Consider the following 70,682-nt stretch of genomic DNA (forward strand, 5'->3'; position numbering starts at 1 on the left):
TTGATAAAGTGAAACGTAGATGAAATGACATGATATCTCTCTATGATATACATTTCTATTATTATTACTCATGTTCTTAATGTTTTTTCTTAATTTTTTGGACTTTTCCCTTCATTTTTTTAATTATAAAATACTAAACTCCTCTTATATATCTATTAACACACCATTAAAGAGGACAATGAAGAGTTTAAACAAAAAATATTTTTATTGTTGTAATAGAAAATGAAAATGTAACAATTATAAAGAACTTATTGCAATCAATTAATAATAAAGTATAAAATTAGGCATGAGAGGAGAGCACATATCTGAAGATCAATACGAAATTGAAGAATTATTGCAAGAGAAATTTATCGCCTCACATAAATTAAAAAATCAAAATTATAATTTATCTGTATAAATGAATTCATTAGAGAAATTAGAATATATACAATAGAAACTATTAGAAAATCTAACAAACTTTTTAAGTAATATTTTAAAAAGAAGTTTGGATTAGGATTGGATTGGTCAGTATAAAAATCTCTATCTTTGTAACGATTCTGTATTGAAAGCGGTGTTTCCGATCTCCAAACAAGTTTGGATTGGATTGGCTTGGCTTGGTCAGTATAAAAATCTCATCTTTGTAACGATTCTGTATTGTAAAGCGATTATCGTCTGCTGCTTTGGTATACATATAAAAATCTCAGGTTTGGAGTTTTTGTGAATCAGTATAAAAATTTCAATTGTTTGTGTCTGCTAACTGACAATTATCCACTACTCTTGTATTCTGTTTTCAAATTTTGAAATTGCGAGTATGAATCCAATGAGAAAGAAGTGTGTAAAGGAGGAGATTTGTGAAGATGTTATGATAAAAATATTGGACTTTTTGCCTTCAAAATCTCTGGCAAAGTTTAAATGTGTATCCAAGTGTTGGGAAAAGTACATTACTGATTGCCGTTGCAGACGATGGATCCAAAAACCATATCTAGTTGGTTTCTTTTGTCAACACTTCGAGGTTCCCCGTGTACCTATGCGGACTAACTTCTTCTCGTCGTCTCAATCAGTGATTGATGGCACTTTCGATGAGTCATTAGACAATCTTTTTCATAGCAATGCACGTCTTGTTGCAGCATCCAATGGTTTTCTTCTTTGCTATGTGAAAAAGGTGCATTACTATGTTTATAATCCCTCCACAAGCCAATTATTGGTTCTTCCAAAAACTCAAATCTGCATGGAGGACGACGAATATAATCCACCACCTATTGGATTTATTTGTAAGGTAGATAACCCTGATAATAAAGATATTATCTCCTTCACTATAGTTCGGTATGCAATACCTGACTATCAATCTAATTTACAATTTGCTGTAACCATCGAAAGTTTCTCTTCTGAAACTAATGCTTGGACTGCAAATAAGATTATTCTTGATGTACCTCTAGGACTGTTTCGTTCTACGCAATCACCATCAGCTAGTGTCATCGATGGAGTATTCTGTTGGCTTGATGATTCACTACAGATAACTGTTTATGATAGTATCTACAAGTCTTTCTGGGCTTTGAAATTGCCTGAAGATATGGAGAGAGGAAAATCAGGTGGTTGTTATCTTGGATCATCAGCTGGTGGATTGTATTTTGCATTGAATATTATATTTGAGGCAACCATCATTGTGTGGTACCTTGTGAGCAATATTCGTAGTCGAGATGCAGTATGGGTTAAGAAGTATGTTGGAAATGTAGGCAGCACTGTTCTACAATGCCGGAAGGATTTTGGACTTGAGGGCTATCATAGAATTGTGTTGAAAACCATGGTCATTCATCCTACTGTTCCACACATATTTTATTTAGGTTTTCTTCGTAAGGTTATTTCTTATGACTTTGAGATGGATGTTGCACAACTTGTCTATAATTTTTCAGGCATAAGTCCAACAGAGAGCTACAAATGTTTTCCTTATGAATGGTATCAATGGCCGCGTCGTCTTCTGTAGACTCTATTTGTTCTTGTTTGAATAATATGTATTCTATATATACTTTGAACTTAGATACAAATAATGGAATTCCTTCTTTCTATTCTAGCTAATAGCTAATTATTTTGAAGTCTCTGCCATTTCATTATCTGGTTTTCAATTTGCTCAAAGTTTGGGCCAATATACTCTTAACATATATCTCCTTCACTATTAATCTTATCCCTCAGATAGTTAGAATTAGTGAAACTCTTGACCTTGTACCTCAGACAATTTAGTTGCAGTGCAGAAATTAATACATATTCCCAGACAAGAGGGAGTTGATCGGATGCTAAACATCCCTCACTTCCAACCCTAAGATTGTGAGTTTGAGTCACCAAGGGAACAAAAAGGTGGGAGCTCCTAGAGAGGGGTACAAAAATACATATTCCGAACCTGCATAATCACTTTTATGTGTGTGTTTGCTTTAGTGCAAATGACAACTAGGTCATCTGAATACTTTGTAAAGAGTTGATAACTCAGGAAAAAGATGATATAGAATTCAAAACTTTGCAGGGGTCCCCAAAACAGAGTCTTTCCCTTTTTATTATCAAAGCCTTTAATTGTTGGATAAACCTAAGAGAATCATGTAAAGTCATAAAGAAACGAAATCTGTGTCTGGTATTATGGAAAACATTTTTCGTAAAATATTTTTAATTTTTTTTCTGTTTGATTAGTTTAATTTTTTTGAAAAATATTTTCAATTTTTTTTCTTATGTTTTGTTAGTTTAATTTTGAAAATCAAATTTGAATATAGATTTTGTAACTGCTAAGAATTTGGAGTGAATTTAGGGAGAGAAAATAGGAGTGGTGAACGGCTGAAGACTTTTATGTATCCAGTAATTTTTAGAATTAGGAGAAAGAAGGAATTTAAGTAATATTTTAAGAAGGTTGGAAAAAAAATATAGAACGAGGAAATCAAACTTATGTATATAAGTAATTTATGCATATTATTTCTACCACAAAAGGCTATTCATCCAAAAAAAAAAAAAAGAGAAAAAGGAAAAACCCAAATTGAACCCATTAGGGTTTTTTCGGATCCCAATAGGCTATTCAGCCAAAAAAAGAAAAAGAAACACCCAAATTCCGATCCCAAAGAAGTTTGGATTAGGATTGGATTGGTCAGTATAAAAATCTCTATCTTTGTAACGATTCTGTATTGAAAGCGATTATCATCTGCTGCTTTGGTATACATATAAAAATCTCAGCTTTGGAGTTTTTGTGAATCAGTATAAAAATTTCAATTGTTTGTGTCTGCTAACTGACAATTGTCCACTACTCTTGTATTCTGTTTTCAAATTTTGAAATTGCGAGTATGAATCGAATGAGAAAGAAGTGTGTAAAGGAGGAGATTTGTGAAGATGTTATGATAAAAATATTGGACTTTTTGCCTTCAAAATCTCTGGCAAAGTTTAAATGTGTATCCAAGTGTTGGGAAAAGTACATTACTGATTGCCGTTGCAGACGATGGATCCAAAAACCATATCTAGTTGGTTTCTTTTGTCAACACTTCGAGGTTCCCCGTGTACCTATGCGGACTAACTTCTTCTCGTCGTCTCAATCAGTGATTGATGGCACTTTCGATGAGTCATTAGACAATCTTTTTCATAGCAATGCACGTCTTGTTGCAGCATCCAATGGTTTTCTTCTTTGCTATGTGAAAAAGGTGCATTACTATGTTTATAATCCCTCCACAAGCCAATTATTGGTTCTTCCAAAAACTCAAATCTGCATGGAGGACGACGAATATAATCCACCACCTATTGGATTTATTTGTAAGGTAGATAACCCTGATAATAAAGATATTATCTCCTTCACTATAGTTCGGTATGCAATACCTGACTATCAATCTAATTTACAATTTGCTGTAACCATCGAAAGTTTCTCTTCTGAAACTAATGCTTGGACTGCAAATAAGATTATTCTTGATGTACCTCTAGGACTGTTTCGTTCTACGCAATCACCATCAGCTAGTGTCATCGATGGAGTATTCTGTTGGCTTGATGATTCACTACAGATAACTGTTTATGATAGTATCTACAAGTCTTTCTGGGCTTTGAAATTGCCTGAAGATATGGAGAGAGGAAAATCAGGTGGTTGTTATCTTGGATCATCAGCTGGTGGATTGTATTTTGCATTGAATATTATATTTGAGGCAACCATCATTGTGTGGTACCTTGTGAGCAATATTCGTAGTCGAGATGCAGTATGGGTTAAGAAGTATGTTGGAAATGTAGGCAGCACTGTTCTACAATGCCGGAAGGATTTTGGACTTGAGGGCTATCATAGAATTGTGTTGAAAACCATGGTCATTCATCCTACTGTTCCACACATATTTTATTTAGGTTTTCTTCGTAAGGTTATTTCTTATGACTTTGAGATGGATGTTGCACAACTTGTCTATAATTTTTCAGGCATAAGTCCAACAGAGAGCTACAAATGTTTTCCTTATGAATGGTATCAATGGCCGCGTCGTCTTCTGTAGACTCTATTTGTTCTTGTTTGAATAATATGTATTCTATATATACTTTGAACTTAGATACAAATAATGGAATTCCTTCTTTCTATTCTAGCTAATAGCTAATTATTTTGAAGTCTCTGCCATTTCATTATCTGGTTTTCAATTTGCTCAAAGTTTGGGCCAATATACTCTTAACATATATCTCCTTCACTATTAATCTTATCCCTCAGATAGTTAGAATTAGTGAAACTCTTGACCTTGTACCTCATATTGCTAAACATCCCTCACTTCCAACCCTAAGATTGTGAGTTTGAGTCACCGAGGGAACAAAAAGGTGGGAGCTCCTAGGGAGGGGTAAAAAAATACATATTCCGAACCTGCATAATCATTTTTTTGTGTGTGTTTGCTTTGGTGCAAATGACAACTAGGTCATCTGAATACTTTGTAAAGATTTGATAACTCCGGAAAAAAATTATATAGAATTCAAAACTTTGGAGGGGTCCCCAAAACAGAGTCTTTCCCTTTTTATTATCAAAGCCTTTAATTGTTGGATAAACCTAAGAGAATCATGTAAAGTCATAAAGAAATGAAAGGCAATTGTAGAAACCAGAATTTGTGAACTTTTGAGTAATATAATGAAACTTTACAACAACATAAGCAGTGTAGTGTAGTCATATGATGGAACTTTGAGAAAGAGTAATAAATTGTAAACTAGGAGCATTACCAGAGTGTTGGTGAACCAATTCGGATTTGTGTCTGTACTTTTCCTAAGGAGATTGATGGAAGTTTATTGCTAGAGGAAGAAGGATCTGCACATGGTGTATGTTAATTGTTGTCGATATTGTGCTAATTGATGGCCGTACTTGTGGATGAGCTAACCAACACAATGGTAGATGAAGTTCCTGGTTGTATGTTAATTGTTGTCGATATTGTGCTAATTGATGGACGTACTTGTGGATGAGCTAACCAACACAATGGTAGATGAAGTTCTTGGTTGTATGTTAATTGTTGTCGATATTGTGCTAATTGATGAAACAAGTGAGGGCGTCAATCAAAAGGTTAAACTATGGAGAAGAACTTTAGAGAGTTTATGGTTTTAGGATAAGTAGAATTAAGAGTGAATATATGCATTACAAGTTTAGTCAACATAAGAGTGACAATTAGATAAGATTGCAGAGTGAAAATGCAAACAATTCAGCTATAGTTCATCACATTCACAAGATGAATGCCATAGAGATGAGAATGCCAAGATGGATGTGTGATCGATCATACAAGATTAGAAATCATTGCATTTGCAAGAAGGTTCAAGTAACAGATTGGGAATAAATTGAGGGATGGTCGCTTTAGATGGTTTGATTTATGTCATGCATCAAGCTCTAAATGAACCTATTCGTTTGTACGTAAGAGAAGGTGTTGAAAGATATGAGGTAGACTTAAAATTGCATGGAAAAAAGATGTCTCGAAGAACTACAATCTGGGGATCCATACAGACTTAGTAAAGCTAGGGCATATATGATGGAAGAAAAAAATGCATATTAGTAGAGAATATTTGTAGACATTAGTACTTTTAACTATAGCTCTTATGCTTTATAGGAATGGTTTAAATGGAGTGACGTGGTCAGTGAGCATTCATATAGTCAATCCTAACTTGTTTGATTTGCGGCATTGTTAGTAGAAAATAGAATTAGATAGATCATATATGTGCTTACACACACGAAATGAAACAAATAAATGGCTCTTTCACGTAGTGAGAAATACTTTCTTCCATATAAATAGTTTCATTAGTTTAACTCTCTTCTGAAACTAATGTGTGGACTGCAAATAAGATAATTCTTGATGTACCTCTAAGACTTACATTCTACCTATATGAAATCACCATCAGCTAGTGTCATCGATGGAGTATTCTGTTCGCTTGATGATTCACTACAGATCACTGTTTATGATAGTATCCACAAGTGTTTCTGGGCTTTGAAATTGCCTGAGATATGGAGACCGGGAAAGGTTGTTGTCATCTTGGATCAAGTGGTGCATTGTATTTTGCATTGAATATTAGATTTGTGCCAAGCATCACTGTGTGGTACCTTGCGAGCAATATTCATAGTTGAGATGTAGTATGGGTTAAGAAGTATGCTGGAAATGTAGCCAACACTGTTCTACAATGCCCGGAGGATTTTGGACTTGAGGGCTATAATTGGTTTGAGATGACGAGCATCGCGATTCATCCTACTGTTCCACCCATGTTTTATTTGAGTTTTCTTGGTAAGATTATTTCTTATAACTTTGAGATGGATGTTGCACAACTTGTCTATAATTTCACAGGATGTAGGCCAACACAATGCTTCAAATTTTTTCCTTATGAATGGCATTAATGGCCACGTCGTCTTCTCTAGACTCTTTACTTATTTGAACAATATTTATTCTATATACTTTGAACTTAGATACAAATAATGTATTTCCTTCTGTCTATTTTAGCTAATAGCTTGATTTGATCCTTGATTCTAGTCCCTTTTTTTCAAGTAGAAAGCAGAATAGTGGACCGTACGAAAATTTGAAAAAATCATGTTGAATGACCCTTACATGCTAAAGAAATAGTGGAGATCATGCTGAGGTTACATGTACTGCTCCCCTATTATAATTACATTGGATCTTGTAAGGGTTTTGAAAAAAATGTGTCCGAAAGACATATCTCCCAGATATTTCTAGACTAACACACACGATCGAAACTGAGAAAATCATCTAATAACTGTAAACCCATTCAAACTTTTATGGGTTGAAACTCAAAAGTATCCTCGAATGATGATTTCTAGTATTGTATGTGTTTGTCTTGTCCTGATGAGACTAGGCGAGAACTTAGTATAACGAAAGAAATATGCACACTTGGAAGAAACAAAATACCCTACTAAGTAGAATATCAAAAAAATATGTATTTGTTATTACTATTAATTCAAATCTTCTTAATAGTTTGTTGCAAATCTCTTACTAATTATTATGCACACTTTTTAAATTTCATTATTGATGTAATTATAATTAAAAATCGTAAACAATTAAATTTATAGTTACTTTTGATTTCTTAATTTATCCAATTCATTTCAATTTGAATTAACTATGTTTTAATATTGGCTTTATAAGATTGTCTTCAATTCTTTGAGATGTTTTATTAAACATTTCAAGCTCAAACTAATTAGATTATCAAATAATTAAGTTTTTTTAAAAAATATTGTCTTAACCTTGAATGTCTTATAATCAAAAGAAAATTTTGATAGTTCATGTAACAATTGATTATGTTAAAAAAGTTTTTAAAACTAGAATCAATAAAAGAGATCTAAACATTTATTTTGTTATATATTGTACAATAATTTATATATGTTTATTCTTGTCTTACAAAATATTACAAGAGATGTGATACTGTTAATTAAAAAAGAAAAATAAATTATTAAATTATAATCAATTACAATATCTTTAAAGAATTAATAAGGATAAAATATATAAACAAATTAAATAAACTAATTATCTTTTCTAAATTTTGGCTTTAGGCACCCAATGTTTATGTTTTTTTTTTTCCTTTGGTCTCATTTGAATTTCTTTTGAATGATCAAACTTTTTTTGTTCTGGTAGCGAAATTGTTCTCCAATCCAAAGCACGATTTATTGGAGATTTATTTGGTTTGATAAACCTATACAATGCCTTTGACAGAAATAGCGAGACGTTTCTAACTAATATCTCAAAAATGAAGATATTCCTCAATAGCACCGAACAGGATTCAACAGTGGTAATATTAGTAACTTTCCTATAAGAGGTAAAGAAAACAAAAGTTTGTATAATGGACAGATTAGAAGGGTCAATTTTACCCTCTAACAAGATACATCATTAATTCATTACTTTTTGGAGTTGCAATTATACTTGTTTTCCCTTCTTTTCTTATTTCTTTTTTTCATTCTACTCATTGAAAAAAAAAAAACTACTCTGACTATTCATTGTTTTTAATCCTACAAATTGAATATTTGCAAGGTATAAAGATAGTTTATAATTCTTTCTTCAATGTCTTTTTTTATTTTTTGTGTCTCAAATTTATTTTTAGATAATAAATATTATCCTTAAGTAAATAATGTTACAAATACATAGCCCATATCACATGATTGACATCAAATATGAGTGTATATGGTGAATGTGTTGATTGGTGTAGTCTACTATGGATATAACAATGTTATATCTTTCGCTGGCTAGGCATCAACTCTCGAAGAAATAATCCAACCCCGTTGAAACAAAAAGTATAAGAAGAGTCGGAGGTGTATATGATTTAAATTTTATGGACTCAATTCGTAAGATTTTTAACATTTATGAACTCAACATATGAAAAAACTTTATTTTTATGTTTATAATCCTGCTACGAGTCAGTTTTTGGCTCTATCAAAAACTCAATTCTGCATAAAGATATCATCTCATTCACTATAGTTCGGTATGCAATACTGAACTATTGGGATTTATGGTTCACTATAACAATTGAAAGTTTCTCTTCTGAAACTAATGTGTGGCCTGCAAATAAGATTATTCTTGATGTACCTCTAAGTCTGTTACATTCTACTTTTTATTTTAGCTAAATGTTTGATTTGATCCTTGATTCTAGTCTATTTTACAAGTAGAGAGTAGAATAGTGGCCCTCTAACAAAAATCGAAAAATCGTCTAAATCATGTTAAATGGCCTTTTCATGCTAAAGAAATAGTGGGGATTATGGTGAGGTTATATGTATTGCTCCCCTATATCATTACGTAGGCTCTCGTAAGTGTTTTGAAAAAAATGTATTCAAAAGACTTATCACCAAAATAATCATTGGCTGACACACACAAGAAAAATTGAGAAAATCGCCTAATTCATGTAAATTGGCCCCTAAATGTCCGATATGGACTCTAAAAATTGTGAGACTGTACGTAGTTCTCCCCCAACTCCCTACAGAGGGTTCCATAAAAGTTTCGCAAAGAAATCATCTGGAAGCCATATCACCAAAATATTCATGGGCTAACACACGAAAAAACTATGAAAATCGCTTAATTCCTGTAAATTGGCCTTAAATGCCTAATATGGACTCTAAAAATTGTGAGATTGTATGTACTACCCCTCCCCCCAACTCCCTACAGAGGGTTCCATAAAGGTTTCACAAAGGAATTGTCCGCAAGTCATATCACCAAAATATTTATGGGCTAACACACATGAAAAATTGACAAAATCGTCTAATTCCTGTAAATTGGCCCCTAAATGCCAATAATGAACTCTAAAACTTTTGAGATTGTATGTAGTGCTCCCCCAACTCTCTATGGAGAGTTCCATAAAGATTTCACAAAGAAATCGCCTGAAAGTCATCTCACCAAAATATTCAGCCAACACACACGAAAAACTTAAAAAATCGCCTAATTCCTGTAATATGGCCCCTAAATGCCCCATATGGGCTTTAAAAATTGTGAGACTGTATTTATTGCTCCCTCAAATCCTTACAAAGAATTTCGTAAAGGTTTCGCAAAGAAATCGTCTTAAAACCATTGTGAGTCATATATACTGCACCCCCAACTCCCCATGGAGGGTTCCGTAAATGCTTTGCAAATAAATTATCTCGAAGCTATATAACCAAAATATTCATGGGCTAACACACGAAAAATTAAAAAAAAAAAACCGCCTAATTCCTATAATTGACTTCTAAATGCCCAAAATGGACTCTAAAAATTATGAGAATGTATATATTTTTCCCCAACCCCCCTGCGGAAGGTTCTATAAAGATTTTTCAAGCGCATAAAAATTCTGAGAATATTGTCTAATTCTTATAATTAAATTGGCCTCTTAATGTCCAAAATGTACTCTAAAAATTATGACTCTGTAAGTACAACTTCCTACAGAGATTTCTGTAAAGGTTTCGCAAACAAGCTGTCTGGAAGCTATATCACAAAAATATTCATGAGATAACACACTCGAAAAACTGAGTAAATCACCTAATTCTTATAAATTGGCCCCTAAATGTCTAAAATGGACTCTGAAAATTGTGAGACTGTACGTAATGCTCCTCCAAATCCCTACAGAGGGTTCCGTAAAGGTTTCAATTTTTTTTTTATCCGTAAGTCATATCACCAAAATATTCATGGGTTAAGACATACGAAAAACTGAGAAAATCACCTAATTCTTGTAAATTGGCCCCTACATGCCCTAAATAGACTCTAAATTTTTTGATAATGTACGTAGTGCTACCCTAACTCCCTACGGAGGATTCTGTAAAGATTTCACAAAGGAATCATCTAAAAGTCATATCTCCAAAATATTCATGGGATAACCCACATGAAAAACTAAGAAAATCGCTTAATTCATGTAAATTAGCCCCTTTATGTCCAAAATGAACTCAAAAATTGTGAGAATATACGCATTGCTCGCCCAACTTCCTACGACGAATTCTGTAAAGATTTTTACAGAAAAATCATTCGAAAGTCATATTACCAAAATATTCATAAATCAATACATACGAAAAAATTGAAAGTATCGTCTAATTATATTCCTATAAGTTGGCATAGACTCTAAAAATTGTAAGATAGTATGTTAAGCTCCTCCAATTCTAAAATCATTTCATCAAAAAATTCTATCGACTTATCCATAGACTGATATACCAAGTGCTAAAGAAAGTGACGAAATCATCATTCACATCTTTCAAGAAAATGACATGTGGCAAAGTAAAGGAAGAGTCAAGAATTGATGAGTATATATTTATTTATTGAGACACGTGTACGTGTACTATAATGCTAATCTATTTTTTATTATATTATATATGTGGCAAAATAAAATAAATTACTTACAACTTACTAGTGTGTGAGAAAAAAATGAATAGCAAGATGAAGGAGAAGAGTGAAGCGGTGTTGGACATGTCACCGACATCAACGGTTGAAGGTGGTGTTGAGGATATCTACGGTGAGGATCGTGCCACGGAGGATCAACTCATCACTCCATGGACTTTCGTTGTTTCTAGGTAATCGTAATGTTCATGTCAGCTTGTGAATGTCTCAAATTAATTTCGCGATTTGCTATCCTTCCTTCCACTAATATAAGTATCGATAATTCCTCAATGAGGATCACGTATGTCTCCTTCTGTCTCAATTTATATATGTGGTATTGTTTTGGTTTTGAAGAGTCAAATTTTGATTATTGATATATTTGTTCAATTCGAACATAGAAATCATAAGTTTTTTTTGTTTGAAATACTTCTTTTGTTTTAATTTGTTTCACAATTTATTTTGTTTGATTTAAACTACAAGTTAAGTCAAATTAACTAATGTTGAGTCTAAATTCATATAGGATCTCCAAAAGTTTTTTAAGGGATTTTTTTATATGTTTAGAAACTTTTTTCTAAATAAAAAATAGTAATAAGTTAATATAACAGTGGTTAATAATTTAAAATATTTAAGTAACATTTGAAAAAGCTTCTAATAAAAAAAAATCATTTTTGTCTTTTTCATATAAAAATCAAGACAAATAAATTAAAATAAATAAAGTAAAAATATAAATGGTAAAAAATATTATAAATTACAGTAATTAACCGCTTAAATATTTGAAAGTACCTATTGATTTGCCATCAACATGATACGGTGAAATCAAGTTTTTGTTTCTGTCAAGGAATAAAAATGATTAATTTTCAATATACCAAAAAATGTACTTGGTACATAATTTAATTTTTTTTCTCATTTGACCGTCTTAAGTACTCCCTCCGTCCCTATTTTAAATATTATCTAAAAAATATCATAAATCACAATAATTAATCATATCAGGCAAGTACAAAAATTGTGGTCAAAAGAAAAATTTGCTTGACTCTCGAAATCTCAAAAGAGTCATAAGAACAAAGAAAATAGTAGTATCTTGTTAGTAGCCGTGTATTTAAACCTAAGAACTCTTTTCAACGTACCAACACCTTAACAAAATGTTAGTGATTGATTAGCTTAAAAAATGGTGATTACAGTTGTGTTAATGGAATCTTTAAGAAATATTTTTGACTAACAAACTTGTGATCTAAGTTGTACGGACTCTTTACTTTCGATCCGCACCCGTGTCGGATTCTCTAAAAATACATTACTTTTGGTGAATCCGATTCGCACCCATTGACATTTCTAAAGATTCCGAGCAACATAGCTTGTGATCATTGAGTAGGGAGATCATATTCATGAATTAGTAAGAGTTTCAAGTTTGTGAATTAAGAAGTAGTTTTTCTGATCATTTTGGGAGTTTGTAATCTTTTATCTGCAAATTTGGCTGTAAAATGTTGTTATATTTGTTAACTTTTTGGCTGGAAAAAATTAGTGGTTACAACTTGTTGAGGGATCCACGTTACAACAAAGGGCTCGCGTTCACGGAGAAGGAAAGAGATGTTCATTACTTGCAAGGCCTTCTTCCACCCGCGGTTATACCCCAGGAACTTCAGGTACATAAACTGATTAATGTTACAAGTTGGAAAAGTTGTTCCCGAGTGATCTATAAGTCATGAATTCGAGTCGTGAATCAGTTATTGATGTTTGCGTCATGTAGGATCTTACATTATTATATACCTTGTGTAATGTGGCCCTTTCCCGGACCCTGCATGAACATGTGATATCTTGTGTTATGTCATTTCAGGAGAGAAGACTTATGCAGAGTCTTCGCGGATATGAAGTCCCTTTGAATAAATATGTTGCCCTGATGGAACTAGAGGTAAACTATAAGCACAAATTCTTTACTTATGAATTTAGTTGTGCATCGAGTTTTGCTATTCATATGAAGGGGTGCGAGTCATTTTCATGTATGATCACTTAACTTTATCCATCGCAAGTCCATAAGACCAAGTAAAGTCGCCTAACTTTTTATTCGATTAAAGTAACTGAACTTTATCTGCTATAAGAGTTTTGTGTAACACAAAAGTCATCTTGAGAGGTATGTTTTATCGTGTAGCGGAAAAAAACTTAGACTTAGTGACTTTACCGTAAAGTTGGTAAAGATAGTATGACATAGTTCAGATTTCGAGAGTCAACAAAGTTTATTCGTATTCCTTTTGAATATTTTGAATTGTTAATTTTTGTGACTTATTGTACTTTTTATGTAGTTTCTAACTATGTAAATTATTTTTCAAAAACCTTAAAAATTGTGTGTCCAAATTCACAGTCAAAATAAAAAATTTGACTTTCGAAATTTGAACTATGGCATATAAATTGGGACGTCCAGAGTATGTAAAGTTATTGTTATAGTTGGTGAATTTCAGTTTGTTTAATGTGGCAAAAAAATGGTTTTGTGACTTTGTTATTATAACGGGTAAAGTTCAGAGGCCATACGTGAAATTGATGTTGTAATGGTATTTTATTTAGCCAGCCTTCTCATTCTTCCTCTGTTTTCTTTTCTGTATTGTATTTGCAGGAGAGAAATGAAAGGTTGTTTTACAAGCTTCTTATCGATAATGTAGAAGAGTTGCTTCCGATTGTCTATACTCCAACTGTTGGTGAGGCTTGCCAAAAATATGGAAGCATTTTTAAGTGTCCGCAGGGTTTATACATCAGTTTGAAAGAAAAGTATGGTACTTTTACGAGTTAAAAGTGTATTTACTGCTTTGTAGTGAAAGTAATTCAACTAAAGATGTAAGTGTTTATTTATTTGCAGAGGAAGGATCCTTGAGGTATTGAAAAACTGGCCTGAAAGGAAAATACAAGTTATTGTCGTTACCGATGGTGAAAGAATTCTTGGACTTGGAGATCTCGGCTGCCAGGTAATCCGTCGACACATATTTTATTAGTTTGTAGTCGAGGATCTATCAGTAACAACCTCTCTACCCCACAAAGGTAGGTGTAAGGTCTGTGTATGTAGTGCTCTCTCCAAACCTCACTTGCGGGATTAATTATACTGAGTATGTTGTTGTTGTGTATTGTGTGTGTGGTAGCTAGGTGTATAGAAAGGGTTCACTTGATTAGAGGTAAGCGGTAAATTTTGTAGGTCACGGGTTCGATTGGCAGAATTAATGGGTAATGCTTGAGTCGGGATAGATTGCCTACATTACACCCCTTGGGGTGCAGTCCTTCATGGACTCCCTCAACATAGGAGAAGTTTGTAGTATAGTGTAAAAATTGCTTAAAATTTGTGTTAAGTTTCAACATTCTTGCATTTTTGTGAATCCTCTAGTTAGATTCATTGGCCCAAAAAAACAAATTTTCTTTTCTTGTTTGAGTACGTTGTAATGCGTCGAATGAGTAATCCTGACATGGAATATGAATTCCATTATATTGTCCCAGGGAATGGGTATACCAGTAGGGAAATTGGCTTTGTATACTACACTCGGAGGAGTCAGACCTTCAGCGGTACCAAAACTCGTTAAAACATATATACTACTATGATTTTGTAACTATGAAAGTGCTATCGTTTTGCTCGAATGTGCAGTGTTTGCCTATAACAATTGATGTGGGAACAAATAATGAGCAACTATTGAAAGACGAATTCTACATTGGACTCAGACAAAAGAGAGCTACTGGGAAGGTCAATTTTATAATAGCATCACTCTATATCGTACTTGTTACTACGTAGAAATATAAATTGAGATTTGCGGTGTGTTCTTGAGATATGTCTGTTTCGTTTTGATCCTTGTAGGAATACTACGACTTTCTTGATGAATTCATGAAGGCTGTGAAGCAAAACTACGGTGAAAAAGTTCTTGTACAGGTTAGTAGTTTGAAACTTGTTAAGGACCACATCGCCTTTCATGTAAAGTCAAAGTCTGATATTTGTAACGTCATCTGCAGTATGAAGATTTTGCGAATCACAACGCTTTTGAGCTGTTGGCGAAATATGGTACCACACATTTGGTATTCAATGATGATATACAGGTATGCTGCATTTCTTTTGGCCTATATCACCGGACATTTGCTTTTGTTTGGATTTTTGATCCCATTAATGCTGCAGGGGACAGCTGCTGTGGTACTTGCGGGGCTTGGTGCATCGCTTAAGCTGCTCGGAGGGTCCTTAGCTGATCATACATTCTTGTTCTTCGGTGCTGGAGAAGTAAGGCTAGAACTTTCTTTTAAAGACTCAAGTTTTCAATTGTTTCCATAGAGGCTAGAACTTTCTTTTAAAGACTCAAGTTTTCAATTGTTTCCATAGACGAGCTACGTCTAACAGCATGTAAAAAAGGATACAAATGGTAGCAATGAATGACTTAGAGAAAGAATACAATAACTGGATGAAATCCCAAATTTCTAGTGCTTTTGTGATTTACTCATGACGCGATTTACATTCGGAGGAGATATTATGCATCTGAAATCATATAATCTTTTTGCCTCTACTCGTGTCGATAGCAGATATAGATGGATAATTTACATTAAAAGATATTGAAATGATCTTAAAGTCATTAAATTGTTCTTCATGTCGATCTCTTCGTGATCACAGGCTGGAACTGGCATAGCAGAACTCATAGCAGTTGCGATCTCAAAGAAGGTGGAAGATTTTGGTTGCCAGTGGTATATCAAAGTCGCATTCTCGTTTAGTATGTTTCACTTGATAAATTGCGTTTGTTATCTGTAGACAAACGTTCCTGTGGAGGAAGCGCGTAAAAATATCTGGCTCGTGGACTCAAAGGTAGGAAAATATACCATCTCCTAGGCTAGTATTTGTCTTAAATTTCACATTTCACAAAGTTTACGATTGGTTCCTCTGCTTACATAGTCTATATAACTGAGTGGTTATGTGCAGGGTTTAATTGTAAACGCTCGAAAGGAATCACTTCAAGCTCACAAGAAACCTTGGGCACATGAACACAAACCTGTCAACAATCTCCTTGACACTGTTAAGGTTTGATCGATGAGCTCCCTAATCGGGGATTACCACTTTTAAAATCCTTTTGAATGTATTAACACTTCTAAAATTTATTTAGGCTATTAAGCCAGCTGCCATAATCGGAACGTCTGGAGTTGGACAAACATTTACTAAGGAAGTGATTGAGGCAATGGCCTCCATTAACAAGGTGCTTCATTTCTGCGATTTTCCATTTCCTCTTCTCACCAATCGAAATTTTCTTGAGCTGACGGACTAAAATATGATTTGCAGAGACCTCTCATTATGGCTCTCTCAAACCCGACTGCACAATCCGAATGCACTGCTGAAGAAGCTTATACTTGGAGTGAGGTAAGTAGTTAATATTCATGACAACGGAGGCCTATGTAAAAAATCACTAATATTTTGAACCATTATTTCGAAAGTACAATGAGTTCAATGCTAAAGTTCTGTTTTTGGTTAAATCATGTACTCAAAGCTCACGACGTTGATCGGTTTCTTATTGTTTTATGAAAAGGGTCGAGCCGTCTTTGCAAGTGGAAGTCCCTTTCCTCCAGTAGAGTACAATAACAAACTCCACATTCCTAGCCAGGTTTGTTAATGCATATATATGCTTAAATTCCTTTTGTAAAGTACCATCGATCACAATCAACTCGATTATGGTTAATTTACGTTCTTTCATGCAATATCACAGGCAAACAATTGTTACATATTCCCAGGATTTGGTTTTGGCTTGGTCATGGCTGGCGCTATCCGTGTGCACAACGACATGCTTTTAGCAGCTTGTAAGTACTCTTTTGTTTCAATTTCTTTGTCTTACTTTCCTATTAAGTTCGTTTTAAAAAGAATGTTTCTTTTCTCTTTTGATAAATGATAACTCTTTAATTTTAACTTCCCACATGGCATGTTCATGTACCACATAGTCAAAAGTTGAATTTACTTTCTTAAACTCCGTCTCAAGTCAAAACTAGACAACCAAATTGAAACAGAGGGAATATTTGAATTACAAACCTTATATTGAAATCTCATATCTTGACCATCATAGGTGGTAAATGGGTGAGTTGGGTCAAATTTGGACAAGTCAATCCCCTCTCCAACCGCCTAACGTGTCACATTCTCCCCTCTACTTTAAACTTTAAGTATTAATTTTTGTTTACACGAAACAGCGGAAGCGTTGGCCAGTCAAGTAACTGAAGAACATTATGGCAAGGGGATGATTTACCCTCCATTTGGTAATATCAGAAAAATCTCAGCTCATATTGCTGCTAATGTTGCTGCTAAAGCGTATGAACTCGGTGAGCCCATTTCTTCCTTTTTCGTCATATACGTCTTAATTGGATTTAAGTTATATGTACCGATAACGCTAAAAACTTTACAGCATTCGTATAAATCAATGTCCATTATATAGAGCTATTTATAATTACCTTTTAAGTGATTTGATTGTGTTACATACACACAGGCATTGCGACACGTCTGCCTCAGCCTGCAGATTTGTTGAAGTATGCTGAGAGTTGCATGTATACTCCGAATTATCGCAGCTATCGCTGATAAATTAAATTAAATAAATAACCTTTCACATGTTGTAATTTTATGGATGATCTTTTTGGTAAATTTTGTAGTCCATGTAAAAGCAGCAATGTGTTTGTACTGTAGTTTGAATAAAATGGATCTTGATTACCCTTCATGATATATAACAATAATAATATTATATTCTGAAAAAGGCCAAATATATTTTCAAACTTTTAAAAATGATATGTGTATATCCTTGGTTATATATATCCTTCTAGTGAAGGAATCTTTTTTGTGAAGGTATGCATCCACTAACACTCAATGGACCAGGACAATTTGTACTTTCGATGGGAATTCAACAAAGAACCCTCTGCGTGAAAGTTGGTAGTCCATGTGTCGAATTAGGGACAGAGCTAGTAAGGGTCTAGGGGTTCATTCAAAAGTTACACTGTACATATATGGTAATATTATATTTTATGTATATATATATATATATATAGTTAATGTTGTACAACACCTTTATGAATGCTGGCTCCACCACTATGTCGAAATCAATTTGGAAGTCAAACTCAATTAGTTCTTTATTTCTTTTGAACAAGTTTCTAAATCCATTTTTTGTTCTTTTATTTGAATTCATAATAACAATAACTTGCACATTTCATTAATGAAAAGAAAAGTGAAGGCCCAAATTGTAACACTTAAGTAGAGCATGATAAGAAAGCAATCCTAGAAGAAGAATTAAGTAAGATCATATTCCTCAATCCTACTAGCTAAAGGTATCAATGGTTTTTTGTTCCGAAAAGTCTAATTTTGATCGTACAAAATAAAACAAACGAACATGGTACAATATAAAATAACCATCCTAACTGTCCTTTTGACTCTAGCTCTTTCGCCTTCAACGCTTCCTTCACCTTGAGAAGAACTAGTGTCCTCCATTCATTCTGTTAAATGAGATGAAATAAGCATCATAAAATGTGTTAAGGTTGATTGAGCCAAGGAAGTATAAATTTAAAATGTGTTAAATTTACCAGCTTTATAGTGCTATCATATTCCTTGAGATAACTAGTAAATTCTGCAACATCTCTCTTGTCAATAGCAGCTGCCAAACCCTATCATTTGCAAAAGTATTCTCCTAAATTATTTGTATATAATCATATTTGAAACACATTATGATCCTAGAGTTAATACAAGACATGCCATACCATTAGAAGCTTGCACTCACGCGTCCCTGAAAATGTTGTATCCAGTATCTACAAATTAGGATGTATTATGTACTTGAAACATATATCATGATTCATGTCCCGTTGAAATCTTAGGAGTCTTGAAAGGAAAACACTCTACCTGATATCGCTCCAAGGCGTTGTTAATTGCAATAACATTACCTCTAAAAAGTTGGCAAATACCAGCATTCAGAAGATGCCCTCTAACTCCATATTTCAACAAGTTGTTTCTGGTGGAGTATGTTGCTATCTCCTCAAACATCGCGATTGATCTTTGAAATCTTTGCGACAATACAAAATGCAAAACTTCAGTTATTCTTTCCATGTTCAGCAATACAAAACTATATTACGTACTACTTCAAGATGAAGAATCTTACTTTCCTACTTTAGCTGAGTATTCTGTAATTTTCTGCCTGCACTGATTTGCAGATGATGTTAAATCCATACTCTGAAAAAGATCAGCTATTTTCTGATAGTAAACGATAGCCAGCTCCAAATTATTCTCGTGTTCATATAATTTAGCAATGTCCTGGATCCAAAAGATTTTTTTATGTATCTTTCAAATGCATAATGAAAACATTCAGCAGTCGTCTATTGAAAACAACGAAAAGAGCACATTTGGATTCTCCTCCACAATATAGTTGTACCTGGTAATGTCTTGTGGTCGCGTTTAACCTTCCAATGTCCAGCAATATATGTGTTGCTTTCTCTAGACATGATATTGCTTCTGCAAGAAATAGACATATATCCATAAGACATTCCTGCAACGTCATACAAGATTCGTGCAATAGCACAATAAGGCAACACACAACTTTTCAAATTTGTCGTCATCTTGTAGTAATCAGCAGCAATATCATAAGAACGAGCAGCCTCAAGTTTCTGATCCAACTGATAAGATAAGAGAAAATAGTTTTAAGAATTTAAGTTTTTGTACAAAAGTTATAATGAAGAAGATCAAAAAACATACCTTCAGATGACAACTTGCTAATTTCACGTATACTGCTCCAACTCGATCCCCTGAAAGATGAACATTGTAAGATTAATGTGCATCTAATACTACATAAAACAGTAAGTCATCTTTGATAGATCCAACAAGAACAACAATAGCACGCTCACTATTCAATTTACCCATTAAAATCTATTGGCATCTGACACTAATTCAACTCTAAAAGCTAGCTCATTAAGAGAAAATTACACAAGTACTCCATATACGTAGACCACCCATCCATTTCCAACCAATGTGGGACTTTGACTCACTCTAACACACCCAACTAGAGCATGTAGGCTTGGCAGTCGAAACAGGATTTGATACCATGTAAAAACACGATAACCGGAACCTAATTTGACCCCCAAAACTAACTCATGGTAGGAAAATTGCTCAAGTTCGTATAAGCAGATTCCATTCAATTATTATGAATTCTCTAAAAGTAGTTAAGGATCATCTTAGACCTTGCTACACTATATGGATTCAATTTCATTATTCAAAAAACAAATTAGGAATCTCTAAAAGTAATTAAGTATCATCTTAGACCTTGCTACACTATATTCCACTATCAAACAAACAAATAAAGGTAATGCACAAGTATCCGTGGACTGTGACCGAAATCTCAGATACACACCTTAATTAAACTAAGGTCTTATTATCCCAAACTTATTTGTTTTGGAATTTTATACACCTTTTGCCTTACATGATGGGTTCATGGGTTCAGGGTAATAGAACCTTAGTTTAGTTAAAAGATGTGTCTCTGAAATTTCGGTCATAGTCTAGGGGCTGCTTATGCCTTATCCCAAGAACAAATGGTGTTCTAATACAAACATGATTTAGCGAATCTGAAGCGATCAACAGCTTTATAGAGTAAATCTGCAGCGTCATGATATTTGGACCCGAAAATTCCCCAATCATTGAGTTTCTTCTCAGCTTTCTTCACCAATTCTTCTCCTCTCGATATTTGATCTCCCTTTATGAAGAGGCCGTTAATCACTACAATAGTTAAGCAAAATATGATTAGTAACAAAAAATTAGAAGTATTAAGAATTGATTAGTGGTAAAACAAACCTGATTTATCCAACTTCATATTATTAGCAGTTTCCCTAAATTTCTTCACAGCTTTCTTCACCAATTCTGATATTTGATTCCCCATTGTGACGAGAATTTTCTAAACCAAATTTCAACTAAATCCTATTTAAAACCGTACTTACAAATAGTACTAATTTGACTCAAAATAGAATTGTTTGGAAAAACAATTAACGATCAAAATTACCATCCTTGTCAAATTAGGTAATATGTATTCATATTATCTCGATTATTCATATTTAAAAGAAGTGGTTTATCTGAATTGAAATTTGTTATGAATTTATTAATTAGTAGGATAATATGTAATTATTTTAAAGTGAATTTATACTCTTTCTGTTTTTTTATATGCCATTATTATTATGAATAATTGGTTCATAATATTTGTCATTTTAAAAATCAATGCATAAATTACAATATTTTTCCTATTATACCCTTAGTTAATTAGTTTTGAATATAGATATTTGACCGACCTAGGAAAACTAATAAGTCATTAATATTCATTGTAATTACTTTATACATTGATTAATTACTCTCAATATTGCACTACTCTATAAAATCTCATTTTGAAAGCTAATTCAACAAACAAAAAAAAAAAAAAAAAAGACAGCGAAAAATAAAAAATAATCGTGAAAGTTGAAGCTTCAATAAATTTTATCAAGGAAGATGACACTTCAAAAGGTTTAAAGAGTGTAAAAATAGAAGACTCAACCATTATATGTGAAGGCCAATTTGAGAAAAATCAAGATCCAAATAAAGAAATTTTGCACAGTTTCGACTTGAATAAATTTTCAGACGAAGCATACAAGGATGAAAAATTACAACATATATTTAATACTATGCTAAAAAAATTAGTCTCAAAGTTTTATTAAATCCACATCTTTTTTCTTGTGATAAATAAAGAAAAAGTACCTCTTATATTGATAATAAGGTGAAGTTGATCATGATCTAGAAAAAAGAAAGTGAATGAAAAACTTTGAGTTGTTTTCCGTATCAAACTCTAGGTTGTATACATTCAGAATGTTTTTCTGCTTTTGAAATATTTAAATATTATTATTTCAAAAGTTGTATAGTAATTTTTGAATTGACTTATTTTAAATATTTTTAAGCTGAAAATAGCTTTCAAGCGCAATATAGAAAAAATTTGTACTTTTGATGGGAATTCAACTGAGAACCCTATGCGTGAAAGTTTGAAACCTTGTTGGTAGTCCATATGTTGAATCAAGGGCAGGCTAGTAAGGGTCTAGGGGGTTCATCCGAAAGTTACATTGTACATATAGTGAATGTTGCAAACACATCTATGAATTCTGGCTCCAGCACTATGTCGAACTTAAGTTGGGAGTCAAACTCAATCAGTATAGAACGTCAGTCATAATGCCACTCACGTCTTTTTTTCTTTTCAACAAGTCTGCTAAATTCTTTTTTTTTTTTGTTCTTTTATTTGAATTCATAATAATAATAAACACTAGCGGGTTCTTTAATGAAAAGAAAAGTGGATTGCCGAAATGTAACACTTAAGTAGAGCATGATAAGTAAACAATCCTAGAAGAAGAATTAAAGTAAGATCATATTCCCCAATCATATACTAGCTAGAGGTGTCGTTTTTATTTCGAAAAGTCTAATTGTGATCATACAAAATAAAATAAGCGAACTTGGTATTATAACATGAAATAATCGTCCTGACCGTCCCATTGAATCTAGCGAGGGGCGGCTCAACGTAATTGGAGGCCTAAAGCGAAATTTCAATTGACGCCTAACAAATTTCATACATATTTATTTTAAAATTTATTTTTTTAATTATTTAGATGCAAATTATTACTTAATTTTTTTATAGATGATTTTTTTGAGTACTTCTTTTTATTTATAATTATTAGTTTTAGGTAAGATTTTATCAATTTAATGTTGAAAAATATTATTTTATTGAAGCAATCATTATATGAATTGTTAACACAATTCTATAAGTAATAAGTTGATAAACTTCAAGCAAAAATGAGTTTTAAAAAATAAATAATGTGAATGTTAGCAAAGAAATGTAATAAAAAATATATACTATATACTTTTTATTATAAATAATTATTTTTTTAATAAAAAAATAACACATAATTTATTCTTGATAAAAATTGAGACCTTCCAAAATTGGGGGCCTAAGGCATATGCCTTAATTTTTATAAGGCAGAGCCGCCCCTGATTATCTAGCTCCTTCACCTTCAACGCTTCCTTCACCCTGAGAAAAACGGGTGTCCTCCAATCATCCTGTTAAGTGTGATGAACAAAAAAGAAGCATCATAAAATGCGTTAAGGTTGATTGAGCCAATGAAGTACAAATTTAAAATGTGTTAAATTTTCCAGCTTTGGACTCGTTGTTGGAACTGTCATGTGGAGTCTCATATATAAATATCGTAAGCCAAAATGGTTTGTGGAATTTTTTTAAGGCATTTTTCCAAAAAAAATGAGAAGGCAAAGAAAGTGAGCTCAGAGACGGCGGACATGCTTGATATGAATTTCCTTTTATTGTTTTCATATGCTTGATATATGGCAATACAATTGTATGTAGCATTAATGTTTTTTTCATGTTTCAGTTTATTTCTAAGTGATACTTGAGTAATTCGCATGATCCACCTAAACAAATATAATACATTTACCACCTCTTATGATCAAGATTTGAGGTTTCGATTTAAAATTGTAATTCAAATACTTCAAATACTTACAAACTAAAAGCATGTCATTCTATACACACGGATAGCACTACACCAAAATAGTATTGTCCGCAAAAATTTAATTAAATGTCATTGCACATTCAAGATTACTGTAGTTAATGCTCTATTTTTTATATTCAATTTAAAAATCAATACATAAATCAAGATAAAGTTTCATTTCAAATGTTTATCTAAGTATATTTATATGCCAACTAAAGATGAGATTTGATATCTAGACTTGCCAACCCAAACAAATGTAAACGTTCCAAACAAGATAGGGCTGTCAGTCGGTAAAAGTCACGATTTATCCCACCAAGGCCTTAACTTATTTGCCTTTTCTAACATGTCAACTCCGTTAAATAAATCACTTGCGACAATAGGTATCATCTGCTTGACTATGTTCATTTCACAATTAGTGGAAACAAAGATGCTAAGCTCATCAAACATGTCTCGTGGCTCTGCCAGTAATGATGTAATTTTTTTAATTTCTCTTACATTAGTAATTATTAAAGAATATATTTATAATTTTTAATATAAATTCTTATATATATATGTGTGTGTGTGTGTGACGTGAAAGAATTAAACAGGATGATTAATATATAATCGAAATGACAATAAATATTAGAATTATAAAAATAACGTTTCAATTCATATTATTACTCTGTGTTAATATTTGATGTTATATTTGTGTTGAAATATTATTTCAATTATATTAAAATCTTCATAATTTGATACACAATTCTTCAATTATTGTCATTTATAGTTATTTATACACAAATTATCTAATTACATTTATATGTATGAGTACCTTGAAAATATGTTGACATGTGTTCCAATACTATACTTTGATTCTTATTGTTAAAATGCTTTTGATATTCATAAATGTTAGGATTAATTTAATGTAAACTTTTAAAATACTAGGACTCCATTTATATTCAATTTATTTTTATCCATATAAAAAAAAGAAGTATAACTTACATAAATCACATAGTGTAAAGAGTAAATTACATCTTATCCCTACTTTTTTCCTAATTACAGTAATCCCTTAAAATTTATACCTTCCGGATACATAAGTTCCCATCCGGATACATTAATTCACCATTTGAATACATTAAATTTAATACAAGAAAAAATCTTTTTGTTGCACTAAAAAGGGAATAAAATCTGAAAATTAATTAAATCCCATAAATTACGCTTATGTTTATTCTTACTCTCAATCATACNTAGTGTCACGCCCCTAGCCTACACCCTGGGCGAGACCGGCACTCGGAAACCATTGCTGGCCCCAAGCGAACCCTTGGCCTGGCTTTCTTAACTCAGCGAAAACCTAACTCAACAGAATAACTCAATGCAAAGCAAAGTCATAAGACAACTTAACTGATACAAATCTGGCCAAAAAGACACCTCGGGTCTCAAAATAGAATATTTACATATATACATAGATGAGAGACTCAAAACTAACTAACTGACTGTCTATGAAGCCTCTAAAATACTGAGATGGATGTTGGGACAAACCCCGCAACATCCTAATAAAACAAAACTTAAGAACATAGATAATTGAGTCCTTCGAAATGCAAGGAGGCTCACCACTTACTCTGGAGTGCTCAGCTGGATCAACGGCGTGCTGGATGCTAATCCTGGGTACCTGCGTCTGCATCATAACAAGATGCAGGCCAACTGGCATCAGTAGATGGAATGTACGAGTATGCGAGATGGACCGCTAAACAACAACTTAAGCTTGAAAAGAGATGCAGAAGAGAACTTACCTTGGCTCTGTTCAACTCAAGAATAACTGAACTCAGTATATAAAGCATTAAGACACATGCAATATATAAAGCTTGTAAAACTTATTAAAACATGACGTAAAAATCATATTTTTTAATATCATGAAAATACCATGCTTCATTTCGAAATCTACTTGTGCAATGCATGAATGAAGTCTCATACCCCCATCCACACTAAGCAGAACTTCTCGAGGAACCAAGCTCTTTTTACTGTGGGAGTTCTTTAACCGATAACCACCACTACATGCTTAAGTAGTGATACAACGTTTTCCCTCACGTTGCCCAAGGACCATCCTATACTTTGCCGTGATATAGAAAGCTAATGATACAACGTTTTGCCTCACGTTACTCGAGGACTATCCTATACCTGGCCGTGGTATAGGAAGCTATCTTTACCAAGTGGATCCACTAGCTTAATCTTACGTGATCATCTAAAAAGTATGATCCGAGAAATCCCATGTTTGGCTACATGGATCTTATGGAGAGTTGAGTTAATATGAACTCGTGTCCCCAATTCGGTGCTCAAGACTACTCCCAAAAATACTTTAGCTCATAAGTGTTTTAAACACATCTTTCTTTAGTTGAGATAATTACTCAAAACTTAGCCCAAAGGCTCTTGAAAACTCTTTCTAAAAACAACAAATCAAAACCATATTTATAATATGATCATTGATGACTCGAGATATTCATACTGCTTAGACATTGATGGTATGTCTAGAGACCATACTGTTTAAACATTGATGACATACTCGATTTGTCATACTAATCATGTTTTAGAAACTCTTTCGCAAAACTCATCTTTTATCAAAAAGAGATAGTACTCAACTGCTAAAAACTCTTTTGGAAATCTCAATTTCCTCTCATCTTAAATGTGAAAACATTTATAAACTTCTTTGGGAAATACTTAGTTCCCTAATAACTTTTGAGAAATGAACTCAGCTCTTGACTCTTGACTTATCTCAAAACTCGATACTCTTTACTTGACTTGAAACTCTATACTTAACTTGGAACTCTATACTTGACTTGGAACTCGATACTTAACTTGGAACTTGAGCCTTAGAATGAAGTTAAAACGTTCAATGAAGACTCTTGAAAACTTTGAAGACTTGCTTGGACTTAACTTCTAAGCTTGACTTCTAATTTCACTTGGCTTCTAACTTCACTTGACTTGGAAACTAACTTCACTTGAATTGGAATTATGAATTCAAGGTGTTTGATCACATGTTATGGAGGGATTCTTGATGTTTAGACGTACTTTGGAGTGTCGGAAACAACTATGAAACATAGGTATAATACCTAGGAACATGCATGAAAGAGTAGGGAATGAAAGGGGTAGGTTGGGGTCCTTGGCGCTCTGCAAGGCGCGGAGCGCCAGCCCTTGAAGTTCAGAAGGCCCTGCTGGCGCTCTGGCTGGCGCGCCGCCCCAAGGGCTGGGCTTCAGAGCTCCTCTTGGGGCGCGCTGGCTGGAGCGATGCCCCAGTACTTTTCCCCGAAAACTTGGCTTTTCTCCTTCATTTTTCCAACTCTAATCCTCCCCTACCTTCAATGGTTTCAAACCCAAACACTAAGGATCATAAAATCCATCAACCTACTAGAGATACAACTCAAAAACACAACCCAAATCATGTCCCACAACCAACAAGAACTTCAACAACAAATCCAATCTTTTCTCAAATAAAAAAATGAGTTTGGTGTGTGGGGGAAAGGATCAACCCACACTAAGAACTCACATACCTTGATAGGGATCACCCCGACGAAAATCCACGACGATCTTGACGAATCTTTGCTTCTTCTTTTTTCTCCTCTTCTTCTTCTCTTCTTCCCTTCTTCTTCTCTTCTTCACTCCAAACCCTAACTCTTACTCTTTTAAAATGGAACAAAAATGATCCAAAAATCAGCCTAACACTAATATATAACCAAAAGAAATAGCTAGGGAAAAGACCAAAATGCCTTTAAAATTTTCGGACGGATTCCTTGCCAACTGCCCAACTTCCAAAGGGCATAACTCACTTCTACGAACTCGGAATTGAGCAAAATTGGTGGCGTTGGAAAGATCATCCCACAAGCTTCACAACCATAACTGGAACTACTCCTAACTCATCCTGAGCTAGGAGTTACGACTTCTCAAAGTTGGCCAAAAATTCACTGATTTCCATACTTCGCCAAATTTCCAAAACTTTAAAATTCTTTCCAAAAATGAAAATTTCCAATTCTAAGCCTCTTCAATTATTTCACATTGCCGGATGTTACATTTAGCATCCTGGTATTTTGGTGCGTATTCAAAATTGATTTTTTTTTAAAACTATTTTATTTATTACATTTTCCATGACACTTTTTCTTAATTATTCTCAAAGGATAGGTCACCTTTTTATATTTAAATTTAATATAACTTAAAGTCTTTTTATTTCATTTTTAATAATACACTTTATGATTATAAAATTTCAAAAATATATTAAAAGATAATTATTTGTTTTCTTATAATGTTTGTTTAATTAAACATTAGTCAACCATCATCGTATAAAATAATAAATAAGAAAGTATTGTCTTTATGAGTTTAGTAGTTCCAATTCACATGTTGTATTTTGGCAGATTTATGGAAATTTCCTTGTATATTGTTTAACTTTATGAATAAATATTAGATTATCATCTAACGTTTTGAATAATTGAAGAATTTTCAGATGTAGGCTATATGTTTTTTCATAATATGTTTAGATTATCAGTCAAAAATATAGTCACTCGAATTTAATTTTATTGTAAAATTATTATAATATTTTATAATGACAAAATTAGTTTAACTTTTTGTAATGAAGGGAACTTCCATTGACTATTACACATTAAACATAAGAATTTGTAAAAAAGGATAAAACTAATACGATTAAACAAAAAATTATGACTGGTTCGATACATCCTAGGTGAACCAATGAGGAAGATCCAAATTAAATTAAATTATGTCCTAATCTAATTGGGCCATCTTCTTCGTCCATCTTCTCTCATGCCAGTCTTCTACTTTTAGCTGATCGTCATATCATATGAATTAGCTCAACGAACCTTGAGTTAATTTGTTGTAGAGAGGTGTGGTGGACATAGTTCTTCGTCTTCGAGAATGGATTTATCGATCCCATTTACGATCTTTAAATTTTACTTCCTCCGTCTCAGTAAATTCATTTGATTGGGCACAAGGTGTATAAAAAAAACTTTCTAAATTTATGATTTCAGACGTGTCATAATTACATTTCTGCGGCTATAAAAGCATCTCATTAAGGGTAATGAAATTAATTTTTTTCTAAATTTAGAAAAGAGTCATTCTTTCTAATCGATCTAACAAGTTACAAGGAATTATTTAGGTTCACAAAAATTGAGATCCACATATATATAGATGAACTCATTCTTCCAAAAATGATTTAATGTTAACAACCTCAAAAGTCGAGTTGATCAAATTTAACTTCTGAATCTGCACCGCCGTAAGTGGTGGAGACTTTATAACGGCAAAGAGGGCAAGAATTACAAATGGAGAGCCATTTGGTGAGACAATTTGCATGAAAAACATGACCACAAGGCATTTTTTTGCCATGATCATTAACACTTGTTTGAAAACCTTCCATACATACTATACAAAGGCCATTTTCACAATTAACACTAGGCAATTGAACTTGAATACTCACGTCATGATCATCAAGAGGCGTGAAACACCGCGGTGCTGGTGGCTCAGCCGTGTCACCACCTGAAATTCCGACCACTGTTAACGCCAAATCAAGATCGAAAACTTTATCCATATAAAATGAAAATATGTAACTTATGATCAATTGATTCTACTAGATATTTGAACATGTACTATATATAGACGATTTAATAAAAAAACAATTAAAAAAAAAAACACCTCATACCCCATGCTTCACCATTGGGTGGTGGGTTGGACAACAACTTTAATGTCATGAATTTGGTTTTCTAGTTTTATAATATAAGTAAAAAGTAAAAATTAAATATGTGAGATTACAATATAATTACTTAGAAATAATCAACGTATAGTCTGTTGACAAAGAAAATGTCGTATGAAAAAAAAATGGGTTAGTTAATTAATCTACATAAGGAAAGAAAAAGTCATTGTGTTTATATTTAAAGGTTCGAGTTATATATAATTATATATTCTTAGTGTAAATAAATAAATTTTGAGTTTAAGTCATATACATAAGAGGTAACATTTTTTTATTTTCTTGTTGCACAGCCACTTGACCGTGCTTTTCAATTTTTTAGACGATATTGCAACAATAATAATATTATACCTAGTGAAATTTCATAGACAAAAGCTAATTTAAGACGATATTGTGTACATATTTAATTAGATTATTGGGACAATATATATATTTTTGGATAATAAGTCAATGAATGATCTGAAATTAGGTGAACATATTTAAGTACAATTTGGCAAGTGACGATACAAATTGACCAAGTTGTCTAAGCTCTCAAATTTAATAACTCAACATATCAATTCTTGATTAAGATAGAGGTGTGGGCAAGCTTCCTCATTGATGGACATGTTTCATTGTCGTATTTATGTATATTTTGATTTGCTGAACTTAAGCCGAGGATCTTTCAGAAACAGTCTATCTACCTGTATGGATTGTCGTATTCCCTTTATGGATTGTAAGTAGTAATTTGACGAACTCATACACATTGTGAAAACATTATTTTGGAGTTATGAAACAACAAATGAAGTAGAAAACAGAATTTATATATCATACTATATAGTAAAATACAAGAAGGCTAACATTCATTGAATTTATAAGAACTCAAACTTTCATCTTGGCTCAAGAAGTAATCGCAACATTTCCTCCACAAAGATAACTAAAGACTTGTTTAACATTCCCTCTTGACGGACGAGCATTCACAGCAAATTGGCAGATAAACACCAATCGTCGCCTTAACTCCAATTTATTGATTCGTGTCTCGTTAAAAAATCTCCCTTCATCAAAGTGGCCTAAGGAAAGTACACGAAAATTAGAATATTTGTCTGAAACCTCAAGAAGAGCTACATTTTCCCGATTATTGAGACAAAAACAGAAAATCGGGATCGTTAATGGATTATGTACGAGAGCTAAATTTTGTTTTAGTTACAACGGTCAAGATAACAATTGCAAATTGAAATAAGATATCCATACGTACCTTTGTCATCGAATAATGACATCAAGATTGCTAAGCATACACAGATGCTAATATCTTCCCCTGAAAACACAAACAAATAACTTTGTGAGCGATAATTTTGTCTTTTCCAACGACAGTCATAGACAATTATCAGTTAGCGTATTGAGAAGAAATCAGACAACTACATCGTATCGTCTTCAAAGACCCCACCCCACACTAACCTCACCCAAGAACAAGAAACTAGATGTAGGACCAAATGTATTCAGTTTTCACCATCAGATAGCACAAGTCAAATCACACGTGGAAAACAAACTCAACAACATAGTAAAGCCATACTTACCACTATTGCAGCAAACTAGGAGTTTCTTTCCTTTTCTCAAGTTGTTCTTGGCAAAATTCACCGCTGAAGGAAGATTTCTTAACAAAGAAGACCTGTCAAACTTCGAGCTCTGTATTGTTCATAACCCCAACCACCAAAAAAAAAGGATAAAAGAGAATAATTATTAGCTAACAATTAGGTAAATGGACAATATATGTTTAAGGAAGTCATACACACCACAATAGATAGGTTTAAATGGGCTCCAGATTCCTTGAAACAAAAAGAATTAGTCTCCAACTCACAACTCAATACACAATCGACACCAGATGCGTCCTTAGCTGCATGGTAAATCTTCAATCAGCGTGACCATTGCAAGAAGTTCATGAGAAAAATAAACCACTAATGGCACCAAATAAATAAAAGAAACGAGAAAAGAATTACTACATGATATGCTCAAATTTCAAATAAGGTAGCATTCTACAAGGATATGGTTAATCACATCCCACATAAGAAGTATACAACTCGTAAAGCATTAAGATCTAAAAGCATAGCCCAATCTTCGGACTACCAAGTGGTTGACCAACCTACACTTTCAATTCACAACGCATATTGCTAGATTCAGAAGTAATATAAATTCAATAACAGAACAGATGAAGCATACCAAGCTGAGTTTTGCCAACTGCTAGATTTGTTTCCCCCAGCCAAGATATGGAATTTTTATCATACGACTTCTCATCTATGTTCATACATTGAAGCTCCAGGTCTAGCTGTTCTTGATCAGGAAAATGGCCACTACTCACAGAAGATTTTGAAGGCTTAATAGATATTTGAGGAGCATTTTCTCCCCTTTGTGCACGGTATACCCTATCTTTTTCAACAATATCAGCTACCGTCTTATTACATGTATCGGGACCAGAGTTTATGAGATCATAAGCATGTTTCCAGAAAAGAGATGATGACAGGCCCCTTGCCCAACTTTCCTCATCGTCTCCAGCTCCAGCTATGTACCTCCAACTAAATTCAGAGGTTGTTCTTTGCTGAAAATTGCTACTTGGGGAGGACGTTGAAACAAGTATTATTGGAGTGAAGTCCCAAGAATCACAATCAGGTACTTCATTTAACCAGATCACAGTTTTTTGTGAAATCCATAATGGGCGTAGTGGTTTTTTTAGGGATAAAGCAATGGAGGCAATATCAGCTCCACTGACCTCCAGATCCTTGGTCCATCCGTCTAAACGCTCCTCAATAAGCGCTCTTTCAGTATTTGAGACCCACAAAGGGAGATGCAAGGAACAATCCCAGCTATATGAGTCCTCATTAATAGTATTACGACACTCTGTAGAATCATTTGACTCCTGTCCGAACGAATTCACAGAAGATATCAGTAAGCATATCAATACATAAGGCATTTGTGAGTGTACAAGGATGAGCATTTGCAGGAGCATAATTACAATTTATCATAAATAACAAGTCTACGTTGCACATTATGTATAAAGTTTCAGGTCTGATGCAGTCTTTGACAAGATAGACGAGCAAAAAGCCCGACAGATCACAAGCCTTGAATTTCTTTACATAAAAATCCCGATGTTTTACTTTCATTATATCTTTTTCCCCTTTCAGTAAGTACATGGCCTCTAATCTTTCAGAGACCAGCAACATTAATGTTGACGTAAGATGGAAACAGATATTTTTGTGCTCCTTTTCCTCCAATTTACAGTTAACATTTACAAGTAACTAACTATTTATTTCTTCTTGTCCAAACTAAATTCTTCATCTGCATCACTATATAAATTATACATGTCTCTGAATATCCGTTGTGTCAAATAATCAAGTAGATACCTAAGTTCAATAATCTTTTCAGTACATAAAGTAATGTTAGCTCACCTTTACACATGTCAAAATTACATTAACCACTACACCGAAAATGATCTCTAGCGGCTATTAATGAACAACAATTGCTTAATTGTCGCTAATATGTTTTTTTGGAGGCAATTAGCACTCTTTGTAAATGTCCCTAAAGCCTATAGCGACATTGGTTACAATGGCAATTAACTAATGCTGGTAAAGGTTTTAGCACTCTTTGTTAATGTGCATATTTCTTGCAGCTAAAGTTGTTTTTGTTATAGTGAACAGTAACTAATAATCCCTCCATCCCATTCTACGTGAAGCTGTTTGACTAGGCTATAGACACATCTATCCAGAATATAATTACACATGATACACAAAAATGCATGATTTTTACGACAGACAACTAAAATCTTTCTTTTGATACAGAATAAGATATTAAACGTTCTACATTCCTAAATCATACACCAAAAAGAATAAACTGTTACTTACATTCTTTTCTGCACTACCATTCAAACCAAATCTCGTTCTGTAATTCCTGATGGCACGATTCAATACACACGTCCAAATTGGTATCGTCTTTGACATACTATCTGGAAACCGCTTCCCTTTCCTTGTTGAATCAATAATCATACACCCTCCCTTCTGTCCTAACCATCAATTAGCAATTAGCTTCCAACTATATCATGTATATAAACAAAGACAGTCCACCTCCATCAAAGTAAACAAAGATATTACATATAATTTATAATGCTGTTAAATACAAATATATAACCAAGTCATGTGGAACAATGTGATGTTATAAATTCTAAACTCTCAACTGAATCTATGCAATTGAATAAGTCTAGTCTGTAATTCAATGAAAATCCATATGTAATATTATGCATCAATACACAAATTCCGCGCAATTAATTATAATGAGAGGCTTTAAATATATAAACGGAAAGTTACCAGCAAGAAGGGCGACATGGAGATTAAGTCGAGATGTATTGAAAGACCAATTATTGGTGTGTCCATCAGTTGATTTGAAATAGCAAGTAGAGTGAAATTTCAGAGAGTACCAAAGTCCACAACGGAGATTTGCTAACAGCGGAAGCTCCGGCCATAGCTGAGCAATCTCGCCGACGAATATAGAATCCTCGTAAATGGATCGTAGAGCGTTGTACAGAGTATTTTCACTTCGTTTTATAGTTCTCGAAGCTTTGTATATGTTCAAGTTTTCTGGATTCTCCATTGAAAGGAAAAAATATAGAGTTTGCAGATCGCAAAATTTGTGGTGTTAGCTTTTGTGGTGTTAGCTTCGTTTTCACTCTTTTATAAGGGGAAGTACAAGTTGGGCTTCTTATTATAGGTATTTGGGCCACTTAGGGGTGTCCAAAGGAGGAAGTATACATATACCCGATTTTGAGATCATCATTTAAGTTATATTCATATTCATATTCATTGCCCACAAATTTCGCAAATTTATCAAACTTAAGACAATCGTATCTAAAGTTCGATTAAGGAAGTGCTAACTTTAAATAATGTTGTGACTGAAGTTCCTTTGTGGCAATGCATACTTCATACGAGTATGACTAAAGATCTTTCGTGACTAATCGTTAGAAGTAATTTCGTTATATTTTCATTAATGACATTTTCTTAGTGTTTTTGTGTCACATATAGGAATTTAAGATTTTTAAAATATTTTTCATATGTATTGGTCATTTTTAGAAATTAGTCGATCGACTCCGTGGGGCCCGCCAGGATGGGCTTCATGGGCCTAGTGACCATCACTCATTATATTTTCACCAATGACTTTTNNCGTGGTGCCCGCCAGGATGGGCTTCACGGGACTAGTGACCATCACTCATTATATTTTCACCAATGACATTTTTTTGGGGGGAAATTTTCACATATAGTCATTCAAAAATAGCTTAATTATGTTCAATAACTATAATTTGCTAATTATGATTTGTAGCTACATGTTTTGGGGAGGAGAGTGGCGAGCGATATTGGGAGAGGGAGGAGAGAGGCAAGCAAGAGAGGGCAGAGAGTGGAGAGAGGTGAATTATATATGTATATTTGTCAAAATAATTAATATATGTAACTGGTATACATATATATTTGTATATCTGGGGAGCAAGATTGGGAAAGGGAGGAGAGAGGGCAGAGAGTGGAGAGAAGCGAACTGTATATGTATATCGGTTAGATAATTGTATATATGTAACTTCTATATATATATGTATCAATTATTGTATTTGTATATCTGCATACAATTTGAATTCGTATACAATTGAATAGAGTTAAAACATTTGTATTTGTATATCCAATCTCTCTCTCATTTTATACAAACACAAATTATACACTATATGTATTTGTATAATTTATGTTTGTATAAAGCGAGAGAGAGCGAAAGGCAAAAGAGAACTGGGCAAGGAAAGATTTGTATTTGTATAATTATCAGTGTATAGGACAGAGATATATGTATTTGTATATCTCGTCTCTCTTACTTTATACAAACACAAATTGTACATTTGTGTTTGTATAAAGTGAGAGAGAGATTGAGCAGGGAGAGGAGAGATGACTGAAAAAGAGAAGAGTGGTGAGCGAGATTCCAGAGAGAGGGGAGAGAGGCGAGAAAGAGAAGGTAATTATAGCCAAAAGTAAGTTTCAAATTGTAATTAATGCAAACTATAGTTATGTTAGCTAATTAACTAGTATATGTTTGTCTAATCGCGCATTTTTTCCATTTTTTTCAGCATTTCAGTGTCACATAATAGGAATTCTAATTTCTATGAATTTTTCATGTGTGTTAGTTCACTGATTTTTCAAAAATTGGCCGATCAACTCTGTTGGCCTCCAAACTAGGCCAGGTCCGGCCTGGTGACCAATATTCGTTGCATTTTCATTTATGAGATGTCTTTTCAGCATTTCGATGTCATAAAATAAAAATTCAAAATTTTAGATAGTTTTTTGTGTGTTAATGATTTTCTAGAAATTAGTCGACTGACTTCATTGGCCCCCAAACTTGATAAGGTCGTTCCTCACAAGCCTGGTACACTCATTATATTTTCACTAATGGCATTTTTTCAATGTTTCAATGTCACATCATAAGATTTCTAAATTTTATGCGCTTATCACGTGCGTTAGTCCATATATTTTCTGAAAATTAGTTCACTGACTCTGTTATAATGTCTCAAAATGTGTTAATATATTTTTCAAGCAACTCGAAAAAAAAACTTACCTTTTTTTTTCTCCATACAACAAACAACAATAACATACCATGTGTCACTCAACAAGCAGGATCTGGGAAAGCAAAACGTACGCAAACTTTACGTCTATTTTTGTAGGGCATAGAGGTTGTTTCCAATCAACCCCCACTTTTCTCCATAAGTTTTAATCTATTTTATATTTTTTGCAGCTTTGAGTGCACCAGAGGAGACAGTAGAAGCAGGATTAAGTGCCTTCCTAATTTTGAATACATTCCAAGCAGTTCCTGCACAATGCCCTACTGTTGCTAATGCATCTCCTGTTGCCTCCCCTGCATTCTCTCCATACCTATTTTTCATTCCAAAAAAAAAATAAATTAATTTAATGTCAATTCATGGAATAATTAAACGGTCTTAATTATTCAATGTTTAGATTGAGAGACAACATTTTAATATTCAGATGTGTATTCAAATTTACATATCTAGATCTTAATACACATCTTAATATTCAGATATGTATTCAGATTCAGACTAGGAATGGTGGAGTGAGGAGAAAATCAATGTGAGATGTCGCGTGGGGTACTTATTTTTTCTAGGGAAAATCGACAAATATACTCTCAAACTATCGTAAATGTTATGCAGATACCCTTTGTCATACTTTTGGGACATTGGTGTCTCTGTCGTCTAAAAACTAGAGCATATATGCCCTTCACTCTAACGGAAGACTAAATAAGGACACGTGGATATTTAATAAATGTCGGGTCGGTGGATAAGATTATGATAATGTGTATGTTTGTTAGTATAAAGGATATATACGCTCTAGTTTTTAGACAGCAGGGGCACCAATGTCCCAAAAGTATAACGAAGGATATCTATATATCATTTACAATAGTTCGAGGATATATTTATCATTTTTCCCTTTTTTCTATTTCTATTGGATAAGTCGGTTTTCTCATTTTTTAATCCTCGAGAAAGTGCTTTTCAAAAATTTTGACCAAAAACATGAGAAAATCTAAACATTTTCTTTCACCATCCCAAGTGTATTTACCTTTGAGTGACCATCCTAGTAACAGCACCAGAAGTTGCAGACAATGTTTGTTTTTCAGCAGCTTCAGCAGCATCTAAAATCTTGTCTACAGTTTCAAGAAGAAATCAATCATATGAAATGGAAAAACAGAGAGACTGAATTGTTGGCTATTTATTTTGCTCGAACTTTTCAAAAATATTATCGAGTGCATGTCGAATCCACCAAAAATAGTACTCCCTATGTTCCAATTTAGGTGTCACTTTTCGTTTTTCGAGAGTCAAACAGTTTAAGTTTGGCCAAAAATTTGCGCGTGAAATCTTCTAATTCTTTGAAATGAAATTTATATATTTGTAAACGGCATAAAAAGTAATACAAGTCACAATAATTTGGCATTTCAAAATAATTAAAAGATGTATGAAAAATTTAATTCCAAAGATAGATTTGTTTGAATCTCGAAATCTGAAAAGTGTCACACAAATTAAAATGAATGGAATAAATTTATAAAGAATTCAACACAATTACAAAAATATTTTTGAAGAATTCGAGCAACGTTGCGGGATACTTACTGAGAGCATCAAGTGAAGCCAATAGAACTTCTCCAGGGACCATGGTCAAGAATTGTTTGCCAGCTTGGGACCTAACCATAGGCCCCATAACTGATCCACTTGCAATTCCAACTCCATTAAGCATAGATTTGCTCATTTTTTCTGTCATTTTGGACAGCTTCCTCACACTACAAACAAATTCAATGGCACCTTTTTGTAAGTTCAAGTCTTTATGTTGACTTTGTGGACTCTAGATAAAAATACTTTTTTCTTTTTAACTTTTTTGGAGAATGGTCCTAATTATTCTTTTATTGTATTGAATATCTTAATTTTATGAGATAAAGCATAAGTATACCCTAAATTGTTATCGAAATCTCAAAGACACACTTTAATTAAATTAAGATCTTATTATCCTTTGAACTCATTTTTTTTTTTTTACTTTTATACACCTTTTGGCTTACGTGGCATGCTCCATGACTCCATGCAGTTGAGGCGCGTGGGAGGTATTTGGATGCCACGTAAACCAAAAAAGTGTATAAAATTACAAAAAAATAAGTTCAATGGGTAATAGGACCTTAATTTAGTTAAGATGTGTCTCTGAAATTTTGATCATAATCTAGGGGTACTTGTATCTTATCCCTAACTTTATCATCCGTTATGTTTCGTGATCATTTGTACTCGCTCTATTTCTTTTAACTTGTCAAATGTTGACTTGACACACCTATTAAGAAACAATAATTGGTATATAGTGAGTTTACTATTTTATCTCTTTATAGAATTTTAAATGTATTTACTGACTATATTTTTCAAAGAGTTTAACTCAATATTAATAAATTGAGGGTATAATAAAAAGAAAAATATTGTCTTTTCTTGATTTGGCATAAATAACAAGTAAAAAGAAAAAATAAAGTTAGAATTTTTTATTTTTAAAAAAAAATTTAAGTAATTTTTTCTCCAAGAGTATTTATATGTAATCTAGAAAAATATTATGGAGTGGGAGTGGAGCGCATGAGCGGGATTGGGGCATTAAACGTTGAGAAAAAGACAATGAACTTGAAATATCACTTACAAAATTTATTTTCTTTACTTCCGCTAAAGAAGTTATCTTCCTGAACTTTTAGAAACTTATTTTACTTTTAAAAAAAGTTCTTCTAAGTGTTTTGACTTTTGACCAATAAAATATAAAAAAAAAAAATAGAAAAAATGTTTTTCTCTATACCAAACACGCCTATGGATCCACATGTCAAAATACTTTTTTGGAGAAATGTCTAAATTTATTCCCAGCCCCCCACCTCTTTTTTTTTAAACAATTATTTAAAAATGTTCTCTATTATACACGTTGGAGCTCCACAAGGATAAATATCAAGAATATAAATGATGTGAAGGTACTAAGATATAAATCTGTGAATTTAGAAATTCATCTTGGCCAATTGAAATATTTTTGAACGGTTTCTTTTTAAGAATAAAAAAGACTTATATCAAAACAACAGATGTCAAGAAGAACAAAAGTCCTTAACATATAGTAAAATTAAGATATTTCGTATAATATATGAACCCTCTTGAACTGTTTATTTTTAAGAATTAAAAAGATTTATATCAAAATAACAGATGTCAAGGAGAACAAAAATCTTTAACATATAATAAAATTAAAATATTTAGTATAATATATAAGCCTTTTTAACCTCTTCCCTTTTAACTTTTTGACATAATGAGATAAAAGAATCATTATTGGTAGACAAAACTTTCTTCTTTTTCTTTAGCTTTTTGACTTAAATGACAAGATTATGAGAAGAATTTTAGTACCGTTTAAGGCTTTCATTGAGTGCACTCTTATTTGTTGTATTATTGCCTTTCTTTTTGGTAATAGTAGAGCCAGAATTCTCTATAGTTGGAATTAAAATGTTTTCTCCTCCCTTTTGTACCTGCATTTAATATCGTAACAAGAAAAAATGAATTTTGAATCTAACTCAATCTCAAATATTACAAGGATAGAGTGAGAGTGACATTAATCTAACACATGTATTAAAGTCGGATTTCAACAAGGAAACAGAGTTTAAGGCTAACTTTAACTTTGAAATAGAGTTACTATTAACGTTTACTAGAGGTTCTATTCAAAGCTTATAACACTTTTCGTTCTGACCTTCTAGCATCGGGCAAGTATCGAACTCTATCCATTGTGTTACCACTTAGTAAAGTCGTATGTTTTTAATAAATAGTGGCTAACCCTTTCCGCTCTCCTATGAAGCAACTTCCAAAATCATTCTTGATGGAGAACAAACTAAACAAAGATAGATCTAGCTTGTAGGCTATGGATTGACGAGATATATATATTAAGAAATTCATCAAACATCCATAAATATAGATGGTCTACTCAATTATTACTGTATTATTAGCTTGAAGACGCTATAAGAACTCATAAACTTTACATTTTGGTTCAGCCTATGACATATTTAATCCAAAAGGTCCCTAAGCATAATACTTCGATTTGGGTACTTAAAAGATCCTTGGAGTGAAAAAACACCCCACCGAAAATGATGGTAGGAAGGCAAGTATGTCTATATATATATATGAGAATGTCTAACAAACAATTCTTCAAAGACCATATAAAGACACAACAACGGATTCCTCGCCCATAGACACATCTTAACAAATAAAAGACAACGCAACAACAACAAATTCAATATAATATATCACAACACTAAAGTGTGAATTACATGGGGATTTTTCTGGGGATTAGTACGAAAATCTGTAGAAAACTTATTTTCCTGCAAATTTTCATATTAATCCCCAGGAAAATCTCCATGTAATTCACACTTTTCTTATAGTGTAAGTGGGGTTTGTGGAGAGATTAGTAGAGTGTACTCATACCTTACCCCATCTTTAAGAAGGTGGAGAGGTTATTTCCGATAGACCCTCAGCTCAAAGGAAGATGTAAGTGAAAGCAGAACCAACAACAAAATAGTATAATAATCGAGTCTAAACAAACAACAAATAGTAATAAAAATCTAAGAATACAAAACTAAGAAGGTTATAAATAGATACACAAACCTGATTAGTGTAAGCATTGCTACATTTGAAAATCCCTTTAACAATTTGACCTGTTCCTTCAGCAATTGCTTTAGCCAAAACATGATTATAATCTTCGATTCTTGGAGCAAATTCTTTCCAATCAATATCACTTTTCCTGATTAAAGATTTTGATGAACAAGTGAACATAGCATTTTTTTTAAGAAATTCATCTAAAACTCCAAGATTTCCACTACCCTTTTCTAAAAATGTCACACCATAACTTAAAGGATGCCCATTTTTAATAGGCAAAGTGAACAAATAATGTAAAGAATCAAGCTTTACTACTGGTTCATCTTTTGTAAGTGGCCATTGAAGTTCATCACCAACTTTTATGATTGTAGCTACACAAACATCTTCTTCAAATATCGAAAAAATTGTGAAAAATCCATTGGAAAGTTCTAGAGTTTCCCCTTCATCCATTAGATGAACTTTGCATGATGGAATGTTTAAAAGAACTTCATGTTTGATGTTCTTGATTTCTTGTGTTTGTATTTGTGACGGTGTTTTGGATATAGGGAAACTTTTGGATTTCTTTGTCTTAAAGAAACTCATTTTCTTTCTTTGTTTGTAGCTTGGAAGAACTTTGAGATATAAAAAGGAATGGGAAAGGGGGGAAAATATTCTTCTAAATATTGTAATTAAGTTTAAGTAATATACGCCGACATTGTTGACAATTTTTATATTATCATATCAGTTGTCATGTTTTGTAATGTTCAGTTATTATAACAGGTAACCTGTCTTATTTTCAAGATTACAAATCTCATATTTTAAGCTAGTTTATAGTGTACCTATAAATATCGATTTAAATCGATGAAAAATTGTTTATATCGACGATATACCTAACTTAAACTCATTTTAAATTTCACTTAAGTTATACTTTAGGTGTACTTATCGTTAGCAAATCGTCACATACTTGTATCCTTGACCCTTATGGAGCTTCAATGAAGTATAATATATGATAATTTTAAAGCATAACTAAAAGTAAACTTATAAATTTTAAATAATTTCAAAAGTATTTTGACACGTGAAATTTATCTGGTTTATTTTAAAATTTTATTAAAATCGAGAATAAATATGGGAAGACTTTTTTTTCTTTCGAAAAGAAGGATGATGGATTTAAAGGGAATATAAAGATGCAAAGGAGATGGCTAATAGAGAAAGTTTAGTACTTTAATTGATTCTATATATTGTTTTTATTGGTACTTATTCTATTCTTCAAAGAGAAGTTGTTATTTAGGTATCATTACTTATGGTGGCTAAAAATTCAAATCTTAATAAACAGGGTTGAAGGCTATGCAAATGAGCACTAAGAATAATGTAACAATCACATTTATTTATTATTATTAATTATTTCGTGTTTGATATCTACTGACTCAACTAATTTAAATTCGCGTTATATAAAGCTTATTAAGCTATAATTTATTCCATTACATTTCTTTGTCCGGAGTGAAATAACATAATTTTAATATTCTTGTTGAAAATTTTAAAATGAGAGTCGATATTTGGCATATTATTTGCTTAAGCAAATTTCAGACATTTTTATATGGAGTTTGATTTGAGAATCTCAAGCTTTAGACATTTTCTTATGAAATCTAACTACATATGATAATACTTAAAACTCTTCAATTTACTCGCGGTACCTTCATTTTATTTCTTTTACAACCAAAATTAAATATTTATAAAACATTAAGTATTGGTCCGTTAAAACCAAAATTAAATATTGCTTACGCAAAATGTTTGACTAGTTTTTAGGGGGGGAAATACTTTTACACTCTATTTGGATCATTGTTACCTATTGTATTGTATTGTATTGTATCATTACTATACCTACAATGTTTGTTTGATTGTTACTTAAAATGTATTTATTGTATTGTTAAATTTCATTGTTACGCAACAATGAAAACCCCTATTTTACGGAACAACCGATTTGGTGTGTTCCCATTGTTACTTAATATCTTTTTCCAATTATATCTTTACATAATATTTCAAAATACTATTTTACCCTTTACCTTATATTATTTAATTCTAGTCAAAAACCTCCTACCCTAGAATAATTAAGGATATTTTAATAAATTTATAAATTACAATACAGTACGATACAATCAAACCAAACAATTAAAATGTTATTAAACAACAACAAACAATACAGTCTAACCAAACATTGTATCTACCATACAATAGAGTACAATACAATACAATACATTATGAAACAATGGGTAACAATGATCCAAACAGAGTGTTTTAAAAGTCAAATTACGAAAAATGGATAAATATCAATGCACTTCTAATATTAAAGATTATTTAAAATACTTATTATAAAATTTATAATTAATTTTTTATTTTATTAAATTAAAATATACATATTCAACTTTTCTATCAATATTATACATAGATGAATAAAAAATAAATTAAATATTGATAAAACATTAACATAACGATTATATAATAAAAAATATCAAGGAAAATAAACTTAAAAACAATTTAACAAAATTAAATCAATGCATACAAAAAAAACTCATTACAATAATAAATAAATATAAGAAATATATTAATAAGTATGTATATATATGACAGAGATATTTTGGTCTTGAAATAAATAATTTATGTTTTTACTTCTCTTTTTTTTTTTAAAACCAAAAATTGTTTTTTTACATTTGAAAGTTGAAACTGACTCTAACAATATAATACAATAGAATGAGTGGCAACATCCAAACAAGGTGTAAAGGTATTTTTATTAATATGGTGATTTTCACTATTAATATATTTTACATCGCTTAATCTTGTCTCTTGCTCGAATTTGATTTTTTTTTTCTTTTTTGCATCTTCGGTATGTTTTCGTATTTGAGCTAACTCAATTTGGGGTTTTAGGGTTAAGCCGCCATTGATGATATTTTGTAACTATATATGTGTTGTAATTTATAATTCGTTTGCTCATTTGTTCAACTATAACTATATATGTGCTCTAATTTCTAGTTGTTTTGCTCATTTGCTCAACTACAGAGCTAAAATTTGAGATATGGAGGCTATTTTGGCGACAGTATTGTTGGGTGTCTTGCTAGCTGTGTTCATTGTGATATTTCGACTGCGGAGTAAATCTGGTAAGCTTTTTAGCTGATTCTGTATAGGTTTTGTTAGAGCGGGGAATAGACGGGTGGTTTGCTAATATAAATTTGCATTTTTGTCGTGAGCTGGTTTTTGGAGTTGAGTTAGACTTAAATGTCATATCTTTACATAGTATCATAGTCAGGTTCATGTTCATCATGTTTGCGCGCTTCTTGTGAGTGTAAAGGGATGTTAGAGTGGGTTAGAGTCCTACATTAGTTGGGAATGGATGTGGTTTGTTTATGTAGATTTGGGCAATCATTTTCTCATGAGTCAGCTTTTGAAGTTGAGTTAGGCTTAAATATTATATCTTTATATAGTGTTAGGGTCAAGTCTATCCCCGATTGGGATCTAGGTTCACGCTCTAGTTGGGTCTAGGTGTAAATGGATGTTTGAGTGGATTAGATTCCCCATTTGGTAGGGAAATGGACGGGTGGTTTACTTATATGTGACTTGGGCAATTGTCCTTTCATGAGTTATCTTTTGGGGTTGAGTCAGGTTTAAGTGTCATATCTTTATAGGTTTCAAGTTTGTAATGTTCTTATGCTCAGAAAGAATTTGATGTTTGATTATTTTCGTTTGTGTTCTACCACAGTTCAGCCGAAAAGAAAGGTTGCCTCAAATGCTCAGAACAAGGTACTTTAACTTACAGTCATATCACATATAATCTTTTTGGTTGTTTGAATAGGTCCTTGATAAGTTACTTTTGTTGTTAAATTCTAGACCTTTCATTTCAGTTGTTCACTTAATAACTATGCTTGTCAAGATAATAGTTTTAGTCGTTCTTACTGTAGGTAAAACAAATTCCATCTTGGTTCCAACTCAACTCCACAAAGCCTACACAAGTTGTCAAGATTTCCCAAAACCATATAAGGAAACTACAACTCATATACTACGTGGGATTTTAATACTGCCGGTAGGCTGAGGGTTGGACATCTAGAGGCTAGAGCATAGAGCATAGAGTATGATGATATGGATGGCCCAACTGGGTAGCCGAACACTAGGGAATAGGGATACTTCTATCTCTAATACCATGTTAAGAAAATGGACCTTGGCCTAACTTGAAGTTAGCTCAAGTTATAAGGATTACTCAAGATCATATACGGAGACTACAACCCATACAATTAATTAACTGATATGAGCATTTGGAGAAGACAAAGAAACAGAAACTTACTGTTAATGGTTTGATATCTCAGATTTCTCCCGGTTTTTTGTAAAACACATGGATATATTAGTTTACTTTGTTGATTACTCCTCGTGTATTAGATTTATCTCTTTATAGATGATAGGTGATGCCCTGCTTGAACTATTCTTATTCTTAAACCTTGTTTGTAGGAGGGGGGGAGAGAGGGGGGGGGGGGNGGGGGGTCTATCCGAATCAAGCCTCTATTTCTGAGGTAGGGGTAAGGTTTGTGTGCACTCTGTCCCCTCCCCAAGTGGTGGCCGGGTGGGGTGAGGGGACGGTGGAATGTGTCTATGAAAGAAGGATAAACCTTAAAGGAAGGGAAGTCCTTTGAGAACAATAAATTGTGTGTTGGTGTTTAAAGCAATTGACAAGTCTTGCATCTATCGTAGTCATTTCTTGCGAGCGAATTATTTTGCTAGATAACTGCACAAAGCTTCATAACTGACCGATTTGATAATTTTCTTTTCTTGTGCATATTGTTTGTGCACCAGCAGTTGTACAATCGCTTTCTCGTCTTTATATTTTCCATATGTTCTGTGATNTCTTGCATCTATCGTAGTTATTTCTTGCGAGCAAAATATTTTGCTATATAACTGCACAAAGCTTCATAACTGACCGATTTGATAATTTTCTTTTCTTGTGCATATTGTTTGTGCACCAGCAGTTGTACAATCGCTTTCTCGTTTTTATATTTTCCGTATGTTCTGTGATTGTGCTGATTCCTTTTCTTTCTTTTGGGATGTGTTCTTTTAAACTGAAGGCAGTCAAATCATATAGCAAAGCTGAAGTTGCACGGCATAACAAGAGAACTGATTGCTGGATTATTATCAAAGATAAGGTCTTTTTGATTCTCTACTTGACCACATAAACCTTACTTACACTTGTGGAATATTAACCTTTTCTGGTCACATTCCTTTCATAATATACTCTCTTCTTCGCTTTTTTCTGTCTTTAGGTGTTTGATGTTACCTCGTATGTCGAAGAACACCCAGGGGGTGATGCCATCCTAGATCATGCTGGTGATGATTCAACTGAAGGTTTCTATGGGTAAGCCTTTGTCAAATATATCCTTCTTCCACTAATTCAGTTAACAACAACAGTGTAATCCTAGAAGTGGGGTCTGATGAGGCTAAGATGTATGCAGACGTTACCACTTACCCCTACCTTTGTGGGTAGAGAGGTTGTTTCCGATAGACCTCGGCTCAATCTTCCACTAATTCAGTTACAGTAGGAAAAAAACCTCTGAGGAGATAAATGTTTACAAAACAATATCCACATGTGTCTGTTTGCTCTAGCGTCCCTCCGATAATCCCTTATGGCTTGACACCAAGTGATTTTCCAACAAGTCCATATCCTTACAATCTTCCGGGAAAATTTATTTTCTTTTTCCAGAGATAAGAGACTTAAAAGTAGCCTCTTAACTATGTAATCACTGATCATACTTGCTCCTATTCCATTTGTGGTTCTGTGTTTTGATTGCCTTATTTCATCAAAGTTTCATTGTTTGCTGTTGTATTAACCATTCAAATCGCGGTCACATTCTTGTCGCAGGCCGCAACATGCTACGCGAGTATTTGAGATGATTGATGACTTCTGCATCGGAGATCTAGAAATATAAATGATTACTTCCATCAATTGATTTGTAACGAATTATTCATGTGATGTAAAAATTCGAGGAGCTTGCCTATCTCATAATAAAGCATCACTTGTGTCTCCGACAACCAATTGCTTCCCAAAAATTTGTTATTTCAAATTATTTATGATATAATCCATCTTCCAAAGGGAAAAGGTATTCTCTTTACTTTTTATTTTATGCCATTTTTAATAAATTTATTTTTGGGTCTTTCTTAGAATAGAATTAACTAACTCTTTCCTTATTTAAATCGAGTTCCTAAGTCGAATAGGTTTAGAATTTTTGCTTCTCAACTCTTATAAACACATAAGATTGTTTGAGACCACTTCCTATTTTCAGCTATTTTTTTTTTACTCTTAATCAAAGGTTTTGAATCACAACATCTATTTTCATATATCATCAACCGCCGCACCATTACTACCTACACCTACAACCCTTTGCTCTCATATCGAGTTGAAAATCAAAAAAATATATTATATGGATATTATTTTGAATCACAGTCGTTCCTCTTCAGATGTTTGTGTAGTATTTAGTCAAATAAAAACACCACAAGAAGAATTAAACATTAGTAAAGATAGCAAAATTTCTTCTTCTTTACCACTTTTATCTATTTGATTTCACCTTGATACACATGAACTATATCGGTATAAACTTCCCAATGAACCTAAACAGCACCAATATTATCGACATACTCGTTCTGATTCACTTCATCTTGAATATTATCATTCTATATACATGTCATACAACTTGTTCTACCATGCTTTGCAAGAAAATATGGAGGATTTGGGAGAGGAGTTTGAAGATAATTATCGTAGTGATATCATCCATGCTGTGATAGACAAAATATGTGGCATTGTTGTTGATGAGTCTAACCATGGACGTGAAAAAGTGGAGGTGTTCGTTGGTATAATGTTCTTCGTCAATCGTTTTGTTGATAAAAATAATTTGAGCGATGATTGTGTGATTTGTTTTGAAGAGCTTGGGAAGGAGGGAAAGGTGATGTGCACACCTTGTTCACATGTGTTTCATGAGGATTGTATAGCAAAATGGTTAGAGAATGGCAATTCTTGCCCTATTTGTCGTCATGATCTCCCAGATATCTAACTATTTTAGTTGCTCGATTGATTGGTTACCTGAACTCTCGATTTCTCATTTTGTAATCTCCTCCCGTTTTCTCTTTTTCCCACCCCAATCTATGTTTGCTAGATACAAATAGTTGATAGGATATGTTCAATAGTTGAATTGAATATAACACTTTGAACAAATTGGGAATTCCAAGCTCACTTACATTATGCTTTTTCTTTTTATAATTATTTGAACAACGTTTTTGATTAGTTAAGGAATACCCATTTTCTTTGTACTAAAATTCCAACTTTAATAAAAAAAATATTGCTCAAGAGGATTATCGTTCACATTTAAATAATATAGAGAAATATTGAAAAGAAAAAATATAATCCATCTCAAAGGGAAAAGGTATTTGTTTTACTTTTTATTTTATTTTAGTAACTTATTTTGGGTCTTTATTTAAACAGAATTAACTAAACCTTTCCTAATTAAATTCGAAGTTCCCAAGTCGAATCGGTTTAGAATTTGCTTCTCAACTCTTATAAATACATAAAGACCGTTTGAGACTATTATTATTTCGTTCTCAATCAGAAGTTTAGAATCACAATATTCGTTTGTCATATATCAACTCCACACCATTACCATAATTTACTACCTACAACTATCACTACCATCCAAAGAAATATAAATATGGAAACTGTATTCTATTACAGTCTTCCCTCCTCAGACGCTTGCGTAGTATTTAGTCAAATAAAAACACCACAAGAAGATTAAACATTAATAAAGATAGCAATATTTCTTCTTCTTTACCACTTTTATCATATGTTATATCATAGGCGAAGTACGTGACATTTTTTATGACGAGTCTAACAAGGGACGCGAAAAAAGTGGAGGTGTCCATTGATGCAATATTCATCGTTAAACGTTTTCTTGATAAAAGTATTTTGGGTGATGATTGTGTGATTTGTTTCGAAGAGCCTGGGAAGGAGAGAGCGGTGACGTGCACACCATATGTACCTAAAGGTTCGCAAAAATAGCTACACTTCAACCATATGTACCTAAAGTTCAAACAAAAATATCATCATTCCTCTCCCTTATGTTGGTAACATTTCAAAAACCAAAATTTCAAGATCAAGTTAGAGTTTGTCAAGTCTAACTTCAGACGTTGTGTAATAAAACTAGTTCCGAAGTGAATAGATATGCAAAATTTATTTTAAAAAATAACATTAGAACTAGAAATTTCAGCACAACTTGCACTAGAATGAGAAGAATAAAGTGATAAAATTTAATACTGAGAAACAACATAACCTTACACTTGTTATCTATTGGTCAGCCACCACCCAAAATACAATCTTAAACTAACTTTGAAATGGACATTAATTTTTTACAAATAAACATTACAATTACAAAAACCAGCCCAAAAGCATGGTAGACCTTAGTGAGAAGAATGAAGTGATGAATTTAATAGCCAGAAACAATAACCCTTACAACTTACAACCTATATCAATGATGTACCCCTTAAGATCAGAATGGATAAAAAAGCCCAAAAAAAAAAAAAAAGGTCAAGCAAATCCTTGGTCACTAATACCAAGGGAGCAAAAGAATCACATAATTTACCACTGACTGGATATTATCTAAATGTGATATTTCTTTGGTTGTCTCCATTGAGCTAAAGTTCTGGACAATGTACTAATAATAGCAACCTTAGGTATTGATCCTTGTTTTCCAAGCAAATCTTTTCCAGCCAAATCTGTAATTTTAGGAACCAAATGCTTGTGTCTGTCAATCTGCAAAAGAAAAAAAGGGAGAGATGATGATTTCTGTTGTTGTTATTCACGACGTGTTTAATTTTCTTCACTAGACAATTCGGTATAATCATGAGATACTAGACCAAGGACAATGGGAGTTTGGAATGTTGTTATATGACTCAACATCCTACCTTACACTTGTAACATGATTTTGGGGTTTACACTCGAATTTTTAATACATGTAAGTGCAAGACAAAGACTGGATATTAAACCGTCTGGAAGTAATTTGAGTATCTAAAGTGTTCCGTTTCAACACAGTAGAAAACATTTCTCTTTGCTACATCTAGCTTTTCTTTGAAGTAATTAGTCTGAGGGATAAAGAGAACTCCGAATCCTAGAACAACCAGATTTATATGAAAGATTATAATGTTGCTCTGAAAGCAGAAGGGTGCCTTAGGAGGGATACCTTGCATATCTTCCCATCTTTCAAATGATATCGAATGCCAGACCAGTTGATGGACTGAGAAAGATGAGAACGCATTGCAGATAGTGGGTATAAAAAATTGTCAACCAGCATTGCAATGAATACCTGCTCAAGTAAGACATCAAACAATTAAACATTAGTGACTTGTATTGAAATAAAAAACTAAAAGCAAACAGGACCATACAGGATTTTCATACTGAAATCTTGATTATTTTAAACCACATTGGTACAACGCTTATTCCTCAATTCTGAACTAGTCAGGCTTGACTATATGAATACTTTGTTTTCCAGTATATAACAAACAAATAAAATTCTTGAGCAATACATTTTAACCAGTTGTGGTTATCTAATTCAAGTGCAATGTACCTACATTTTAATTTTATATTTGTTGGCAAGACTATGTTCAGCAGAAATCTTGTAGTCAATGAAAAATACCAAATCTTCAAAGGTAAGTGGAAGAAACGGAAATAAACTGTTTGGTTTATAGGCGAAGTCTGAATGAACTTACAAGACACCAGTTATAAGAAGCAAGTGACAGTTGAGGTGCCTCGGGAGACAACATATTGCACAAGTGAACTTCAATTCTTGTCAAGTTCCACATGGAAAGGAGTTCAATCACTGTGCATACGGCAAGGCATGCAACAAGTAACAACCCTGACAAAGTACAAAAAATATGTGCATCTAAGAGGAAGAAATATGCAACCAAAGAAGTAATAACTGGAAACCGCGTAACCCGTTCCCAAATAAAAAAATATTAGTTTTACTGTAGCATAAACAGATTATTTTTTCAAAGAAGAGGAATACATTAAATTAATAATAGGATAGACAGATTTTCAAGAACAACTATGAGCTACTTAACATTTCATGTAGCACCTCCCACCCAAACAAAGATACAGTAATTCCAATTACTGGGAATAGTATACTGGTATATAACCAGTCGAATATCAGGATTGAGAATGATATCAGAATTATACTAAAATAATGAGGACATGAAAAGGTTTCCAGCATGTAATAGTTCTGGGAAAAGGAAAAACATGTGACCGAAATGGCTACCACGACGCACTCTACTTCTACTTACACAAAAGAAATGTGCTCACCATTACATGTCATGACTGTCCCCTCAAGAGAGTTTTCTTTAAGATAATGTCTCAGTGCTGCTGCCACATGAATCCCTGCCATGACGTATGGAGATACAAAACCCCAAGACAGATAGCAGTGGGATGTAAATAAAGCCCGATTCATGATCCAGTTAACCTTTGTTGTATATGATTCCAGTACAAATGTTTGCTTCCTCAAATAATTCCAATATCTATACATAAACACAAGTATAAGGTGAGCCAACAGCAAACAGTTATCACATGTATATCAATATTTCATAAAAGATTTTAATCTATTTTTCAGAAACCTAGGGAAGGTAAGATCAGTTGCAAGAGGGTGTGGAAAGACTGCAACCGGTGGTGATGTAATGAGCCTCTTGTGTGCACCTAGAAAAAGTAGCAAAAACCAAAGAAGAATTAAGAAATAATAGTTTCCACCAAAAAGAAAGATTGTGCAAAGAATCATATCTCACAACTAGTCCCTAGAGCACATAAAGCTAAAAACAAGAAGTACCACAGCACCGCAGTGCCCGTGGTTATAAGAGGGCCAATATTCATCTCCAAGAGGGTTATAAAATCAACAGAAGTAGTTATACCAAAACAATCACTGCAACAAAAAAATGCACATAACTATTTAAGTTACATATGTCCTGAGAAATATCTTCCAGTGACAAGAATATCAATACGTAAAAGAGAAAAGACAAAAATTCAGAGGAGAAGACTAGATCATTATACATATTTGCAGGTGAAGAGAAGCATAGTCAGGACAATTCTTAAAATGTCACAAGTTGCAGAATAAGACAATAACTCAAAATTCTGTTTTCCATGAATTTCGGCTATCACAACAGCAGCGAGGGGGATACGCACCAGCTGCATTGCAACTCTTGTGCCGTAATATTTATTTAGGAATGAGAAACTGGAGGTAAACTTTACCTGCTATAGCTGCTAGAGTCATGTCATCTGAGTAGCCCCCATCTCGAAGCCCTGACACTACACAATGGCGGTCGGTTCTAAAATCGTTTGCATGCATCTGGAATTAAAAAGGTACAAAATAACTTGTAACCAGATGCTACATAAGTAAAATGTTTGTCAAATAGAGAATGTGGCTGTACTCATGAAACAGGGAACAAATGTGATGGTAAAAACTAACCATCATGCATCCTCCCCACAGAAAGAATGTTTTTCCACCAGTAGCAAATCCCATAGAACATGGCTGTAAAAAAAGGGCAATGAACCGACAAGGTAAAGAAAATCAGCAAAGCTACAAACTAAGCTAAAAAGGAAACTTTATAAAGCAAATCATCTGCACTAAAGACATGCAAAGACAACATAGACGCATAATCCCACATCTTATAGGAAGCTCATAAACCATCAGAGTTAGAGGAGAAGATTCAACTTGGCCAAGAAACACCATTTAGAAGCTAGAGTCCATGCCCATACAAGATATAAACACAAAAAGAGCCTCATAAAAACCAATTATAGATATAGTTGTCTAGCTCACTGTATCTGACTTCAATTGACATTAATATAACAAAGAGCGCAAACTTCATAACTTCAAGCTAAAATTGAAAGATTTGTGTGTCAACAATAAAGTCTTTACTACAGCTTTTACTTAAGATATAAAAATTATGGAAAAATAAAAACTCCAACCAACAACACACCAACAACAACAAAGCCTCAATTCCAAGCAAGTTGGGTCGACCAGGATCTAAAACTAAAAACAAATAGCTGAGTGACCAAAGCACTAATCTAACACCTTTCATTTAATGTAAACAAAGACTGCAACCAATATTTGATAGACCATCTTACTCTAAAATCACTATCCACATTACAGAGAGATGAACTACCAAAAATAGAAGAAAAAAAAACGAACCTGACAGACAATAAATATAGAGATAAGGGCATAAATGCCACCATACCATGTGATATCCATAAATGCAGTAACTTCCTAAAGTTCCAGATGGTAAATCAAGAGGATATCCTGTTTGAATAAAGATCTGGCAAGCATAAAGACAAAATATGACATCTCTACCAAACAGATGAAATGAAGATTTTATTAGCGAGCTGGCATGCTGTGCCAAAGAAAAAGGTTGCTTCAGGATAGAAATTACATCTGGATTCTTCTCCATTTCAGTAGTAAGGGCCCCAATGGACCCAGGGTGCAACCTAACATCGTCGTCAAGAAATAAGACATACTTTGTATCTTTGTGCATTTGATCCACCCCAACCTGCAAAAAACACCGTCGTTTTAGGTAAGGAAGACCAAAGAAGTACTAGTTCATAAAACAATCTATCTTAAGCGACCACTCAAACATTAAATTTTGATTCACAAACACCGCCCTGGTGCCACACTTGTCCCTCCTCTTAAATATATGTCCATCAGCCACACAAATGGGTTATATAAGCTTGAACAAGAACTGGCTGCAATCTGACTCTTCTAAGGAACAATGATTCAAATTGCCCCTCAAAAAAAAGCTGAAGAATCATAATGTGAATATTGGAAAGAAGAGCAAGAGAGCGAAAGAGAACAGAATCAGAGAGAAATAGGAAGGATTTTCGTGCAGCTAGATGACTTCTTTCTTTACCTATAGAAGTCTAGAGGCAGTTGAAACAAAAAGCCATTTACTTGCTTTATTGCCTTCCCTTTCATCAGTTTGTTTGGCCTACCATGAAATTTTAAGAGTTTATTAAATTATTTAATTTGAATGGGAGTTCTCTTAATGATAAGTTTAGAGTATCATCTCTTATAACTCATGCATCAATAAGTAAAGTACAACATTGAACTCTGCTAACAAATTGTTCCATCTTAGAAAAGCAAAGAATGGTAATAAAAATGACTGTAACCTCCATTCCAAAAGAGGTAAGGATTGGTTTGCCTCATCAATATAAAGAAAAATGGACAAAAAAAGAGCTTCTCAAGATTTCCAACGGTAAACAATAAAATCATGATGCATACCAATTGATTGTGAATCTTCTGACTACAAGTTGTTGACAGACCAGCTACAATAACCTTAGCCTCAACAGCATCCTGCATGCAGTATATGAAACAAGCGATGAGTTTAAGAATGCAATGTATACATGCACATGAGCTTGACATAGACACACAGAGGTAAAATTATAACTGCATGACATAGGAAAATGTCATATCAAAGACATAATTAGGTAAATACTTCCATCCTTCAAATAATAATGACCATCTTTTGATTTGGGCACAAGTTTAATGATCAGAACGCGGAAGAGATTGTTTCTTCTAGAGAGATGATCTGATAGGTGATAGGAAAATCCGGTTACTTCCCCACAAAAGAGAGAGGGGAAAGGAGAGAATACCTTGGAGGTTCTTTAAAATAATGACATTCCTAATGTAGCTGCTTATCATCCTAGGAAAAAACTAAATATCAATGGATCCAGCCATCGACATATTGATTCAAAGAGACCCCTGGTTAGAGTACCTCCTCTAATTCTTCTTCCATGCTCCTTTTCTTTCTTTCTTTCCCTTTTTTTTCTTTAGGATATTTTGCTTCTTTGCTCTTTTCTATGCCCTTTAAGTTTTATCACAAGTCTTAAACTGTTTTCACAAATTCCTTTATTTGCAAAGTTCAAATTGTTCCCATGCCTCTGCTTTGTCGATTTCCAATTAACATGCGACTGTTGAACATAAATTCCGAGAAAGACAAAGTAGAAGAACAAAATGAGAGGTTCTTGGCAAGGAAAGATAATAATAAGAGAAGGGAAAGAAAGGGTACAAAGATCGGTCCAATGATGAAAATATAACAAGGACGTCAACACAAAACCTATATTTCAGTTTCAAAGGCAATAACCAGTTCTCGTGAAATATTGTAATGAATATTACTGCTATGCAAAATCTTTCTCAAAGAATATTAGGCTTTTCAAATTAAAATGATAGTAAACATCAAATTAATGCTGAATATGCTATGCAAATCAAAGGCAAACATCAATGATTAAACTAACAACTAATACCAACTCTTCAATTTTGGAGATATTCGTTTGCTCAACTTAGAAAACCAATATCATGAGGAAGTGTGCAATAAGAAGATATAAACAGAAACCAACTCTTCGAACACAAAAGAAGCCCTACTACCACACCTTAAAATCCGCTAATAAACACTTCACAGCATGATAAGCAGGATCAGCGGTACTTTCAACCACAAAAAGGAACTCCAAAGGACCACCATAAAGAGACGTAATCTGCACCATTCACAAAGGGAACATAAGCAGACCGAGCAGAGTATAAATTATCTGAACTAAGTGAGAAAAAATGGAGCATGCAACTCAAGATTTTCATCGCACATCCAAAATAACATGAATATAAATTAGATACCAAATGGAGAACTAAAAGACAGCATTTACCTTTGTTATTTATGAAGTATATTTTTTTCATTATAAAAGGGCAAACATGCCATATACAAACAGTAGAGAACTATACAAAAAGACACAACAATATGTGACTGAGTCCATTATGTAGTAATGTGGGCTTCTCAGAAGCAACAAAGAAGAAATTAGGCAGCAACCTTGAGATTATTTTCAAGTTGAGAAGATGCCATAAAGAAACCATAGCATAAAGTCAAGTACACAGCTTAATTGAAAAATCAAAGACCACTCCAAGGCAAAAGGTTTCTTATCGTTTACCTGACTTCTCCAGTTGTGTAGATTGTGCTCGCCAAACCCTTTTAAAGGCATTACAACTGTGACTCGGGGCAAATTGGCCTGATTTGAATGCTCAAGTTCATTAATGTCCAATGTAAGGAATGCAAAGCTATTTCCACTTTTCATACTACTCTTCATCCGTCGAATCTCCCTGCCCCTGCAAAAAGAAACCAAAAGCTGCATGAAAATCACTAATCTTAGAATCCATTCATTACCTAAGTTGATTATAAATAATCAGCAAAGATAATTGTCCACCATAAACTCTAAGATAGATTAAAAAGATCCCATACCTAACATAAGCAGCTAAAGCCCATCCAAGAGCCAGGATTAAGACGATTAAACATCCCTGCAGACACAAAGTCCCATAAAAACAACAGAAGAATAGATAAAGAAACAAGACAGGAAAGTAGAAAAGTGTAATGAGAATTATAGTTTTCTTAATTTGCCAGTAACAGATCAAATAATTAAAAGACACACACTGATAGAACGCAGAGCAGTTTAGCAGATGCACAGATTTATTCATGTTAAACACATCGCAAAACATTGATTAGCGGAAAATCAACAACAACATACTCAGTGAAATCCCACAAGTGGGGTGTAGGGAGGCAGGGTATATGAAGACCATACCCCTGTCTCACGGAGGTGGAGAGGGTGTTTCTGATAGACCCTTAGCTTCAAGAAAAGCATTTCAAAGCAGTTTGAGAAAGGAAATACAGAAATGAAGAAGACATGGCAAACAAAAGGAAAGTAGTACGAAGCATCCAGTAAAAAACTAACAATAGTAAAATAATCCAATAACTAACGCACAAGAAACACACGTGGTAACAGAAAATCGAAGACAAGAAACTAAGAGAATAATGATATTACTACCGTAAAAAAGTGAAAACAGATGTAACAGATAAGGTGCTTCAAACTACAACCAAGCCTATCCCACTGAAAAGCGAGATAGCGCTCAACTCAACTAACCTTCTACTCTAACTCATGACTTCCATACCTAATATCTACGGTCATGCCCTCAGTAAACTGAAGATGCAGAATTTCATGTCTAATCGTCTCCCCCAAAACTTCTTCGCCCTAACTCTACCTCGCCTCACACCCACCATTATCAACTATTCACACCTCCTCAATAGGGCATCTACGCATCTTCACATACTCAAACCATCTTAGTCTCACCTCGCTCATCTTCTCCACCACGGAGTTCACTTCCACCTTATCTTGAATATCTTTATTCCTAGTTTCATCTCCCATAATATGCCCACACATTCACCTCAACATTCTTATATCTGCAACTTTCATCTTTTGTACATTAGAATTCTTAATTGGTCTACACTCCACCCCATACAACATAGTCGGTCGAACCACCAGTCTATAAAACTTATCTTTAAGTTTTGGTGGCACATTCTTATAACACAAGACAACGGAAGAGAGCCTCCATTTCACCCACCTCGCACCAATACGATGTGCGACAGCATCGTCAATCTCCTCAATTTCTTGGACTAAAGACCCAAAACTTGAACCACTAACAGTAAATATTAAAAAAAAAACATTAACAGACAACTGGTTTCATTTGTCTTCAAGCATATCAAACCTTTTTATTCCCATCCAAACAACGAGATATAGAATGTGGCACTTTTCTTTTTTTGAGAGTCAATTTGACTTTTCTTTGAAGTTAAATTGGGTTAGATCAATCTACTATTATAAAATTAAAATTCAGATATTCAAAAACTATGTGATAAGTACTATGAGTTGTCGTTCTTCTCATGTCAATATGATGAAAAAAATATGATCAAAGTTCACATAGTTTGAATATCGAGAAGCGAAAAGTGGTCATATAAATTGGGAAGAAGGTAGTAACCTTCATGCACTTAATAGTATAAGCCAGCATGACTTGACAAATTAAAATCATTTCACTCAGCAATCTGCACATTAATAATTTCTCTTTTTCCTTCGTTAGATTTCATATTACAATGACTGCCTTGTTCGGTATGTTATAGTAGTCATTCACTTTCTTGGTTTATCCATCTATCAGTCTTATCTTATTAAATCCAATATGAAAGGACATTGTAGCTACAAGCACAAATGAGCTACTTTTGTCGAATTCTTTCTCTGTTCTATCACTAAGTAAGCTGTACAAAATGATTTTTGAAGAGCAACCTCTTGCAGTCATGCGTAGCAAGGTCATACAAAGCCTTCTGTTATAGCTGTGGAGTCATTGAAATGTGATGTGAGCTTATTAATTGCTTCAAAAAAAAATCTTTTCTACTTAAATGGCAAACCATATGAACATACAAGCCTAAGCTCTTGCCAAATAAGCTTATCCAACTATTGATTACTGAAGAACTTGTAATGAAAGGGAAGTAACAGGATCATGCTCCTCACACTTTCCGAGTCCGGATAAGAAATTCCAACCATTAAAAAAAAACTTTCAAATAACTCACTTCTCAATCCTAAAGAGAAACATAATAAGTTAACAGAAAAGAAACTTCCAAGCTGCAATTTACCGTGAATGCAGACAACAACAACAAACACAACCACATACACGTAATCCTACAAGTGGAGTATGGGAATTTAACGTGAAAATGCAGCTTCATGCAATTTGCAAATTGAAATTCTTCATCAGCAATAGATACGCAATGAAATTCTTCATCAAACAAATATATCGTAAGCTAAATTTAAGCAATTAACAAAAACAAATTGAGCCAAATTAAAGCCTAATACTTAGATCTGAACCGTGTTAAACCCGAAAAAAAGCGTTCAATAAGCAATTTATTCCTCATTTTCCAAACAAAACAGCTAATCAAAAACGTAAAAACAGCGAGCAGCAGAAAAAAACAATCAATACCTGGATCTGAATGAAAACTGCAAGAGGACTACACAATGCTCTGCTAGCATTAAACAAAAATGCATCAAATGAATCAACTGTCACCATTTTTTTACACAATATACTTTTTTTTTCAAATTTTTACGAGATATATGTATGTATATCTCCAATCTCCAATCTCCCTGTCTGTTGCGAGGCGAGAGATAACTCAAATGTGCTAGGGCAAGCACAATGCCCTAGATCTGAGAGAGAGAAAGAGAAAAATTCTGCAAGTTATTCAGTGTTCTCTCAGATCAATCACCATGGAAGGAGAAGAAGAGAGAGAAACACTAAGAGAGAGAAACAGGGAAGAAAAGAAAGGAGGAAAAAAAGGAAAAAATGTGAGAGACCGCGTAATTTTATATTTCGAAAGGGGGAAATGGATTTTGGTGTAATTAGAGAAAGAATATGCTTCACTTGCCCATTTTCTTATATAAGTGTTCCCCTCGAATTTTACTTGTCCATTTTAAACTTCATACGTCTCTTATAAAATACTTTCTATGATCGTCCGTCTCAATTAATATCACACATTTTAAATTTTGAGATTCAAATAAGACTATATTTTACGATAATATTTTTAATTGACAATCATTTATACTACTTTTTTTTTACGTAATTTCTGAATATATAAATTTTGTTTCAAAAATTTTAAAAGATTTCAGACTCAAATTTACAATCAAAATTAAATTGCTTAATTTTTTAAAAGGGAAAAATGTCACGAAAATTGAGACAAAGAGAGTAATGATTAATATGAGTATTTACTGCAATAGCTATATAGTCTTAGAGATGTTTATGATTAGGATTAAAAACGATTTAAAACCAAATAATTGATTAAATAAATCATTTTTATTTGGATTTGATTTGATTTAGTTTTATATTTAAAAAAAATGGTTTGATCTTGATTTTGCTAAAAGAAAATGAAGAAATAATCAAATCAACAAATTATGTACACTTTTTTTATAATTATATATACATATTTAAAATTTGGTGTGCAAACTGCAAAATATAGTAAATAAAATATATCATATACATTATGTTGCACTTGGAAAACATGAAATTCGGATAAGTTCAAATAAAAGATTAATTAAAGAATTTTATCTCAATTGACATTTTGTTTTTAAAACGATAGGATTCTAAAACGAATAATTCATTATTNATATGCATATTAATAGCTATATAGTCTTAGAGATGTTTATGATTAGGATTAAAAACGATTTAAGACCAAATAATTAATTAAATAAATTATTTTTATTTGGATTTGATTTGATTTAGTTTTATATTTTAAAAAAATGGTTTGATCTTGATTTTGCTAAAAGAAAATGAAGAAATAACCAAATCAACAAATTATGTACAATTTTTTTATAATTATATATACATATTTAAAATTTGGTGTGCAAACTGCAAAATATTGTAAATAAAATATATCATATACATTATGTTGCACTTGGAAAACATGAAATTCGGATAAGTTCAAATAAAAGATTAATTAAAGAATTTTATCTCAATTGACATTTTGTTTTTAAAACGATAGGATTCTAAAACGAATAATTCATTATTCTATTGGCCCAACACCAAAAGAAGGTAACGATCATTAGAAGAAAAAGTGACTTCATCAAATGATGCACATGGACTGAGTCATTTACAATTTCTAGTGTAATATGAATTTTAAACTTCTTGTGACATGCCTTTTCTATAGTTGAACATTATAAACATTATTGTTGTTTTTAGTTATTGTATATTATATGAGTTTGAATACTTCTTAAAGTTGCATTAATTAAATACTTACTATAGAATCTTTATGAAAATTGCAAGAGAAAGTATTTTCACTTTTTAGCCAGGGAAAGTGGTACCGTTAGTGGCTATATTTGTAAAGGATTTCTATTAGCATTTAACACGTGTTAAGGTGTTTATTAGTGTCATTTTCAAACAAAATTATGATGATACACATTAAATGCAATAATATATGGTCCCGGTTCTATTTAGTTGTCACTATTTTAGATTTCAAGTTTTTTTAAAAAAACTAGATAAGTTTACCATTATATCCTTATTTTAGTGTTTTCTTGAGATCAAATTTTCAATAAATGAGTACGAAGTGTTTTTTTTTCCGAAAAGTACATGTAAGACAAGGTGTATCTTTAATAAGAACGACATATAAATAGGAATAGAAAGAGTGTTTTTTTTCATCTTATTTGATATTTTGATATCTTCATTAAAATTTAACTAAATTTAAATTAATGTATTACATGACCAACTTCTGTAAATAGCGCTCCTAACAAAAAAATCTACATAAAAACTTAAACTCGAGACCACTAACAAGGAAAAAAAAAAATTCACGAACCATTTCTCAGAATCCATATTGTTATAATATTTTAATTTCATCTCTTATGAAAGTGAAACACGTAGTTCCAGAAAAATCCAAATAATAATTTGGACCCTGAATCCCTTTTATTCATTTTTTAATTTCTTCATTGATTTTCCCAGATTTGGTCTCGATTTAGTCAAGTACTAAAAGGGATCTTCAATAATTTAAAAACACAATTTCCAAATCTTAATTAAATAAACCTTTCTAAATCAAACTTATTAATCGGGAAAATTAACAATAACACATCAAATTAAAGCATAAATAATTCAAAACACACATTATGAAGTAGATATTAATACCAAATATTGGACGGTCGACATTCTTTCACTTTTAACCAAACATTTCAAGTTTGATTTTAATGAATGTAGTACTTTTTGGCGACATTGGAGTCAGAAATTTCATCAAGAAATTCAAAATATGAAGAAGTAAAACATATAGAGAAGTTAAAAGGAGTTCAACATATGTTATCTATTCATAAAAAAAATAAAATTAATCATATATATACCATGTAATTTTTCATCAAACAGGATTCAAAAAAGCCCTTTAACCCTTACTAGTTAGGCCCTACTTTTTGATATGAAGTGTTTAACTCTCTTAAAAAACTTAAACATATTCTATGTAAATATGAATTAATCAATCTAGTAAATTTCAAATATCCACGAGTTAAACAAAAAAAAAGAACATGAATACGTTATCTTTATCTACCTAAGAAAAACCTATATCCAAAAATTTAAATTCAACATTTTGATTAAGAGTGAACGTAACTTTTACCGTTCTATTGACCCTTTGTGACCGCACTAAAAATAGTTGCGTGAAGAATATTTTGTCAATGATGCAAGCTGTATCCAAATGGCACTAATCAAAATGGAATATGCGTTTAAATTTTTCCTTCTTTTTTTAAAAAAACAAAAATCATTCTTTTTTTTGGACATGTTAGTATTATTATAAACTTTTTTTTTATTAAATAAGCCAATATAACATTTCATATTCATACAACTGGCACAGCTGTACTTGTCAACTAGCAAACTAATTATATACGTAACAAAAATCATATTGTTGTCACTTGTCACCCAAATACTTTAGTATTAGTCATAGTCATAGTCATGTTGATGTGCTGGGATGACAATGCCACAGAGCGGGACGATCAAATTTTTTTATAGTTATGAAGTTAGAGTTGAAAATAATTTCAAGTTTTTTGTCGAATTTCAAGTTGGATTTGGAATTTGCATAATCAAACATTAAATTTTAAATAAAGTAAAATATATTTTGAAAAAAGTGAATAATTTTATGACCTAATGAGTCTTATATAACTTAACGTACGTATCAATTTTTCTGCATATTTTAGCGCTGACACAATGCACTGGGCCAACCTGGCGCAGGAGTAGTATCATTCCTTGCGGCATTAGCCATGTAGTTGACCACTTAGCTAGTGGCACGCCGAATGACTTGGTTGATTAGAAATTTTGGATTAACTTTGAAATTGAAATTTTTTTCAAATTTAATGGATCGTACATGATATGAATTCAAATTTCTATCGTGATTGTTGAGATTCGATTTTTTCGTTGTCAATGGTGGAGTTACCTTTGTCAAAGGGTGTCACTGACAAAAAAAACTTTTAAACCTAACATTTTATGTAGAAATGAAAGTTGGTGAGGAAGAATACCTTATAATACATATCTATGAAACGATTTTGATTGATTTAAGAAAATTGTACATCTGATTAATCTTGAATTTATATCTACGTATAATGTATGTGTCACAAATATCTTTGGTTCTTGAATATTCAACTCTTGTTTCACTAAATAGTTTGGTAAAATGTAAAGGAACATGCATGAATTATAATCTACTTATTTTATTTCTTTGTCATTAACTTATAACTTGCTCTTTGATACATATTTTATATGATACATTTGTAATTGGAAAGCAATAATAAATTGAAATATTATCCCTTATAATTTATGAGAAATATTAAGGCACTTGATTGAAATTTGTCCCCTGGGCCGGCCCACTTGTTGATCTTAATTTTTGGGCCCATTACATATAGCCCATGTAAAATGTTCTTAAATTTGTCCCCTGGGCAGCCCACTTGTTTTTCTAAATTTTTGTGTCCATTATACATAGCCCAAGTAAAATGTTCTAAAATTTGTCCCCTGGGCCGGCCCACTTGTTGATCTGATCTTTTGGGCCCAATATATATAGCCCAAGTAAAATGTTCTAAAATTAGCCCATATCTATATGAGCAAAAGTGGGTCGTAATCCTTTTTTTTTCGGTTTTCCAACTGGTGTCCAGAGCCCACATTGGAACGTCGACTAAATCTGGATCGCACACTTCATGGTCCATTTGAAGGGGGGGGGGGGTGGCTCTCCCAATAAGATTTTCTTCCTATTTAGGGCTCAAATCTGAAAACCTTTGGTTAAGGGTGGAACAATCCCACCATTCTAGACGTCGTTAGCCCAAAATTCTGAGAATTTTTCGGAACATAATTATACATTTGTTATATATTTCATTTGTCCTAATTTATATAACACACTTTCCATTTTAATCTATCTAAAAAGAATGACATATTTCCCAAGTAAAATGCTCTAAGATTTGCCCCCTGGGCCGGCCCACTTGTTGGATCTTTTGGGTCCATTATATATAGCCCAAGTAAAATGTTCTAACATTAGCCCATATATCTAAATGTGCAAAAGTGGGCCGTAGTCTTTTGGATTCCCACCGGAATTCAGAGCCCTCATTAAAGACCCGACTATACTCGGATCATGCACTGCATGGGTCATTTAAGGGTGACGCTTCCAAAAGGATTTTCTTCATACTCAGGACTCAAACCCAAGACCTAAGGTTAAGGGTGGATCAGTCTCACCATTTCAAATGTCATTAGCACAAACTTATACATTTGTTATATATTTCTTCTGTCTCAATTTATATGACAAACTTTTTATTTTAATCAATCTAAAAAAAATGACACATTTCTATACAATAACAACTATTACTAATTATTGTGGCTATACGTGCGAAACGTTTTCTAGCTGGTTAGTTTTCAAAAAAAAAAGTCAAGATCCAGCCTCCTTTATCAGTCACAAGGTGCATTCAAACAAAATAAGTTTGATTGGTGGACCTTATACATAATGATTTAGATAGGTCATTTGCACTTTTGTCACAAGATAAAAGTAATTTTTTCGCGAAATATAAATTTATATTTAAGTAGATCATAATATTTCATAAATTATGTCTTGTAGCTTTAAATAACTTAATTATATCCCGCTAAACATAAGTTCGATTGTTAAGGAGAAAATTTAAAAACCAATCTATTAAAATGGATAAATGGAAAAAATTAGCCTATTTGATGATTGTGCAATTAAATGTTATAGTTTGCCATTATATATCAATTTCTAAGTCTCTAAAAGTTTCTTACCTAAAAAATAATTATTGCTTCTTAGACTAGGCTTGATTTATTTAATTATGTACACAATAGCCTCTGATTCAACGTAACAAGAATAGTATGAAAATGGCGGAGTAATAATATAACGTTCAAATTATTACCTTTACCATGTCAAAAAGAAGCCGACTCTAGTTTCTAAGCTTCAACGATTATAAATGGCATGTTCAATCATGCAAGTGACATACAATGAATCTTGAAAATTAATTCATGAATTGTAATAGTTAATCACGTGGAACTTTATTCGAGAGGAGAACATGTGAATCATGGTGATAGGCTAATTGAATAATGTGAAAATTAGTTCGAGGAGGAGACAATTGGATTAATAATACATGAGTATTTGCTTAAAAGGAAATATAATGATGTAGGCAAAAAAAAATAGGGTGACGTAAGGTATATATGATAATTAATTAGTCAAAAGTTTGAACATTGAATTGGTAAATGTGACAAAAGGGTTTTGTTTCTTTTTCCCCTTTAGAAAAAGGAGTGGAGGATTTTGCGTATTGATTTATTATGACGTTGATGGAAGTAATTAGTTTGTACATGAGTTCATTTTTAATTAGAGGTTTTGAATTTCAAAGGTACTGAATCATTTTTATTTTAGTGTATTTGCAACAAATTTGTGATGAATATGTGTGGATATAGTATTTTGTTTATCTTTTGATTTTTTTCTTCTAAATATTTTATGTGATTCGAGAATCGTTATTGACGTATATCTCAAACATATAATGATATGGACCTCCTTATAATATATTTGATGGACAACAATAATGTCGGGCAACACTTTGATTTGTGAAAGATAATATTTGATGTCTTGATCTCTATGTGAATATTCAATACTTTGTGAGAGACAATATTTGATGCTTTGGTCTCTTTATGAATATCCAAAATTTTATGAAATTTTTGAAACAGATCTTCAAGAGAATGGGTGTCCGACTTGAGATAGATTTAAGATAAGAATATTTAAGCATAAAACAACTTTGTTGAACTTTAGGATTTGAAGAATATGGTCGAAATTCAAGTTCAAATTTAATAAAAATGAATATCAAACATCAAATAAGAAACAAAATAAAACATATAAATGTTACAAAATAATTGCCATGGTTAGGTGATTTAACTTTAAGTATAAATTCTAAGATATTATAACTTAATTAAAATTTCAAGTTCATTTATATCTTAGCTACAATATTCCGTACGTAAACGCATCATATTTAACTTTAGTAATGGAACACGTTTATACAATACATACACTTATGCCTTATATATAGAAAATAAATATATACAACAAGTTGCCTGGCGTGTAAATCGTGTTTATAAATTACGGGTTCACGCAAAATTTAATATCACTTTAATATATATATGATACTATTTATTTTGAGTCAAATCCATATTATTTTTTGCAAAAACTTTCACTCTATTATGAAACATGTATAAACTATTGTTTTTTCGCGAGTTTCACATCCCAACTATCAATTGTTCTTTTTTCCTACTCGAATTATCATCATATTATGTTCTCCTACCTGAACTTTAACCATCTATGTACTAAAACACACTTCGAAGCTCACTAGACCAACTATAACCAGTTGTTTTCTTTTCCTACTAAAATTATTATCGTCTAGTTGTCACGACCCAGACTATCGTGATTGGCACCCACACTAACCCTCCGGTGGGAGAACCATTACTACAACCCAAACCAAGCAACTAACCTAAAAACTAAAGCATTTAAGTTACGGAAGCAAGTTAAATGGCTAAAAACTAAAGTTTCCATAAACTTCCAAAAGATATAACAACTAAACAATGCGGAAATACGCCTCGAACCTGAAAGTCAGTGTACCAAAACTCTAACAATGAACCAAAGTCCAAACAAGAAGGGTTACAACCCCAAACTAATGAACTAATAACCAACTAAAAAAGCTACATCCGAAATGTGGACATAGACAGAAAGAGAACTCATGGTAGCCTGGAAGAACTGGCTCACCCTTGAATTTGATCGGCGATCACTGATCTTCTAAGCGAGGCCTGTCAATAGCCGCTTGAAGATGCCCTATACTCAACAAAGAAAGAGCAAATGCAGTATTAGTACACAACCACAATGTACTAGTAAGATCACACGGCTATCCCACTAAGTGTAACATACATAAGCCATTACAAGAATTTAATCACATGCATATATCGAATATATACAATATTATCAATAATTACGAACAAGGTACATTTCACGTTTCTCAAGATACACAATTATGTCAACTCATCGGTCCTCTCATGGAACCCAAATCCAAACAATTAGCATATCTGAACATGGTACCCGATCCAATGACTATGCCGAAACGTGACAATCAATCCCATAATTATGCCGGAACATGGCAACCGATCCAAGTTAGTGTGTCGGAACGCGACACTCGATCATACAATCAAGTCATGATTCATGGCAATCATTATTCATATATCCTCATTTACAATTAATGTGATCAATAATGCAATATTCACACACATACATGTATCACAATGAAGCAAGAACAAATATACATCACACAATCATAGAATCACAACCATCACCTACCTCAAAACAAGCTTAAAACTCTAAGAAACTTGATCCTTCCCTTTCCGGATTCGTTCCGCTTGTTTTTGGTCTACAAATAATCAATATAATACGGAAAATAATAAGCAATCATTGATTACCCGGATTACTAACAATTCTAACAACCCTAAATCATATCCATGATCCCACTATCCAAATTAGGGCTTTTTCCACCATAATTTCTAGATCAAAACCCTCTCCCATCAATATTTACCCATTAGATTACGTTCTACGGATCGAAAAACGATTTCGAAGAGTTAAAATCTTACCTTTAGCCTCAAGAATAGTGGAAAACTGTTATGAAAGTCCCTGGTTCGTTCCTTAGCTCTCAAGTTCGAAAATTACAGAATAAAATGTTTTTGGAGTTTATTTTCGACTTTAAGTCGCGTCTGCCCCACCATGGCAGCACCCACCCCGCTACAGCGGCCCCGCCCTGGCAGCAAAAATCCTGCCCCAGCGGCTTGCACGAAACCAGTGAGCTATTTTAATAATTCCAAGACCTCATTTCACAACACACCTTCAACCAACAACACTCAGAAAATACCGGCCCGTTCATGCCAAGATCAGTTTCGGGAGTTCTACTTCCCCAAATTCAATTCCGTAAAGTCGTACGCCTAGTACTCAAGTATATGCATTTTAATACATAGATGATGATACTTTCAGTAGGAAAAGAAAACGATTGATAGTTAAAAAATATTTCTTGCGAATTAGTGATAAATTGGTAATTCAATTGTGTTTTTGATTATTATCTCTATAACTTGCCATTTCTTTTTAACTTTTCAGTGGGACGTTGTTCACATAATTCAATAATATTTACCTAAACTTTATAACATTTAATTATAAATTTAAAATTATTATTATATATTAACTTTAAATTATTATAAAAAAATATAAATTTTAAATCTTAATTCCATATGGTCCCAATCTTTTATGAGTATTCAACAAAGGTGTCCCCTTGACTTCTATCAATAAAATAAAATAACAACAAAATCAAGGAGTGTGAAAGGCAGAACATTTTGGCTTTGTTAAGGTGGGTATCACTATCTTAAGGAAACTTCCTTTAACAATAATTTATTAGCCAATCAACATTTGACATTTGGAATATATATTTTCAAATTAATAAGTTAAATACTTTTATTTCCTATCTAATTCGACAGAAAAATCATGTTTTTCGCGAGAGTTTAAATTTTATTCGTTCATAATATAAAAATTATGATTAGTTACACTAATATATATATATATATATATATATATATATATATATCAAATTTAAAGTTTATGTATTTATTTTTATGAAGTTGAAAAAAGACAAGTTTTTTTGTTGAACTTTTTTATTTACGCTTTTAATGAAGAAAAAAAATATTTGTTTGAAATATAAATATATATTTGAAACTCTTAAATAGAAAATAATACAAATTATTTAATAATGGAATAAACATCCTAATGAAACAGTAGACATAAGTGGATGGATAAACTTAGAAATTTTTTTTTAAAGATTACAATATTATTACTTTGACTATGCATTTTTTAATTATGAAAATTTTGTATATTACATTTAAAATACACCAATTAAGTTTGAAAAGAAATTAAGAAATCGACCATAGAATATTCTTTACAATTAAATAAGTTGACTTTCTTCCAAACTTTATCATTGTTTTTGGGGCAAATGTAGCAAAATAGAAACACTCAAAATAAATAAACTAATTAATAAACATCATGAAACAAATAATAATACAATGTATATTATACTAAAAAAATTTAAAAAAAAATTGGACCAGACCTCATGTTCATAGTCGTCCACTAAGTTCAATAAAACTTATCAATATTGGAAAATTAATTATTATTTTTACTTTCACTCGGTGTATAATATCTGTATTGAAAATTCGATGAAATTATTATTCACATGTTACATAATACTTGATATTCAATATCTGTATTGAAGTTTGACTAAATTAAGATTCACGTATTACATGTAAAACTTATTTTTGGAGGCAGTGCTTTCAACTGAATATTTTTATTTTAGAAACTCAAATTAAAATCTCTGATTAAAAATAAAAAGATTTTGAACCATCCACCATAATTCACATTGATAATTTAAATTGATTTGCCACTAAGATCCAACATGTGGAAGACAAAAACAGTACCAAGGAGGGAAATATCATCATATTCCATAATTAATGGCACTCAATATGTGGTTAAAAAATTTTATGCACTCAATATTATTTAATGGGTACTATGTTCAATAAGAATATTAGAAGATTAAAGAAAATATAAATTGTAAATGTATTAAATAAATATTCCAGGTATAGAATTTAGAAAATTACTCATGTGATTGAAGTTATTAAATATTTTTATTAAAAATTATAAGGGTGACTGAGTTGATGCAACATGTGACATCTCATTAGAAAGGTCAGAGTTTTTTTCTACCAACGTCTTCTCAATCTAGCTTATTGTACTGAACTTGCCAATTGCGATTTACAACTTTTACGTAATTTACAAGTTATTGCAGACGAGCAGATTTACCCGACATACTTAAAAGACTAATAAATTGACTCGGAGAGAAACAACTCATCTAGTAAATTCCAACAATAATAAGCCATCCACTAAAAGTTCCAATAAATTTAGAAATCCTTTTATTGAAAATTCTTTTGCCACTAATTATACCAAAATCAAACGTTTCTTTAGTGGTTTTACTTGGTGGGAGATAAAATTAGCACTAATTAAGAAAGAAATATCACTATCTACAATGGTTGTTGATAATCATCTTGCTAATTTACATGGGAAGAAAATGGAAGACTTTAATTAGGAGCAAAATCAAAATTTGAAATTCATTATTTTATTAATTGGATTAAATATTTATATATTTCTAGTGAACTTCTTATTCAAATATAAAAATTAAGAAAAAAATATTAAATTTATCTGAACTCATACTTAATACTATAGGTTCGCCCTCGATTTTAACCAAGGAAAGAAATGGTCCTAACTATCCCATCTTTAATTTATTAACCCAAAACAACTTAATTGAGACGCAATTGTCTGGCTTTTCTTCTCGAAGGAAAACAAAAGTGATAAATAAAGGCTTTAAGTTATATATTTGAATTTGATAGGATATGACTTTTCGGTGAAAATTTAAATTAGTCAGATTTTAAAGAACTCACGATTGAAAAATTACAAGCATAATGGAAGTATATCAGAAACATACTGATTATTTGAATAGTAATAGATAACACACACGTTTATATTAGAATATTTATAATTATGCTAGAACACATAAATTTATTGAAATTTAATTCAATAAATATCCCTTAAAACATGATCAAATACCTTCAAGTAAATACACAAGTTAGATTGCGGTTCAAATCCTATTAAACATAAGTTAAAAAATACTAAAGATAAAAATAAAAAAAATCTGTCCATTCAAAAGAATAAATTCAATTAAATAAAGATATTTGTCTAACCAATTGTAAGAAAGGAATTATTTGACAAGTCATTTTGAGTTGCACGAGTTAAATCATGATTCCATAACCAACCATTAGTGCTCCACAACTGTCGTATTGGGGTGGGGGAGGGGGAGGGGGAGGGGGCGGGGGGGGGGGCTTGAATTTTTTTTTTAATTTCACCTTATTTCGATCCGTTCAATTTTAATCTATATCTGTCAATCGACACAGTCAATTCACTATTACATAAGGATATTATGAAAACGGTACAATTTCCTTTACCCTTACTAGAAATCTCGTGTTCCTACGAAACAAATCCAAATCAATCAGACCAAGTAAATTTTAGACATCGAATAATTAAAATTTAATCAATCATCATGTGC

At 32.6% G+C, this 70,682-nt stretch overlaps 9 protein-coding genes across 12 annotated transcripts in view; 5 read left to right on the forward strand and 4 right to left on the reverse strand.

Moving 5' to 3' along the window:
* Positions 1–2,047, forward strand: part of LOC125863174 (uncharacterized) — a 6,155-nt gene extending 4,108 nt beyond the window's left edge. Inside the window, exon 2 of the mRNA XM_049543343.1 lies at positions 684–2,047. Within this exon, the coding sequence (XP_049399300.1) occupies positions 791–1,960 (1,170 nt within the window). The 5' untranslated portion in view covers positions 684–790 and the 3' untranslated portion in view covers positions 1,961–2,047. The remainder of the gene's footprint in view (positions 1–683) is intronic.
* Positions 2,048–3,031: 984 nt separating this feature from the next.
* Positions 3,032–4,552, forward strand: LOC125863173 (uncharacterized). The gene has a single exon (XM_049543342.1). It carries the CDS (start codon positions 3,291–3,293, stop codon positions 4,458–4,460), a length of 1,170 nt encoding a protein of 389 aa, XP_049399299.1. The 5' UTR covers positions 3,032–3,290; the 3' UTR covers positions 4,461–4,552.
* Positions 4,553–11,269: 6,717 nt separating this feature from the next.
* On the forward strand, positions 11,270–17,819 carry LOC125862221 (NADP-dependent malic enzyme). The gene is made up of 19 exons (XM_049542249.1): positions 11,270–11,431; positions 12,754–12,874; positions 13,066–13,140; positions 13,837–13,988; positions 14,077–14,182; positions 14,703–14,768; positions 14,848–14,943; positions 15,055–15,126; positions 15,207–15,290; positions 15,367–15,465; positions 15,850–15,897; positions 15,985–16,038; positions 16,153–16,251; positions 16,334–16,423; positions 16,507–16,584; positions 16,751–16,825; positions 16,928–17,018; positions 17,400–17,528; positions 17,693–17,819. Exons 1-19 carry the CDS (start codon positions 11,286–11,288, stop codon positions 17,779–17,781), a joined length of 1,770 nt encoding a protein of 589 aa, XP_049398206.1. The 5' UTR covers positions 11,270–11,285; the 3' UTR covers positions 17,782–17,819.
* A 701-nt stretch (positions 17,820–18,520) lies between these two features.
* LOC125862968 (alpha-soluble NSF attachment protein-like) lies at positions 18,521–21,157 on the reverse strand. The gene is made up of 10 exons (XM_049543099.1): positions 21,019–21,157; positions 20,779–20,943; positions 19,930–19,979; positions 19,775–19,850; positions 19,610–19,689; positions 19,340–19,491; positions 19,084–19,243; positions 18,945–18,992; positions 18,771–18,851; positions 18,521–18,683 (listed from the first exon to the last, which is right to left on the reverse strand). Exons 1-10 carry the CDS (start codon positions 21,101–21,103, stop codon positions 18,522–18,524), a joined length of 1,059 nt encoding a protein of 352 aa, XP_049399056.1. The 5' UTR covers positions 21,104–21,157; the 3' UTR covers position 18,521.
* A 9,027-nt stretch (positions 21,158–30,184) lies between these two features.
* Positions 30,185–34,090, reverse strand: LOC125863123 (uncharacterized protein C3F10.06c). 2 transcript variants are annotated; one of them, XM_049543270.1, is made up of 7 exons: positions 33,768–34,090; positions 33,309–33,461; positions 31,633–32,326; positions 31,209–31,309; positions 30,993–31,101; positions 30,674–30,733; positions 30,185–30,488 (listed from the first exon to the last, which is right to left on the reverse strand). In XM_049543270.1, exons 1-7 carry the CDS (start codon positions 33,831–33,833, stop codon positions 30,319–30,321), a joined length of 1,353 nt encoding a protein of 450 aa, XP_049399227.1. In that variant the 5' UTR covers positions 33,834–34,090; the 3' UTR covers positions 30,185–30,318. The 2 variants fall into 2 exon arrangements, with proteins under 2 accessions (XP_049399227.1, XP_049399226.1); XM_049543269.1 differs by having other exon boundaries at positions 33,309–33,466; positions 33,768–34,084.
* A 1,897-nt stretch (positions 34,091–35,987) lies between these two features.
* On the reverse strand, positions 35,988–41,203 carry LOC125863221 (senescence/dehydration-associated protein At4g35985, chloroplastic). The gene is made up of 5 exons (XM_049543394.1): positions 40,625–41,203; positions 39,380–39,498; positions 37,598–37,764; positions 37,053–37,137; positions 35,988–36,353 (listed from the first exon to the last, which is right to left on the reverse strand). Exons 1-5 carry the CDS (start codon positions 41,195–41,197, stop codon positions 36,197–36,199), a joined length of 1,101 nt encoding a protein of 366 aa, XP_049399351.1. The 5' UTR covers positions 41,198–41,203; the 3' UTR covers positions 35,988–36,196.
* Positions 41,204–43,346: 2,143 nt separating this feature from the next.
* Positions 43,347–46,574, forward strand: LOC125862165 (cytochrome B5-like protein). 2 transcript variants are annotated; one of them, XM_049542175.1, is made up of 6 exons: positions 43,347–43,370; positions 43,646–43,743; positions 44,343–44,383; positions 45,694–45,771; positions 45,889–45,980; positions 46,485–46,574. In XM_049542175.1, exons 2-6 carry the CDS (start codon positions 43,662–43,664, stop codon positions 46,549–46,551), a joined length of 360 nt encoding a protein of 119 aa, XP_049398132.1. In that variant the 5' UTR covers positions 43,347–43,370; positions 43,646–43,661; the 3' UTR covers positions 46,552–46,574. The 2 variants fall into 2 exon arrangements, with proteins under 2 accessions (XP_049398132.1, XP_049398131.1); XM_049542174.1 differs by lacking the exon at positions 43,347–43,370 and adding an exon at positions 43,512–43,539.
* Positions 46,575–47,340: 766 nt separating this feature from the next.
* On the forward strand, positions 47,341–47,670 carry LOC125861668 (E3 ubiquitin-protein ligase AIP2-like). The gene has a single exon (XM_049541521.1). It carries the CDS (start codon positions 47,341–47,343, stop codon positions 47,668–47,670), a length of 330 nt encoding a protein of 109 aa, XP_049397478.1.
* A 1,223-nt stretch (positions 47,671–48,893) lies between these two features.
* Positions 48,894–58,835, reverse strand: LOC125862668 (uncharacterized). 2 transcript variants are annotated; one of them, XM_049542790.1, is made up of 14 exons: positions 58,468–58,835; positions 55,916–55,971; positions 55,608–55,782; positions 55,065–55,166; positions 53,917–53,988; positions 53,072–53,188; positions 52,880–52,957; positions 52,111–52,173; positions 51,894–51,990; positions 51,269–51,347; positions 50,961–51,172; positions 50,372–50,517; positions 49,846–49,968; positions 48,894–49,418 (listed from the first exon to the last, which is right to left on the reverse strand). In XM_049542790.1, the coding sequence occupies exons 1-14, from the start codon at positions 58,552–58,554 to the stop codon at positions 49,266–49,268; spliced, it is 1,560 nt and encodes a 519-aa protein (XP_049398747.1). In that variant the 5' UTR covers positions 58,555–58,835; the 3' UTR covers positions 48,894–49,265. The 2 variants fall into 2 exon arrangements, with proteins under 2 accessions (XP_049398747.1, XP_049398748.1); XM_049542791.1 differs by having other exon boundaries at positions 55,608–55,802; positions 58,468–58,576.
* Positions 58,836–70,682: the final 11,847 nt, after the last annotated feature.

This window comes from Solanum stenotomum, chromosome 4 (assembly GCF_019186545.1).
Source record: "Solanum stenotomum isolate F172 chromosome 4, ASM1918654v1, whole genome shotgun sequence".
NCBI lineage: Eukaryota > Viridiplantae > Streptophyta > Magnoliopsida > Solanales > Solanaceae > Solanum > Solanum stenotomum.

What these genes read in the sequence shown, in the direction of transcription:
- LOC125862668 (XM_049542790.1), bottom strand. Translation starts at nt 58,554, where the DNA reads ATGGTGACAGTTGATTCATTTGATGCATTTTTGTTTAATGCTAGCAGA. An exon ending in CAGTTTTCATTCAGATCCAG is followed by an intron (nt 55,972 to 58,467) that starts GTATTGATTGTT and finishes TTGTGTCTGCAG; the next exon opens with GGATGTTTAATCGTCTTAAT. An exon ending in AGAAGATTCACAATCAATTG is followed by an intron (nt 53,189 to 53,916) that starts GTATGCATCATG and finishes TGTTTTTTGCAG; the next exon opens with GTTGGGGTGGATCAAATGCA.
- LOC125862221 (XM_049542249.1), top strand. Translation starts at nt 11,286, where the DNA reads ATGAATAGCAAGATGAAGGAGAAGAGTGAAGCGGTGTTGGACATGTCA. An exon ending in TGGACTTTCGTTGTTTCTAG is followed by an intron (nt 11,432 to 12,753) that starts GTAATCGTAATG and finishes GGAAAAAATTAG; the next exon opens with TGGTTACAACTTGTTGAGGG. An exon ending in GAGGAGTCAGACCTTCAGCG is followed by an intron (nt 14,769 to 14,847) that starts GTACCAAAACTC and finishes TCGAATGTGCAG; the next exon opens with TGTTTGCCTATAACAATTGA.
- LOC125863173 (XM_049543342.1), top strand. Translation starts at nt 3,291, where the DNA reads ATGAATCGAATGAGAAAGAAGTGTGTAAAGGAGGAGATTTGTGAAGAT.
- LOC125862968 (XM_049543099.1), bottom strand. Translation starts at nt 21,103, where the DNA reads ATGGGGAATCAAATATCAGAATTGGTGAAGAAAGCTGTGAAGAAATTT. An exon ending in GATGACGACAAATTTGAAAA is followed by an intron (nt 19,690 to 19,774) that starts GTTGTGTGTTGC and finishes TATTTCTTGCAG; the next exon opens with AAGCAATATCATGTCTAGAG. An exon ending in GTGAGTGCAAGCTTCTAATG is followed by an intron (nt 18,852 to 18,944) that starts GTATGGCATGTC and finishes TGCAAATGATAG; the next exon opens with GGTTTGGCAGCTGCTATTGA.
- LOC125861668 (XM_049541521.1), top strand. Translation starts at nt 47,341, where the DNA reads ATGGAGGATTTGGGAGAGGAGTTTGAAGATAATTATCGTAGTGATATC.
- LOC125863123 (XM_049543269.1), bottom strand. Translation starts at nt 34,050, where the DNA reads ATGGAGAATCCAGAAAACTTGAACATATACAAAGCTTCGAGAACTATA. An exon ending in CCATGTCGCCCTTCTTGCTG is followed by an intron (nt 33,467 to 33,767) that starts GTAACTTTCCGT and finishes ATTGATGGTTAG; the next exon opens with GACAGAAGGGAGGGTGTATG. An exon ending in AGTTGGCAAAACTCAGCTTG is followed by an intron (nt 31,310 to 31,632) that starts GTATGCTTCATC and finishes TTTACCATGCAG; the next exon opens with CTAAGGACGCATCTGGTGTC.
- LOC125862165 (XM_049542175.1), top strand. Translation starts at nt 43,662, where the DNA reads ATGGAGGCTATTTTGGCGACAGTATTGTTGGGTGTCTTGCTAGCTGTG. An exon ending in TCGACTGCGGAGTAAATCTG is followed by an intron (nt 43,744 to 44,342) that starts GTAAGCTTTTTA and finishes GTTCTACCACAG; the next exon opens with TTCAGCCGAAAAGAAAGGTT. An exon ending in CCTCAAATGCTCAGAACAAG is followed by an intron (nt 44,384 to 45,693) that starts GTACTTTAACTT and finishes TTTAAACTGAAG; the next exon opens with GCAGTCAAATCATATAGCAA.
- LOC125863221 (XM_049543394.1), bottom strand. Translation starts at nt 41,197, where the DNA reads ATGAGTTTCTTTAAGACAAAGAAATCCAAAAGTTTCCCTATATCCAAA. An exon ending in GCAATGCTTACACTAATCAG is followed by an intron (nt 39,499 to 40,624) that starts GTTTGTGTATCT and finishes TATTAAATGCAG; the next exon opens with GTACAAAAGGGAGGAGAAAA. An exon ending in GGCTTCACTTGATGCTCTCA is followed by an intron (nt 37,138 to 37,597) that starts GTAAGTATCCCG and finishes TTGAAACTGTAG; the next exon opens with ACAAGATTTTAGATGCTGCT.